The 72089-nt window shown below is 40.8% G+C and overlaps 4 protein-coding genes across 7 annotated transcripts in view; 2 read left to right on the forward strand and 2 right to left on the reverse strand.

Annotated features, from left to right (window-relative positions):
• The first annotated feature begins 14873 nt into the window (after positions 1-14873).
• LOC111967530 (ERBB receptor feedback inhibitor 1) lies at positions 14874-23550 on the forward strand. Of its 2 annotated transcripts, none has more exons than XM_023992622.2 (4): positions 14874-15101; positions 20370-20569; positions 21179-21261; positions 21882-23550. In XM_023992622.2, exons 2-4 carry the CDS (start codon positions 20418-20420, stop codon positions 23063-23065), a joined length of 1419 nt encoding a protein of 472 aa, XP_023848390.1. In that variant the 5' UTR covers positions 14874-15101; positions 20370-20417; the 3' UTR covers positions 23066-23550. The 2 variants fall into 2 exon arrangements, with proteins under 2 accessions (XP_023848390.1, XP_023848398.1); XM_023992630.2 differs by having other exon boundaries at positions 14891-15101; positions 20370-20581.
• A 3761-nt stretch (positions 23551-27311) lies between these two features.
• Positions 27312-33860, reverse strand: LOC111970271 (mucin-3A). The gene is made up of 9 exons (XM_023996960.3): positions 32635-33860; positions 31832-31953; positions 31532-31596; positions 31191-31393; positions 30857-31025; positions 28400-28567; positions 28196-28266; positions 27982-28094; positions 27312-27685 (listed from the first exon to the last, which is right to left on the reverse strand). Exons 1-8 carry the CDS (start codon positions 33413-33415, stop codon positions 27985-27987), a joined length of 1689 nt encoding a protein of 562 aa, XP_023852728.2. The 5' UTR covers positions 33416-33860; the 3' UTR covers positions 27312-27685; positions 27982-27984.
• A 12375-nt stretch (positions 33861-46235) lies between these two features.
• mrps16 (mitochondrial ribosomal protein S16) lies at positions 46236-47969 on the reverse strand. Its single transcript, XM_023992641.3, has 3 exons — positions 47856-47969; positions 46811-47077; positions 46236-46602 (listed from the first exon to the last, which is right to left on the reverse strand). Exons 1-3 carry the CDS (start codon positions 47866-47868, stop codon positions 46481-46483), a joined length of 402 nt encoding a protein of 133 aa, XP_023848409.1. The 5' UTR covers positions 47869-47969; the 3' UTR covers positions 46236-46480.
• A 14098-nt stretch (positions 47970-62067) lies between these two features.
• The window catches only part of pax7a (paired box 7a), a 59247-nt gene continuing 49225 nt past the window's right edge, over positions 62068-72089 (forward strand). For 2 of the 3 annotated variants that reach the window (XM_070444903.1, XM_070444905.1), the window contains exons 1-4: positions 62068-62570; positions 63910-64145; positions 64686-64815; positions 65049-65177. In XM_070444903.1, coding sequence (XP_070301004.1) covers positions 62486-62570; positions 63910-64145; positions 64686-64815; positions 65049-65177 — 580 coding nt within the window. In that variant the 5' untranslated portion in view covers positions 62068-62485. Of the gene's footprint in view, positions 62571-63909; positions 64146-64685; positions 64831-65048; positions 65178-72089 lie in introns of all 3 variants that reach the window. The other variant, XM_070444899.1, reaches the window with a different exon arrangement.

The following is a 72089-nucleotide window of genomic DNA, read 5'->3' on the forward strand; positions in this document are numbered from 1 at the left end:
CTGTCTATGGATTGCTCATTGTTGTGCAGGCGCTATAAACTCTTTCAGTTTAACGGATTACAGTTTTGATTCGGGACAGCAGCCAATCAAATTGGTGCCAGTGATGTAAAAAGTTGTGCAGTGACAGTGCAGAGGAACGCGGCGGGTTGAATTCAGGATGGAGCCCTTGGGAAAGATGTACCAAAAATTTATTATTTGCGGATACAGGCGCTGTTCAAAGACGCGCTTGATCACAAAACAAACGTATTTGCAACTTTCAAACATGCGGGAAGAGAATGACAGACGGAGGCACAAGCAATTTTTGTTCGACAATTTGAACCGCGCACCAAGGAAACGAGTCAGGTGCTATATATTTTATTACTTTTCCTGGTGAATCATGTAGGCTAACGTAACGTGAACAATGGCTCCATACAGCAGGAACATGATCATTGAGCCAAGATTAACTACCAACTGCGCTGAGCGTGGTTAGCTGATATCCTGCCTGATGTTACTGCTCGTTCCTAAACACCAGTTGACATACAGTTAGCCTCCTAGGTAACCAAACAGAGAGAAGAGAGAGAGAGAGAGAGTGTGAGTGATGAGTGATGTGAGTAGAGTGATGTGATGGAGGATGACGTGAGTTGGTCGAGTTGAGTGATGTGGTGAGTGGAGTGAGTGAGTGATGAATGTTTGTGCGCTTGTTGTACAGCACATCGCCCGATTGCGCCCCATAGCGATCCTCGATAGTCACTATTGGGGGGGGGGGGGTCTTTCTCATGGCTACCCATGTATTTCCATAGAAATTTAACGTTTATTTGGAAAGTAATGAATATATAGATATTTTTAAAAGCATTCATGATTTGTGTAAATGTAATATACTATTACTCTTGTTAAAAATATGAAATGGTATTACATTTGGTGAAGAGCACATTATGACTTGTTTAGGACAAAATTTAGGACTTGAGACTTGACTTGATACTTGACGGTCTTGACTTGAGACTTGACTCGGACTTGCCTGTCTTGACTTGGGACTTGATGGTCTTGACTTGGGACTTGAGTGCTAAGACTTGAGACTTGACTCGGACTTGCCTGTCTTGACTTGGGACTTGATGGTCTTGACTTGGGACTTGAGTGCTAAGACTTGAGACTTACTTGTGACTTGTAAAACAATGACTTGGTCCCACCTCTGGCAAAATGTACCTTGATATTTTTTCAAAAGATTTCAGCGAGGAATCTCTGCTGAGTTGTGTGTCTGTGTGCGTTTTTTATTTTTGCAGTAAGTGTACAGTTGGTGTGTACAGTATGTCTGTTATTTTGCTCTAGGGTAAGTGAGTGGTGCCTTGTGAGCTGTGGAACCCTCCCACACGCCCACACCTCCAGGCACCAGAGGAGAGGCCCAGTGTGTTTGGCCCAGAGCAGGGCAAGGGCAGGTCGGCTCAGCTCCCCCGGCTGGTCTACTTCCTGCCAGGGACCACGGCTGTGTGGAGGCGCATGTCTCTTGGTTTGCGGGAGGCCGGAAAGAAGGTTAGAATAAACTAAAGTTGTTTAATTTACAGGCCCGCCAGGGCCACACTCCCATAATTCAAACTGTCTTTAAAGCATGACACCTACATTTGGTGATCGAGGCCAGCTGCGTCTGTGTCACTGTCTGTTTCACTCCTGCACAGACAGCATACTGTATAATCCAATCCACTTTTAATGTGCTATATATATACCGTTGACATTGGCCTGAACATTGTAAAAGAAGGGCAGAGCAGGTTCAGAACAAAGCATGTTCTGTGTTAAAAAGACTATCTGTTTCCTGCTTTAGTTCCTAAAAAATTGTTCCTAAAACAACTGATGGTAGGGTCTTGGTAAGAAGCACATACAAACGTACAGTATTGTTCATCCAACTCTCTTGTTACATAATTCAAAAAGAAGTTGCATTGCAACAACAATCCAGAGAGAATGGGTGATAACTGCAATTGTTCTCTGCATGGCTTGTCCATTCTGAGGTATTAATACTATGAAATGTTTCACTGTTAGAGAGAACCTCTTTGAAATGTGGTATAGGGTTCTTTCCTTGGCCCATACATGATGCATTGTGTTTTCAATGAAACACCATGATTGCCATTAGATCCAGGGGAGTGACTTGTATTAATGCATGAGGGCCGACCACAAAGGCTATTGTGGCACAGACAGTGGTTTGGTTATTCATGTGTATTGGCTTTCAGCATGTGACCCTGCGGCTCATGGTCTCCATGCCCTCAGAACGAGACCGTGCATTTGCATCCTCTCACAAACCTTCTCTGGGACACGTTATTTCCCCTGAATGAATGCATTCACACAGCCCTCCCGCTGTACAGCGGTGGAAAATTAGAGTTGGGCAGAGACAACATGCTCCTGAGCCCGTAGGCCTGCCCATTAAAAAGTCCAGTGAGCACAGAGCCAAAGCAGCTCCAGTGTCAGGAATGAATGTGGATGCAGCCCTGGATCAGATCAGGTAGCCTCACTGACTTCAGAAGAGGGCCTAATTCCAGTGGAGACCGGAACAAAAGCAGTCCTGACAATGCACATACTCTGCCCTGGATGAGTCAGACACTGTCATCAGCACACACCAACGCACGTTGTTTATTTGACTAATCCTAACTAATCTGTGTGCTTTAGATGTGTTCCTCCTCTTTAGAAACATGTGTTTTTCCCTCCACACAGGTTATGTCAAGCTCATTGCTTTTCTAACCTTGAGGTTATTGGTCTATCCCTCAGTCCATTAGCTCTGCCCCTTTGAAGGTATGTGCTCTCCAACTCCTGAATGGAGAGAACATCTGAAATCTTTATCAGTGACACAGGGAGCGGGGGTCCTTGTGTGGTTCTGTGTTTGCTATATCTCCCCCGAGAGGGCATATATCACGAAGCCAGGAGAGAGCTGACTCCCCTAGCTATCAGCTTTTGCTTTAGATTAATAGATTTCTACATTAGTAAAGCCTTGACCTCATCTTTAGGAGACTTCCATTGGAAAAACAGGAAACCCTGGGATACTCATCGGATGCATTCCAGAAACTTCTGGGTTAACCATTACAACACCAGCTCCAGTGTTAAAACAGTAAAGTGTTAGTGAGGGATTTTAGAGTAATAGACAAACAATACTGTAGCATTTATTTATGCTATTTAGATGAATATTTGATCATCTTCGATAGCCTGTAAAACAAACTGAATAACATGTACTAGCTACAACATAAGCCTACTACATTATACACGTGTTGCTATTAGGTCAAGCTGCTCCGGAAACAAGGCCTGTTAAGTCAAACTGCTCCGGAAACGAGGCCTGTTAGGTCAAACTGCTCCGGAAACGAGGCCTGTTAGGTCAAACTGCTCCGGAAACCAGGCCTGTAGGTCAAACTGCTCCGGAAACCAGGCCTGTTTAGGTCAAACTGCTCCGGAAACAGAGGCCTGTTAGGGGTCAAACTGCTCCGGAAACCAGGCCTGTTAGGTCAAACTGCTCCCGGAAACCAGGCCTGTTAGGTCAAACTGCTCGGAAACGGCAGGCCTGCTTGATGGTCAAACTGCTCCGGAAACGAGGCCTGTTAGGTCAAACACTGCTCGGAAACGAGGCCTGTTAGGTCAAACTGCTGCCGGAAACCCAAGGCCTGTTAGGTCAAACTGCTCTGGAAACCAGGCCTGTTAGGTCAAACTGCTCCGGAAACCAGGCCTGTTAGGTCAAACTGCTCTGGAAACCAGGCCTGTTTAGGTCCAAACTGCTCCGGAAACCAGGCCTGTTAGGTAAACTGCTCCGGAAACCAGGCCTGTTAGGTCAAACTGTCTCCGGAAACAAGGCCTGTTAGGTCAAACTGCTCTGGCCAACCAGGCCTGTTAGGTCAAACTGCTCCGGAAACCAGGCCTGTTAGGTCAAACTGCTCCGGAAACAAGGCCTGTTAGGTCAAACTGCTCCGGAAACAAGGCCTGTTAGGTCAAACTGCTCCGGAAACAAGGCCTGTTAGGGATATACTTTCATCTGTGTCAGCAAGTCTTACTGAATTCCTTTGGTTTTGTGAGCTCAGTTGGCTATGAACCAGAGGGTCTGTCCAGCAGGACATACTGGATTAGACCACAGCTGTCCGTCTTACAGCTTCTCCCCAGAAGAAACATTTCAGTAATAACATCAGACACACTGGGCTGTGTGAATCTGGTAGGAAGAGCACAGGCGAGGTGACAGGGAACACGCTCCACCCTGGTCATCATCTATCCAACACCAACTATTCCAATAGTATAGTGCAGACAGGTGGCTTATACAGTAGAATGATGGACACTCCTTTGTATAAATCGTAAATGAAAGGACAGTATTGTCTTTGGAGGTGTGCCTGTGTTGGAGCCCACATGTTATCATACCCCCTACTGTGAAAGCACATTATAACACACACACACACACACACACACACAGTTGGGAGACAGCATAGAGTAGCACTGTAATTTAATGAATTTCTCAAAGAGAAACGACTCATTTTGGGGACAGTTGTTCTGTACTCTCCCTCGCCCTCTGACCATAACTCCATCCTCTTAATTCCTGCTTACAAGCAAAATCTCAAACAAGAAGTACGAGTGATGCGCTCAATATGGAAGTTGTCCGATGAAGCGGATGCTAAGCTACAGAATTGTTTCGCTAGCACAGATTGGAATATATACCGGGATTCATCCAATGGCATTGAGGAGTTTACCACGTCAGTCACCGGCTTCATTAATAAGTGCATCAACGACATAGTCCCCACAGTGACCGTACATACAAATACTAACAAGAAGCCATGGATTACAGGCAACATCTGCACTGAGCGAAAGGCTAGAAATGTCCCTTTCAAGGAGCAGAACACATATCCTGAAGCTTATAAAAAATCTTTATACGCCCTCCGATGAACCATCAAACAGGCAAAACGTCAATACMGGACTAAGATTRAATCCTACTACACCGGCTTTGACACTCGTCGGATATGGCAGGGCTTGCAAACTATAATGGATTACAAAGGGAAACCCAGCCGTGAGCTGCCCAGTGATGCAAGCCTACCAGACTTGCTAAATGTCTTCTATCCTCGCTTCGAGGCAATCAACACTGAACCATGTATGAGAGCACCAGCTGATCCGGACCACTGTGTGATCACGCTCTCCGTAGCCGATGTGAGTAAGACCTTTAAACAGGTTAACATTCACAAGGCCGCAGGGCCAAATGGATTACCCGGACACGTACTCAGAGCATGTGCTGACCAGCTAGCAAGTGTCTTCACAAAAATGTTCAACCTCCCTGACCCAGTCTGTAATACCCACATGTTTCAAGCAGACCACAATGGTCCCAAGAACACCTGTCTAAATGACTATCGCCCTGTAGCACTCACATCTGTAGCCATGAACTGCTATGAAAGGCTGGTCACATCAACACCATCATCCCAGACATCCTGGACCCACTCCAATTCACATACTGCCCCAACAGATCTACAGATGATGCAATCTCTATTGCACTCCACACTGCCCTTTCCCACCTGGACAAAAGGAACACCTACGTGACAATGCTATTCATTGACTACAGCTCAGCATTCAACACCATAGTGACCTCCAAGCTCATCACTAAGCTAAGGACCCTGGGTTTAAATACCTCAATCTGCAATTGGATACTGGACTTTCTGACTGGCCRCCCCCAGCTGGTGAGGGTAGGCAACAACACATCCGCCACACTGACCCTCAACACGGGGGCCCCCCATCCTGTACTCCCTGTTCACCCACGACTCCGTGGCCGCATACAACTCCAACATCATCATTAAGCTTGCTGACAACACGACGGATCACTAACAACGATGAGACAGACCACAGGGAGGATGTCAGAGACCTGCAGTGTGGTGCCAGGACAACAACCTCTCCCTCAACGTCAACAAGACAAAAGGAGCTGGTTGTGGACTACAGGAAATGGAGGTCCGAGCATGCCCCCATTCACATCAACGGGGCTGTAGTGGAAATGGTCGAGAGCTTCAAGTTCCTCTGTGTTTACATCACTAAGGACCCATCATGGTCCAAACACACCAACACAGACGTGAAGAGGGCACGACAACGCCTCTTCCCTCTCAGGATACTGAAAAGATTTGAAATGGGCAGATTGTCAAAAAGTTCTACAGCTGCACTATTGAGAGGATCTTGACTGGCTACATCACCGTTTGTTACGGCAACTGCTCGGCATCCGACCACAATGCACTATAGAGGGTAGTGCGTATGGTCCAGTACATCACTGGGGCCGAGCTCCCTGCTATCCAGGACCTCTATGACAGGTGGTGTTAGTGGAAGGCCCTAAAAATTGTCAAAGACTCCAGCCACGCAATTCCTAGTCTGTTCTTTCTGCTACCACACGGCAAGCGGTACAAGAACGCCTGGGACCAAAAGGCTGGGACCAAAAGTCTGGGACCAAAAGGCTCCTGAACAGCTTCTACCCCAAAGCCATAAGACTGCTTTTCACTGCCTACCTACATGTACATAGTACTTCAAGAAATCACCTAACCAAACCTACATGTACATATTACCTCAATCAATCACCCCAACTACCTCGTACACTGACTCGGTCCCGTGCAAAATTGTGTTACTATTTTATTTGTATCTATTTGTTAATTGTCATACCTTTTAACTGCATTGTCTGGAAAGGGCTTGTAAGTAAGCATTTCACGATAACGTCTACACTTGTTGTATTCAGCACACATGACAAATAACATTTCATTTGATTTGACAATTCTACCCTTGGTGACAGTGTAATGGTATGATGTGTTTTCCAGTAACTCCCTCAGATTGTGTTCTGGAGACTAAACACACCCTGTGATCGAGGAGTGTATGCTCGCTCCACCCACTACTATTAAGCTTTGGGAGCACTCATAGACTTCAACAGAACACTGATGAAGAGTGATGCAATGGATGAGTCGCCCTTACCACTTTTCATCTTACCAAAATAGAAGTACCTGCTGTGTATGGTGGCGTACTCTGAAATCCCTCCTTTTCTCAGAAGTCTTCATACTAAAGAGGAAGTCGATTAATATCTGAGATAGCTGGAGCATTCAGAAGCATGGAGTCTGGTTTGCGGTAATGGATTAAAGTGTTGTAGTATGGTAATATTTACATTTTAGCGAGAGATGACAGCCTATTACTGGCTTTTGCATTGTGATTTGTTAAGTTTTCAAGGCAGAGGCTTGGAAGTGTCTGTGTGGGTCTGAACGGAGCCACTGTCCTGCCAAGATACATGAGAGGAGATGTGTCAGTCTCAGCCAGGGCCCTTGCCTTGCTCTCCTAACTGGGCTGACTGATCACAGAAATGTGCTTCAGACTGTCACTACACATGCTAGTTTCTCATCACCATTTATTACTGTACATGTTGGGAGAAACATTGATATACCCACATTCATGAAAATACTTTACAAGAGAAATATAACAAAAACGCTATATGGGCATGACAATGTGTAGGCTTACTCATTTATGGAGATTCCAGCTTGCCATAATAACAAAACTTTTATTTTATGCCAACCTATTAGTGCTGAGCGATTAGTGCTTTTCGATTTATGTGGGTTATGTGGGTTGAACGCTGTAATAACACAGAATAAAACAATTAATAAAAGTCTTATGATGGTAGTGACTGCTCATTACTGCTTATCAMCCATCATTTATTCACATTAATATACACAACTGACATATTGTAGTAAAGTACATTTGTTTCATTTGATGACATTATCACTATAGAGCTGCTGCCTAAATGCTGCCTATATCACTATTTTAGCAGTTCTTCAAAGTAAAGTATACATTTATGACTTCTGAATACCAACTATAAATAACTTAGACCAGGATTCCCCAACTGGTGGCCCTTGGGCTGAATTTGACCTCCAGTTTTCTGAGCTAAACAAAAAATAAYAATAATTGTTGGACATAAAAGACATGTGGACTACAGGAAACGGGGCTGTAGTGGAAAATACATTTTTGGGAAATCTGTTCCAAAGTATTCCCACGCATAATAGAGAGATATACAGTATGTGATCATATACAAATGTACACAAGGTTTTAAATGATTATGTTTTTGTCATATTATTTATTGCGGTCAATTTTCAGTCTACAAATAATTTGTAATTATTTTCCGGCCACCTGACCATCCGTTTAAGACAAAATCAGCCTGAGGCTGAATGTAGTTGATGATCCCTGACTTACATCATGTATTTTCAGGTAGAGATACCTCGCAAAGCAACTGCTCTCTATCCCTCTCAATTGAGCATTCTTCTGTCTCTTCTCGTAGCAGGCGTAAAATAAATACACAGACCAGACAAGTAGGCACACAATGGACTATGGTCATTGGCTAAACTATGTAGAATATTGGCCTGTTAGAAACTACAACTCCCTACTACATCACACAGTTCTGGCTTGAACTGATTTTTCTCTAGAGAAACTGCGCAATGTGTGCATTGAGCTCACAGAAAAAAATGAGCGAAATGGAATTCTAAAAAATTTAACTAACGTTGGTCAATTAGTTGTTTAAAAAACAAAAAAATACCAGAAATGTTGGTTAGTCGCTAAGAACTACAATCTATATATCAGTGTCCAATCAATGGCACCATTTCTGCTGTTTATTTCCAAGTAAACTTTGAATTCACAGTGAAAATACATATACGTAACAGGATTACCTCAACAGCTAGAGGTCATCAATCTGATGACCTCGATAGTGGATGAGTCATTTCCAGCTATGATGTTGCCTCCTTCTTTTCTATCTAACACACCCCACCCTTCCTGCTGGAGAGAAAGCTATTATAATCAGCTGTGAGAATGTAACGTCATTCCACATGAATATCCTGGTGTTGGAAAGGGTGAACCATATTGGGAAATTTCCTCAGGTTCAAAGGAAAGTGGGAAGCTATGAGTTCTGGCATTATTGGGGAGGATATGGCAGGGGATTTAACCTAACCATCAAATGCTATATGACATGTCTTTCATCTTGTAGAAAAGGTATCTGGCAGAGGAGTGCTGTGTCTGTGTGTAGGACCTGTTGAGTGCCAGTAGATTTGTCAGTACTTATTTTATATACTGTCCCAAGCCCTCTCTTCTCTGTGCTGCCTGCCTGTCCGCCTGACTGACTTTATAAGGAACTTCCTGTGTGGTGACATCACGCACGCACCAAAGTGAAGAGGGCTGCTTTGTTATGGGAGGGGAAAGGAGAGGGGCGGAGGCATGGAGTAATATTTAGCACACAAAGTTCTCCAGTTAATCCTATCCATTCAATTTATCTGTCCAATCTAGTCTTTTTTCATTTCATTCTCTTACACAGTACTATGTTTCTTCACTACACTCTAAAAATGAGGGGTTCAACAAGGGTTCTTCTAAGATCCTTTGAAGATCTTTGAAGAACCTTAGGGTTCTTGGCACTGAAGCTAAGCAGGGTTGGTCCTGGTCAGTCCTTGGATGGGAGACCAGGTGGTGTTGGAGGGCCAGTAGGGGGCACTCTTTCCTCTGGTCTAAAAAAAATATCCCAATACCCCAGGGCAGTGATTGGGGACGCTGCCCTTTGTAGGGTGCCGTGTTTCGGGTGGGATGTTAAACAGGTGTCCTGACTCTCTGAGGTCATTAAAGATCCCATGGCACTTATCGTGAGAGTAGGAGTGTAAACCCCGGTGTCCTGGCTAAATTCCCAAGCTATCCCTCAAACCATCACGGTCACCTAATCATCCCCGGCTTACATTGGCTCATTCATCCCCCTCCTCTCCCCTKTAACTATTCCCCAGGTCGTTGCTGTAAATGAGAACATGTTCTCAGTCAACTTACCTGGTCAATTTTTTTAAAGGTTTGTCCCTTTGTATGATCTAAATTGATATTGTTTTATGGTGATACCATCTATCTTTTGATATTTGTGCACATCTTTCTAAAACAGAAAATGGACACAATTCAATGGATATCAATCAACAAAGAGGTAAGAATATGTATGCAATAAGAATATGTTGAAGGCCAGCTGGATTGGGTGCAGATGACTGAACTGCTCACTTTTTGTGTCTGTGTATGCAGGTATACAGAGGAAGAGGCATACAAAGGTATGTGAATTGGTGTTGGTATGTTATGCAGATCACATGTACCATCCTCCTCCCTTACCTCTTCAATGAATATCCCATAGGMCTCTACATTATGGACAAGGTATGTGTATGAAAACAATTATCAAAACTTTTTGTTCCATTATCATTTACCACAAAAACCAAGGTATGAATACTGTCTTTCTTGTGCATGTTTTGTTAATCATCTGTATAATTACTATTTTTGGGATTCAAATACTTCACCCTCTTTACACCTCTGATGAATATAACAGGAAACCTGTTTGATCACCATGCACTGCAAAATCATTCTGGCTATGGATACGGAGAACATCAACACATTAACATCAACACAGAGGATATACCCATTGGACTTGGGGCTCTGCTGGGAGTTTACCTCATATTTGGATTTTTTTTATTCTGCTTTGTCACTAAAATCATAAAAAACACTGACATCTAAAATATTGTGTTATTGTTATGCCTATTATTAATAATATAATATTGGGGGGGGGGGGGGGGGCCCAAAAAAAGGTTATTGGATGATCCATCAAAAAGGGTTCTTCAAAGAACTTATGGGGGTTCCCCCACAGTTTCAATTTGAAGAACTCCTAAAGGATATTCCATATGAAATCACTGTAAATAGGTAATTCCAACAAAAGCTGTCAAAGTAAACAAAGCAATATGTATTTACTGTGCAGACTTGATTTTATGCAGTTACACAGAAATCATATGCAACACACAGCTCTCAAGCTCACCTTCATATCCACAAACACCCATGCAGTAATCTGATCTCACAACCCCACCATTCTCCTGCTGGCAACAACTGGCCTAAAGGAATTTAAAAAATGTCCTTGAAATTATAAAGGGGGATTAGAGAGAGCCTGGTCCATCCACGGGTAAATATCTAATGATAAGCCTGTTAAGTCCGGGGGCCAAGGCTGGCTATGGAGATTTACCAAGTCAAGCAATACGCACACTTTGTTCCCTCCACTCACCTCCAGTTTCTGTCTCTATTTAGTTAACAATGCACTTGTTTGTAGACATTGTATGACTTGCGTTTGGTTAACATGCATGGTTGTAGCTGGTTTGTTTAGCCTAGTTACACTACGTGAGTATGTGGACATCTGCTCGTCGAACATCTCATTCCAAAATCATGGGTATTAATATGGAGTTGGTCCCCCCTTTGCTGCTATAACGGTCTCCACTCTTCTGGGAAGGCTTTCAACTAGATGTTGAGACATTGCTGCGGGGACTTGATTCCATTCAGCCACAAGAGCATTAGTGGGGTCGGGCACTGATGTTGGGCGATTAGGCCTGGCTCACAGTCCGCGTTTCAATTCATCCCAAAGGTGTTTGATGGGGTTGAGGTCAGGGCTCTATGCAGGCCAGTCAAGTTCTTCCACACCGATCTCAATGAACCATTTCTGTATGGACCTCGCTTTGTGAACGGGGGCATTGTCATGCTGAAACAGGAAAGGGCATTCCCCAAACTGTTGCCACAAAGTTGGAAACACAGAATCGTCTAGAATGTCATTGTATGCTGTAGCATTAAGATTTCCCTTCACTGTAACTAAGGGGCCTATTCCGAACCATGAAAAACAGCCCGAGAACATTTTTTCTCCTCCACCAAAATGTACATTTGGCACTATGCATTGGGCAGGTTCTCCTGGCATCCGCCAAACCCAGATTCGTCCGATGGTGAAGCGTGATTCATCACTCCAGAAAACGCGTTTCCACTGCTCCAGAGTCCAATGGCGGCGAGCTTTACACCACTCCAGCTGACGCTTGGCATTGCACATGGTGATCTTAGCCTTGTGTGCGGCTGGTCGGCCATTGAAACCCATTTAATGAAGCTCCAGACAAACAGTTATTTTGCTGACAGAGGCTGTTTGGAACTCGGTAGTGAGTGTTGCAAGTGAGTACAGGCGATTTATGCGCTACGCGCTTCAGCACTCGGCAGGCCCATTCTGTGAGCTTGTGTGGCTTGTCACTTCTCGGCTGAGCCTTTGTTGCTCCTAGAGATTTCCACTTCACAATAACAGCACTTACAGTTGACCAGGACAGCTCTAGCAAGCAGAAATTTGACGAACTGACTTGTTGGAAAGCTGGCATCCTATGAAGTGCCACGTTGAAAGTCACTGAGCTCTTCAGTAAGGCCATTCTACTGCCAATGTTTGTCTATGGAGATTGCATGGTTGTGTGCTCGATTTTATACACCTGTCAGCAACGGGTGTGGCTGAAATAGCCGAATCCACTAATTTGAAGGGGTGTCCACATACCCTTGTTTATATAGTGTAGGTTGAACGGACACACACAAAGTTTATAATGGCCGGAGTTGTTCCAGCAGATATTCAAGCAGACAGAGAGATATAGTGTCCGACTTGAGTGACTGGTATGGGACATTAYGACCAGAGTAAAGTCTATAAAGGACATTTCTGTTGTTTCATCATCTGAGCTGCCCAGTCAATATTCTGACAAACACAGAACAGGTCCCAGGTAAACAGAAATGTCCACAGGCATCAGATAAGGAGCAACAGTCAGACGACGTGGACTCCATTCAGTTACCATGCAGGATAATATACTGCGGCGATAAGAGTGTTTCTCTGTGTGTTTGCTGAGGGTCGATCCACCTCAAAAAGCACAACAAAGAGGATTTCAACAGCCACCATCTCAGATTGTTCTGAAATTGTTTCTGTTGTTCAAAACAGATAAGATTAGCATTCTTGCAACATTAGTTTGTTGAAATATAATTGAATCTCTGAGAAATTAAGCTAATTGATTGCAGGATTCCTATAATATTGAATAAATATAGTACCTAACACCCGGTTTGGACCAAACTTTTTGCTAATAATGAGTTAGACATGAGGAATCCAAAGAAATAGTCAAAAGCCACCCACGGACCCCCCCCCCCCCMCACACACACACCCCATGGAAATTCCACCCCAACAATTAGTATTTAGTTTCACTTCTCTATGTTTGAGAAGYAGTATGGATAGCAGGAACAGCACCATCTAGTTGTCAAACCTGGTAATATAAGGATCTAGGATGGGACATAAACTCAACCACTTCAATTACAAATTTATCTGAACTGGGGCAAAAACCATCACCAAATTCACTGAGAATACATTACATAGGATGAAGAAACAATACTCTGAGCCGCATTTCCATACTACTTGTCAAACATAAAGAACTGATACTACTGTATATACTTGTTGGGGTGGGATTGGCATAGGGTGTGGGAGGTCCGTGGATGGCTTTTGACCACTTCTTCGGATTCCTCATGTCTTACTCATTGTTAGGAAAAAGTTTGGCCCAAATCGGATGTTGGGTACTATAATTATTTAATAGTATATGAATCCTATACACTTGGGTGCAATCAAGTAGCTTAATTTCTCAGAGATCAAAATAAATTTCAACAAACTAATGTTTCCGGGATGCTTATCTGTTTCCAACTACAAGAACACTTTCAGAACAATCTGAAATGGTGGGTGTAATGGTTTGCTGAAATCGACATGGAACGACCCTGTGCCTACCTCCTTATCTCCACTGGAGACATCCGTATTACCTAAACCTACTCCTCCTCTCTGTCTCCCCTCAGCTTTGTGTGTGAGCGTTTACATTCATTTTGTCTTTGTTCCAAAGAGTCTAGCTGGAAACGATAAAGCACAGCTACAAACAGAGTGTTGATAAAGTCTATGGTACATCCAGAATAAGACTGACAGAGGTATGTGTGTGTTGTATTCTCTGTGCTATGCAGTTGTGTTCAGACAGGTTAAGATTCAGTCTGGGTCCTCAAACAACCTCTGTCTGCCCAGGGACTGCCAGGGATCAGCCAGTGTGGCGTCACACAAAGCCATGAGCACAGAACAGCTCATTTAATCCCTACCTGAGTTGCTAACAAAAATTATCCTTATCTTCATGTTGTAATGCAAAATGCAATTTAGCCAACTTACCGTACAATATGTATTCCCCTCTCTCCAGTCCAACTAATACAAAAGTGTAAGACTACGGTCTCCAAAGGCCACAATTTGTGCTGTATTTATTTGTTATTGATAAGCACTTTAAACACTTACTCCCAGCATAATCTGTAAAACCTAAAATACTGCAACATACAATAAAATGTACAACACTCAAGGACTGTAGATAAAACTGACTTTTGTTATGTCAGATGATAGTGTAGCCCAGGGATTTTCAACTCTTACGCTATGAGGTCCGGAGCCTGCTGGTTTTCTGTTCTACCTGATAATTAATTACACACACCTGGTGTTCCATGTCTAATTCAGTCCCTGATTAGAGGGGAACAATGAAAAAATGCACTGGAACTGACTTTGAGGTTCAGAGTTCAGTTTGAAGGCCACTGTAGCCTACTGTACAGTAAAGGGGTGGCAGGTAGCCTAGTGGTTAGGGGGTTTGACTAGTAACCGAAAGGTTGCAAGATCAAATCCCTGAGCTGACAAGGTGAAAATCTGCGCCTGAGCACGGTAGTCAACCCACTCTTCCTAGGCCGTCATTGAAAATAAGAACTTGTTCTTAACTGACTTGTATAGTTAAATAAAAGTTTTTTAATAAAGCAATCACACAATTTTAATCAATGTGTACCAACTATTAATTACACAAAATATCTGTAAATGTATAATTCTTAGTGAAGCCTGCAAAACACATATAGCCGCATAAATTATTTTAGGTATGCATATACATTATTCATGTAAAGTGAAACATATTATCTTCATCAATAGTCGACTGTGCAGGTGTTGTGTGTGCAGGCCGCTAAATGGAAAGCTGTGTCTTTAAGAGTTGGGTGAAAGGCGGAGCCAGAGTATATTCTTGTAGCGTGGTGGAGCTTAAAAGAACATCACTCACAACAATAGTATTTATTGAGTAGTGTCTCAGAACAGAAAGAATAGTTACTGTACCAAATGCGTTGTACTTTATTTCTGCTCAGTACAATAGCAGACTGAAGCTTGTAAATTGGGCTATACTAACGTCTACTGCAAAACAACACGGGAAGTAGAACTGTCGCCAGAAGAGGATTCTTAACGTTTCTAAGTAACAGCTGAGGGAAAACTGCGAGGTTGTAAGGTGAGCTCTAAAAACATCTTGATTTGCAGTGACGTGTGTGTGTGTGTGTGTGTGTGTGTGTGTGTGTTGATGACGGCAGCAGGGTTGATGCAATCTCTTATCTCAGCCGGTACATTGTATTCCGCCGTTATAATATCTTTATAATACTGCTATGCCTTTTCATACTAAACACTACTATACAATATGTTAATCTATTCAAGGTTGGAACAACTTGTTCTCCCTGTATAGCTAAAATTAGGCCTGCGCTTTTAATTCCAGTATGTGACAGCGATTTGGTTCTTTATAGAGACCAAATCAGTCACATACTGGAATTAAGTGTAGGACCCATGTCCTGTAAATACAATACCGATATATAACTGTACTGATTTGGAGTGAAAAGTTGATAGTTGCATATCGGTATATTATTTTTTGCGATATATATATCGCAATATTATTTTTAACGATATTACTGTTGTTTTTGCGCTAGTCAGCTGTACCTGCACCAAAACTGCAGTATTTTGTTTTGCTTTAGCTTGCTCTCCATCTTTTAAAATCTTGAGCCAATATGTTTTCAGCACTTTTATTTCCGTGACGGATCAAAACTCGTTTTCTCATGGCTCTTTCTTGTCCATGTGCAGCAGACATATAGTGAGCAATATGTTTGGAACAGCGAATCGCAATAAAATCACAGTATGGAATAGCATTCATACAGAATCGCGAAACCTATAGAATCGCTATACCTATCGAATCGGCAGCTAAGTATCATGATAATATTGTATCGTGAGGTCCCTGGCAATCGCCCGGCTTACTGACGATGTCAAGAATCAAGAAGTGATGGATCCTTATTTCATCAGTTACTTGAGATTGGAAAAAACGTATATTATGGAGTGAGCCACCTACTTTTAAACTCGAACAATCAATCCTGTAAAGCAAGGGGGTGTGTGCACTGTTTGCTTGCAGCACAGGTAGAGCGGGTATGGTTGCTCGGGAAACCGCTGCATTGATGTCGTAAGTGGGGTGTGAACCTCTTCTTTCTATGTTTTTCTGTGCCTAATGTCGCTGTGTATAATAAGGTTATGTCCCGAAATGTTACCATATAGGGCTCTGGCCGAAAGTAGTGCACTGTAGGGAAAATGTGTGATTTATCAGATGTGCACAAAGTTCTCATGTTAGTGTGTAGCATATATGGTGTGTAAAACCATACCTCTTGGCCTGGAGTGACTGTGCTGAGCTCGAATAGGCCTGTGTATTACTCTTTTGATAGTACGCTATGTATGTCAAATAGAGATGGTCATCATCACAAGTGTGTGTACCACACCTCTTGTCTTCCCACACAACAAAAAATCCTCTGCTCTTTGAAATAATTTGCCTGCAATGTTCCCATTCATTATTTCTCCATGACTACCACATGTGTTTAATCCTGGTGTTGCCTCTAAATACACTAGTAAACTGATCAAACGCACATCCTTAAGTGGGGTGCAGGGCCGAAAAAGGTTGGTATAAAATAAATGGAGCCCTCACACTCGTAAGCGCCACCACGTACCTTTATTCAAACAAACAACGTTGAAGTGATCTGACAAAGTTTCTTGCAGGATCTAAACATGTATTTTTTGTGAATAAAGGTACATGGTGAAGCTTATGAGTGTGTGGGCTCTATTTCTTTTAAGCCTCTAAATAAACAAAATGTAAACTATGGTTGTAACGGAACTCTAATTCCTCCTCGGACGAGGAGAGGAGAGAGGGATCTGAAGACCAATGTGCAGCGAGGTATGATGCCATAATGATTTATTAACAAGACGAAACTAAACACACGAAGAACACTTGATAATTTTACAAAACAACAAAACGATGAAGACAGACCTGRACACGAACTTACATATAACGTGAAGAACGCAWKAACAGGTACACGACTACAAACAAACGCTACAGTCCCGTGTGGCACGAACATACATACAGACACAGGAGACAACCACCCACGACAAACAATGTGAAACAACCTCCCTATGTATGTCTCTCAATCAGAGGAAAACGAAAACACCTGCCTCTGATTGAGAGCCATACAAGGTCAATTAAACCTGACACTTAACATAGAACAAACACAGACTGCCCACCCAGCTCACGTCCTGACCCACTAAACACAACAATACAAAAGGAAAACAAGGTCAGGAACGTGACAATGGTTAACCAGTGCCAGGATGAACTTTTTGCACCTGTTGCCAGAGGAAGTGCGAGCCYCTCAGAGTTCATTATCAAGGATCAAGTTGCGTACTATCCCCTCCGAACTGAATCCAGGGCCCTGGGCAAGGGATGGGAGAGATGCCATGTTGGGCAATTTGGCCTGAGCTGATGTCCTGGGCTGTTGTTCCAGAGCTTTGTTTCTGGATGACCAGCTGTCTGGGCAGCACATCAATCTGTCCATTCTCTAGAACTGCTGAGTTCTTAAAGGACCATGGATATGTTCTTACTTCTTGATGATGGATGGCTGAYGATAGATAGATATTGTTCTGGCCATGAATTTATTGTACATACAAACCACAACACGCATTGACTGAACTATTCCTCCATATGATCAGCTGTAAATGGCATAGACCTCTGTGAAGTTATGGTCTCCATCAGTTGAGCAGAGATGACCCTTAGTCCCCCAGATTAGGTCTAGCCACTCTACCCAAAGGAAGTCAGCGGCTGTTGTGTGATGCACTCATTCCCCTCTTTCTGGCCACAGGTTCCTAATTAAAGGTCATGTCACCAGAATAAGTTTATGGTCTGTATGTAGGGCAGCCCAGCCCCCAAAGTGACTCCTCTTAGCAACACTCTATGCAGGTTTTATTGTCTTCTCAGGAATTCAGCATTCTGTGTTGATCTTGCCAACCCCATTGTCACACCTCTGAGAAGCAGAGGTTCTGTTGTGATTACATCATGTAGGTCTGATATCTGGAGGTTAAATTTACAGTAATACTATTGGTCAACAGCTCAGATTTTTAATCCAAACAACTCAGATGCTTATAAAATGGTATTCGATTAATTGTTCTTCCTCTTATGTTCCTGACTTTCTGTGGTGAGATACCTACACTCTTTATCGCTCCCTCTCGTGAGCTATGGGCCATGGCACACACCATGGTTTCTTTGTCTCTCTCTCTAACCATGCTTAGAATAAGTAAGGGATAAACGCCAATGTTCTGTACATTACCTTGGAAATAATGTACAATGCAGCAGAGTTCATTTTTCTAAGGCAATGTACAGAACGGAGGTGTTTATCCCGCTTATACCACAGTTGCCAAAGAAAGCACTCATTTACCAGTAGGCATACCTTTGTTTCGTTGATATTTTCATAGGCAAATTCATACTTATCTTTTGGTTGCTAGAGACGCAACCCAGTCGTTCGTTCGATTAGTTTGATTTGATATTGATGGATGCGACCCAGTTCTTATTCCTTGCTTGCTGCTAGCTAACCAACTAGTTACGGCTATACAGTCACGACCTCTGCAGCCAGAATAACTGCAAAGTTTATTCCGTTGCGTTTGTTTAAGATGTTTATCCCGCTTATCCCACAGTTGCCAAAGAAAACAATACTATAATCACATTTACCGGTAGAAATAAAACATTTTAATTTATATAAGCAAATTCATACTTTCATCTTTTGTTTGCCAGTCGTTTGTTCTTTATGTTCCGTTGACATGCTCGCTGGCAACGTTCTTATTCTTTGCTTGCTAGCTACGGCTAACACAGTCATGAACTCTGCAGCCAGAAGCTAGCTAAATAGTTTGTTGCTAGAAAACCTAACAATATAATAAGCAAATGAAAAAATATAAGTTGCTGAAAACAGCTGGTCAAACTAGAAACGTGGGAGTATTTTACAGCATAGTGCCACTTGCGTCATGACTGCAACAGTAGGGACCAGAGAAATTCATGTTCACCGAGTTAGGTCATCAGATGCTCCAAAAATGTCTATGCACAAATCAATGCTAGCTAGCTACATTTTTTTCCTCGTTAGACCTGCGTTTCAAATGTATCTAATTTCCGTTTGTGTGGTTGTTGGTTTAGCTTTCTGTAACTTTGTAGCAAGTACAGTCTGCATGTGTAGGCGCTTATTGCGTCATGATTGCAAGGTGTCCCGACATTTTTTCCAACTGTGCCGTTAACTGGTTTTAATGGCCATTCTAGAATGCCCTTCTAACAATCAGAAACGAGTATTCAACAATGCTGTGGTATAATGCGTTGTAACGTTTGTTAATGCTTTAACTTAAGCTTTATGACTTTTGTGAATACATTCATTTTACAAAATAAATAACTTGTATTTAGAATTCCATTCTCAGATATTTCTTCATTGCCTATTACTGTAACTATTGCATATTGCTAATTATCTTAATGGAGTCAGATAAACATTTTAATAGGCTAATTGCTTAATCTTATTCCAATCACATGTGAGGTATATACAATGTATAATATCATACTTATCAAATATTACTGCCCACTACACAGACATAAAACACCAATGTGTCGTGATGGAATGACAGTTACTGGCCATTACTCATCTGACCTGGGATGAATGAAGACTGAATACATTGGAACATTTAGTTAATAATGTGCTGGTGTTCTTTTTTTTACACTTTGTTCTGCATATATGACTTGATTTCCTCCCTCTGAACCTTGCTTGCATTGTTTAGTCAGCCCTGACACACATTTGACATGACTCGAACATCCAGGTCATCTGACATTGGGAGTGCTTGCAACACCAGGCATATCTCTGGTTACAGGAACAGTCTCATTTAAAAGAGATCTCTTGCAGTCAGAGCTACCTGTCTGCTGGGACTCAATCAACACTCTGCTGTTGTAAAAAGACACTGTCATTGGTTTGGTTAAAAAATCAGCCATGATGTTGGGGGGCCCCCAGATAGCATATTATGGCAAAATGTGTAGAATTAAAGGAAATTAGTTTTAAAACTGAAAMATTCTCTCTCAGACTCATGGCAAAATGTGTACAATAGCAGAACATTTGCTTTAAAATGTCAAATTGGCCTCATGAAATAGTGTGAACAATAACATGAGATGAGTTATAAAACAGCACATGTTTTGCTTTTTAACTGGATTTCCTTTTTTCTGATACTTGGAGAAAGCTTTTAACTGGAGATGTTCTGATATTGACTAACTACAACAGCAGAGGATTGTCTCATGTTGGTGGAAATGTGTCAATGAACATAAAGAGGATATCTAATTGTGCTTTTATTACCGGTTCCTGCCTTGGACCCCCTTCACTTTCACTCATGTTCCTGCCTCTTGTCTGTGTTACAGGTCCAGCAGTAGCAGCCAGCTGGGCGAGCCGAGTGTTTCCTGGCTTTGATGCGACCCAATTGTGCCTGGAGCATGTGCACAGCGGGCCTGACTGCCCAGGAGATCTGTTTACCTGCAGACAGCCCCTTCCTGCGGGCCAGTCACTGTCTCAGCATGGCTGGAGCCAAGCCCTCATGGAGCCACCGCCATGAGCTGGACAAGTAAGTCCCCATGTGAGTCCTTAGTTACAAGAAGAACATGTTTTATTAGTTCATAGATGCCTTAAAGAAGTCAATACAACTCAACCAAAACATTGGAATTTCCATGGAAAAGGGCTGTTGGGAAAGATCCCAAATCTACATTTAGGCTATTGTTTGTAACATCAGAGTATAATGCTTGTATGGATGTTAACCCCAACACATGTTCATGTCATCTTCACCAATCAACTGCATTACCCTTAGAAACGATTTTGACTACCACCACCGATTTCTGTATGCTAACCAGCTTTACAAACGGGAGTTAACATTTAGCAGTCACTTCTTCTAGACCTGAAAACTTCTAAATGTTATGCAGCGAAATAGGCAAATATATCAAAATCGGACTTAAGTAACCACATTGTGGGCCTGTTACAATACGAATATCCACTTTGTTAGATCAGGTTTGTTGAATGTGCGCCAATCTGGTCCATAACGCGGTCTGCGTTCCATTAACCCCTTAAACGCATCTATATTTTACTAAGTGTATTCCTGCAGGGATGGTTGGAATTGCTATAACTACATGTACAGTATCTGGGACAATTACTCAACTATGTGCATCATACCTTTTTACAGCTTGTACTTCAGTATGGATCCAGCACCAACAGAATACAACTTTCGATTTCAGCAGCAGGTGCCACCATCGCTCAATTCTGAGAGTAAGTACAGGACCCAGCCACTGTAGATTCTATTTCTATGTTACCAACCACCACTTACACCCACAGTCCTTCCTTTTGCCCTCTGCCTTATACACAGCCTTACAAGGAGGGATTTAATACCATGTCTCTGAGCCAACTGATGGAGGTTTTCTTGTTTCTATAAGAATAGAGAGCCAGAATGCTGGCTTCCCAGGATCTGCTTGAAGTATATCCTGGGGAATGTTTAACCAACCAACCAATCATACTGTATATTATGTGCATACTACTTATGCTAGTTATTACTCTTTTCTTCTACTTTTTATTACTACTTGTTCTTTTTTTACTTTTGTATTTGGCATTTGATTCTTGACTGATGTTATTGTACTGCATTGTTGAGGAGCGTCAGCAAGTAAGTATTTCACTGTACCGTGTGCATGTGACCAAAACTAGGTGCTTTCAAGTAATTACCGTAATGTGTGTCTCTCTGACCTCCACACTTCCAGGAACCGTTTAACCTAGGGACCATGCTAGGAGCCTGGCTAAAGTTAATTAGTGGTGCACTATGGTTGTAACTTTCTTTGGTAGTTACCAAATGCTGATATTTTGATTGAATTGGTTTTCTAACCACCTTCTCCCTGCAGGACAGAAACATAGCCCTGGTGCACAGTGGTTACCCCCAAAGAAGTCCCGTCCCACTCATCTGTCCCTGTCATCCAGCATTGAGCCCTCCACCCCTAGCCCTGCTGAGGATGACCARGTGGTCCCGTCCTTCCAGAGGTTGTCTGTGTACGAACACTGCAGTCCCCCCCACACACCTAGCCGGGGGGCCAAACCCCTGCCTCCTCTCCCTGGGCGGGCAGACCTTTCCCCTGACCAGGCCATGGACAATGAGGTGGAGTTCTTCACCAGTTCAGATGACCAACGCTGCTTGGTGCCTGAGCAGTGTCACCCCAAACCCTCTGCCTTTCGCTATGGAGCCCCCAGCCGCAGGAGCTTCAGGGGCTGTGGGCAGATTAACTATGCCTACTTTGAGGGACCTGCGGGGCAGCAAAGACAACAGGAACAGAAGGAGCAGCAGCGGGTACAGGAACAACAGCGGGTACAGGAACAACAGCGGGTACAGGAACAACAGCGGCAACAGCACGAGCAGCAGGAACAGCAACAGAGGTTGGAGCAGGAGGTGCGGGAGCAAGCAGAGCAGCAGCCAGTGTGTCCCAGACAGCAGGACCGAGCCCAGAGGAAGCTGCGGCGCTCTCACTCCGGCCCTGCTGGCTCCTTCAACAAGCCCACGTCGCTGCGCCTGCCCTGTCACCACCGCCACACTCAGGGCATGGACAAACCAATGGTGCCCCCCCGCGTGCCCATCCCCCCACGGCCCATCAAGACTGCAGACTACCGCCGCTGGTCAGCCGAGGTGTCGTCTGGGGCATATAGTGACGAGGACAAGCCCCCCAAGGTGCCCCCCAGGGACCCTTTGTTGTCTCAAGGCAGCTCCCGTACCCCCAGCCCCAAGAGCCTCCCCTCGTACCTTAACGGTGTTATGCCCCCCACACAGAGCTTTGCCCCAGACCCTAAGTACGTGAGCTGGGGTTTACAGAGGCAGAACAGTGAGGGGTCTCCCTGCATCCTGCCTGTCATGGAGAACGGCAGGAAGGCCAGCACCACACACTACTTCCTGCTCCCACAGCGGCCGGCCAACCTGGACAAACTTTACCCGGAGAAGATACTCCAGGATGTGGACTGCCCGGCAGGTCGCAGTAGAGGGGCTTCAGACCCAGAATGGGATTGTCAGACCAAGAGGAAAGTACAGGTGGATTTAGTTTGACCCGGAGGAGACAAATTAGGGAAGGACTCCAGTGGACACGCGCAATTAACCACTGGGGACACAGTGCCTCAGGATGCTGAGGCCTTCAAACACTTACTGCTGCTTTAACACTGACGACTTTGGTAGTTTTTACCTCGCTATTCTAAAAACAGGGTATTTGATATACCATTTACAGTTACTGGGACTTTAGGAACTGCAACTACAACAAAGATGCATGATCTAAATGTTGTCTCTAACTATTGAGTGTGTGGGTAATATGTAACCATTTTTAGAGTTCTTTTTATATGATTTAATATTTTAGTACAATGAGTATATGTAAATGTTTTTCTGATACAGTGGTGCAGTTAGCGTATAAGCTGCCTCAAGTTCTCAGTTGTGTGTGTGTCACATGTATAGGATGTTTTGTGAGGTGTATGTTGTTTTTGATATTGCTTTTGTGTCTCAGAACTTGGGGACAAAGGGTCAGTAAAGCAATCATTATCTCGTATTGCATATATGAAGTCTAAAGAAGAGGCCAATGTATTGAAACCCTTTATGAAGGATTCTCCACCCACATCCCCACTCTAACTCCTATTATGTATAAGCATGAATATAGGAATGCACATATGTTTCCTGCCTTGTTGATATTTCAGTCTTACTCAGGCCACTATGTTTATGAATGGAAGTGTATTTCTGTGTTTCCCTCACTGGACATACACTCTGTACCAGTGGGAGAGTGGAATAATGGTATGCCTATCTCCAGTGGAATGTCTAGTGCAGTTTGTACTTTGTACGCGTGGTGCAACTGTGTTTGTGTTTTCCCTGCTGATTTTGTGACTTTTCTACCATATCGTAGAAAACTAGGTTAACAATATTTGTTACTGTTCTCTGCCTGTTTTCAGCACTGCTGCCAAATACACGGTTGTAAAGAGAGTCCTCCCTAACCCTTATGCTACTTTCAGTGTCCAGGTCATTTTGTGTTGCACAAAAATGTGCCTGTTGAACATATGTGAATGTATGATTTTCTTACTGTTTGGGCAGCTCAGTAGCTGGTCAAGCTGTGAGTCATTGTCTGTCACTAATTGTCTTCAAWACTACCTCCCAATGACAATACAAATCAATATATACCCAAAAACCTTGTGGAACGTAATCCTAAAATAATTTAAAATGAAACCTCTAAATTGAAACTGAAACATTGCCAAATATTTCTCAAAYGCCCTTAGTGAAAATATGAAGTGTATTAAAATCCAAACCACTACTTCACTAACCATAGACCATTTACCATATTACAGAATGACCGGACCTTTCCTTTGACAATATTTCGACTACACCAAGTGATCGTGGATCCCAGAGACGTTGGGCTCACCTGATAACATAGACATATTACGCTTGACTGTGTGGGGCTTACCTACCTGAAACAGACTTTCCTGTTCTGCTAATGCATTCCTGCCTGACATGATTGCAGTGGGTGTGGTCCAGAGACTTTGGCTGCTGGCGGCCAGGAAATGATATGGATTTTATTGTAATAGATTATTCAAGAACCATAATGATGACATAGTGAATTTAGCAAGTGCATCGAAGTAACCCTGGATATAAAACATGGTGGTTGAATTGGATAGCAGATTAGCTCTACAGTCAAATGGTCACTTAAGTACATTTTCCCTCAAAGGGAAAACAAACCTAGTAGAGGCCATGTCGTTTTATATTTAATGTATAATACATTGTTTACATTGTACACTGATATGTTATTTAATCTTAACCTATTCCCATGTCATTTAATCTTAACCTATTCCCATGTCTTATCAGAAACAATGAAATCAAATGAAGACTAGTTCATTGAAAATAATTGACATCTGCTGTGGTGAAACAAATGCACTGGGAGTAAAGAACATGATGCTGTGTTTATTTAATATAAATACACTAGTCATTATGAATATTTGATCAATGTATCAGTCTTTTAAAGGGAAAAATAAAATGACTTATTTATGAATCGGCCTTTGTTCTGTACTCTGTTGAATGGTGTGAGATGAACTCTGATTCAGCTGTTTGGCCTGTTTTATCACCCCCACCCACACCCTCGTGCAGTGCCTCATTACAGTTGGCTGCAGTCCAAACACACAGCAGAGCGACTTATTCAGACAGGTATACATTACCTTCCCCTTCCTGGTTGGAAGTATGACTCTCCCCCCCGGCTACCTGTTGAGCAACTCAGAGGCCAGGTAACCTGGTTCCTCAGGTCTTCAGTGCTTCATGTTGCCTTGTTTCACTGAGTCCATAGCTTGAATGATGACTGGAAAAGTTATCTTATTTGAAAAGATTTGTCAGTGCAGTTACTCATTTTTATAGTACAGGACAGCTATGCACACAGAGCAGGACTGAAATCATTAGCCAAATCCAATATAGGGTGCGGTCACCTGCTCAACATTATTCTTATACAGTACATTTGTTATTGTCTCTGGAAAGGGTAGCTCATAAATTACCATTCCTTTTTGCTGTAAGCATTTAGTATTATGGTCAATTGACGGTGATGGTGCTGTGTCCTCTGAGAGGAACAAAAGGCAGCAGTGTGATCTAGGCCACCTGCCAGCTCTTTCACCTAGCTCTCGCTCAGGTGAGCTGCTACGCAACAGCATGGACGGTGGCCATGGCAACAGATGGTGACAAGGGCTATCTATTTAAATGGTGGTCCCAAATGGGGACAGTAAAGCGCAAGTACACAAAATCAAGACGAAGAGCAATAATGAATCTGGTCTGTGTGACGCATTTGTGAATTCATGCAAGAAAAACGTACATTAACCACAAGAAACATCACACAAACACGACAGGAACATGCAGGGGATGCAGGGGTCAGTGTTCATTTTCTTAACCATGTTCTACCTCAAGGCTGACAAAGTGTGAGATTTACCCAATGGAACAATCTCCCACTTTTTATGGCAGCTATTATTAAAATAAATATATATATATATAACCTTTGTGGTTTTGCCTGCAGATGTCTGTGACAAATATTGCAGTGTGGTTGCAATGTCTGAATGTCCTCTAAGTCTACAGCAAGATTATAAATGTCTGGTTATAGTCTGTGGTAGAGACAACATTATGGCTGTTTTCTATCGATGTGGGGGAGAGGGAGGGGTCAAATAAAACATCGATTTAAAAAGGGTCCATCGAATGTTGTAGTGTTTTAGATGCAAAAACTGTCATGTTTGAATCATAGACTTTCATCTATGTCTATACAAAACTGAAACAACATGATCAAAGGAATAAACAGGATTCAAAAGATAAAAAGGCAGAGTGAAATACCAGCTTGAATAATGCTTCAGATTGGATACAGTATAAGAGCCCAGAGAATGCATCACATTGGCAGTACTGGCACAGACGGCACAAAATGCTACCTGTCCCTCTACTTCCAATACTCTGTAGGCTATCAGCAGTAATACCCAGAGGGAATTAAAGGGAAAGGGGATACCTGTCAGTTGTACAACTGAATGCATCTCTGAATCAGAGAGGTGCGGGTGGCTGCTATAATTAACATCCACATCTTCAGCACCCAGGGAACTGTGGGTTAACTGCCTTGCTCAGAGGCAGAACAACATATTTTTACCTTGTCGGCTCAGGGATTGAATCCAGCAACCTTTCAGTTACTGAACCCAATGCTCTAACCACTAGGCTACCTGCTGGTTACTGGCCCAACGCTCTAACCACCAGGCTACCTGCTGGTTACTGGCCCAACGCTCTAACCACCGGGCTACCTGCTGGTTACTGGCCCGACNACGCTCTAACCACCAGGCTACCTGCTGGTTACTGGCCCAACGCTCTAACCACCAGGCTACCTGCTGGTTACTGGCCCAACGCTCTAACCACTAGGCTACCTGCTGGTTACTGGCCCAACACTCTAACCACCAGGCTACCTGCTGGTTACTGGCCCAACGCTCTAACCACCAGGCTACAAGCAACAGCTCTTCAAACATTGGAAATAACGCTAAATGTCATGCAACTGAACATTGCATGATGTGAACTGAACCTGTTGCATGATATTATTGCCAACACGTTCAAAGAGAAAACTGTTTTTATTTGTGTTCTTTGTTATACTGTTATTTTATTCGTGATGCTCTTCCCTAACTTTCTGAAAGCACATGCAGTTGTTGTTGGAAAAAAGGATGTGTGCTCCCCCTAGCGCACATAGGTTGTAATTGCCACATGATATTAGATAAATATGAAAATATTACATTCCATTTAAAGATGTGAAGAATGGAAGAAAAGGACGCAGATGATTCGTCTTTATTTAAATATTTGTCAAATTAAAATGTATATGTGAACCCAAAGCCCAGAAGTTACATATTACACTTAGTCAACAGATGTAACATACACATCTAACAATCATACCAGGTAGTCTTTAATGCCAGGAAATTGTTCATCTAGATCTCATTTTATTTATCAAGTCCTCGAATGACAGTAGTGTGTAGCCTTATGCTTTAACATTCCAGTAAAATAGCTGCAGTACAAAAATAATTTGATTTACAATGATTATGCATATTATAAAGCATAATTATTTGTGGTAAATGAGCAAACATTTTAGGCAGCATGAATACTTTATTCTGTGTTATTTTGAAGAAAATCTATTATTTTTGGCCATTGGGTCTTCACCTGAGAAAAGATCTTGGATAGTCATATCACTTCAAATGTCAACATTAGTATTAATTAAAATAGAGAATCATAAACAGCTGGTGCTCTAGACTGTGAAAGTAATTACATGTAAATATTTGTTATTATAGCATATAGAGAGAGAGAGGTGTAATGTTGAAGTGTAGATACTATATTTAATATTTATTGCTCATTACTAGATGTAATTTTTCATTCACAGCAAAGATTGTAAGATTTTGACAAATATGAAAGACATGAAACAACAGAAATTACAGTATAACGTCTGTAATTGTACTCACATTTTATGTTGTGTCAACATTGTCAAGATGCAGGCTGAATACTCCTGGGCAGCCTTCGTCAACTAAATCAGTGTTTGTGTAGACTGGTGAACTGCCATGGTATGGACCGAGGTCTAAAATCAAAATGAAAACAAATGAGTGTTGGGAATATATTATAGAGAGTATAATATTCTGGTTGTCAGTCATTGGGACATAGAGGCAGAGATGAGCATACCTCTTTGTGTGAAGTCAAAAAAGTCCTCATTGAGAGACATCAGTCTTCTGGCAGGTGGCTTGTCAATGTTCCTGAGTTATGAAAACAATTTCTTTTAAACCATACAATTATATTCCTTACACAGATTGCATCTAATTTACTTCAAATCAAGCAATCATTTGCATGGCATACAAGAATCTGCCTGTATTATGTTATGATACCCACCAATGTCCCCCACGGTTCCTTCGCAGGACCACGATAACCACGATGAGAGCAAGTATGAGGAGGATGCCTGCCCCCAGCGCACCAAAGAGTGCAGCATAGAAACCTCTTCCCCTGCGGAAGCGCTCACACTGGGGTCCATGATACTGCTCCAGGGAAGACTCATAGCACCTTTGTCAAACAGTGAGGGGGTTATGATGCATACTGCTTCAGCATTTATGGTTCAACATTTAATTTGGTTACATTTAATTAACTGAAATTACTTTGTAACATTGTGTAACACAACTTAACATGTACCAAAATCCAAGCACTACATACGGTACATACAGTGCCTTGGGAAATTATTTAGACCCCTTGACTTTTTCCAATTGTATGTTACAGCCTTATTCTAAAATGGATACAAACAAAAAGTCCTCAGCAATCTACATACAATACCCAGTAATGACAAAGCGAAAACAGGCTTTTCAAAAATGTTACAAATTTACTGTAAGTGTAACGGATGTGAAATGGCTAGCTAGTTAGCGGGTACGCGCTACTAGCGTTTCAATCAGTTACGTCACTTGCTCTGAAACCTAGAAGTAGTGTTGCACCTTGCTCTGCAAGGGCCGCGGCTTTTGTGGAGCGATGGGTAACGACGCTTCGTGGGTGTCAGTTGTTGATGTGTGCCGAGGGTCCTGGTTCGCGCCCGTGTCGGGGCGAGGGGACGTACTAAAGTTATACTGTTACATTGATGCTGTTGACCCGGATCACTGGTTGCTGCGGAAAAGGAGGAGGTTGAAAGGGGGGTGAGTGTAACGGATGTGAAATGGCTAGCTAGTTAGGGGGTACGCGCTACTAGCGTTTCAATCAGTTACGTCACTTGCTCTGAAACCTAGAAGTAGTGTTGCACCTTGCTCTGCAAGGGCCGCGCTTTTGTGGAGCGATGGGTAACGACGCTTCGTGGGTGTCAGTTGTTGATGTGTGCAGAGGGTCCCTGGTTCGCGCCCGTGTCGGGGCGAGGGGACGGTACTAAAGTTATACTGTTACATAAATAAAAAACAGAAATACCTTATTTACATAAGTTTTCAGAACCTTTGCTATGAGTCTCGAAATTGAACTCAGGTGCATCCTGTTCCCATTGATCATCCTTGAGACGTTTCTACAACTTGATTGGAGTCCACCTGTGGTAAATTCAATTGATTGGACATCATTTGGAAAGGCACACACCTGTCTATATAAGGTCCCACAGTTGACAGTGCACGTCAGAAGCAAAAACCAAGCCATGAGGTCGAAGGAATTGTCCATAGAGCTCCGAGATAGGATTGTGTCGAGGCACAGATCTGGGGAAAGGTACCAAAACATTTCTGCAGCATTGAAGGTCCCCAAGAACACAGTGGCCTCCATCATTCTTAATGTAAGAAGTTTAGGACCACCAAGACTCTTCCTAGATCAATCAGGGGAGAAGGCCTTGACCAAGAACCCGATGATCACTCTGACAGAGCTCTAGAGTTACTCTGTGGAGATGGGAGAACCTTCCAGAAGGACAACCATCTCTGCAGCACTCCACCAATCAGGCCTTAAAGGTAGAGTGGCCAGACGGAAGCCACTCCTCAGTAAAAGGCACATGACAGCCCGCTTGGAGTTTGCCAAAAGACACCTAAAGACTCTGACCATGAGATACAAGATTCTCTGGTCTGATGAAACCAAGATTGAACTCCTGGCCTGAATGCCAAGCGTCACGTCTGGAGGAAACCTGGCACCATCCCTACGGTGAAGCATGGTGGTGGCAGCATCATGMTGTGGGGATGTTTTTCAGCGGCAGAGAGACTAGTCAGGATCGAGGCAAAGATGAACAGATCAAAGTACAGAGAGATCCTTGATGAAAACCTGCTACAGAGCGTTCAGGAACTCAAACTGGGGCGAACATTCACCTTCCAACAGGACAACGCAGGAGTGGCTTTGGGACAAGTCTCTGAATGTCCTTTAGTGGCCCAGCCAGAACCTGGACTTGAAACCGATTGAACATTTCTGGAGAGACCTGAAATTAGCTGTCGAGCAACCTGACATCCAACCTGACAGAGCTTGAGAGGATCTGCAGAGAAGAATGCAGGCCACAAGCTTGTAGCATCAGGCTGTCGTTGTAAATAAGAATTTGTTCTTAACTGACTTAATTTAAAAAAAATTAAAGACCCAAGAAGACAAGGCTGTAATTGCTGTCAAAGATGCTTCAATAAAGTACTGAGTAAAGGGTCTGAATACTTATGTAAATGTGGTATTTCCCTTTTTTGCAAACATGTTAAAAAAACAGAGTTTTTGCTTTGTCATGAGGTATTGTGTGTCGTTTGATGGGGAAAAAACAATTGAATCCATTTTAGAATAAGGTTGTAACGTAACAAAATGTGGAAAAAGTAAAGGGGTCTCAATACTTTCCGAATGCACTTTATCAGATTGAATAAATTCTGAAAACAAATAGGGTCTTACAGACAAATAGGTCCACTTTGAACATTATTAAAGCATTCTCCGTGTCTATGACAGTAGTCTGGATACTGTTTACAAGGCCCCACACACTTCCAGCTGCCATCAGAGAGCTCTTCTGTGTAGTTGGCAAAACCCAGACGACAGGCYACAAATGGCCTCAAATCTGCAATATCTGATTAGAAAACAATTCCCCATCATAATTACTCTCATATCTCTACTAAATTCAATAAAAGTTTGATTTTACAAGGTTTTCAAACAAAATGAAACTATTTACAATTTACAAATACAAAAAAACATTACGCATGATACATGTTTTCAATTGCCACACATTACTTACTCCTTATTTCTGTCGGTTGGAAGGTAATGTTGGTCAACTGGATTCGCACATTTTCAAATGCTTGACTGATGCCCATTAGGTTATCTGTGTTGTTCAAGATATTCCTAAGTGTGGGTTCCAGTTCATTGTTGAGGAAATCAATTTGGGATGCATTGTTGGGATAGGTGTATTCCGCTATGCTCTCTGCAACAATACTTCCAGGTCTAGAAGAATAGACATAAATCACATTTCAAGAGTTCAATAGTTGATTAATATTATAGGAATTTGATTTGCAGTATTTAATTCATGTTTGTTTAATTAAGCTTCTTAGATGTTTGAGTTTTGAAAATATAATAACCTACTTTAGATGAATGACTTGTACATCTTTAAAATTTTGTGGATCTGCTCTCCTGCAGAGAGCACTAAGCTGAAAAACAGAAGAAAAAATATATACATTTGATATATTTCACTTTGATCCTGTCAAAATTGTATATCAGGTAGCCATTTTAGGCCTATGTGTTATTGTAACTACTTCTTTATTCAGTAACAAATGATACCTTATTGCATTAGTATTAAGTTGTTCAAATATATTACTGTACCATTTCACATTTATGAATAATGTTTTTACAAAATCACACAACATAAAAAAACATATTGCATACCTCCTTAATCAAAGTTTTGATTAATATTTGGGACTTGCTGGAGTTCATATTTTCATACTCAGGCTCAAATTCCCTCATAATCCTCAAAGAGACATTTGCCTTTCTGGTTGGTACTGCCTTATCTGCAAAGAAATGCATGACTATGTAAGTACAAACATACAAAGAATCCCGTTTTGTTATTAGTAAATTCAGGGCAGTGAAGAAGGGCTTGATTCAATCCGTATCGCCAAAGTTCAGCGCTATAGGATGATAAAAATTGAAAGACCATATTCCTTCCCGCTTTTGCAGAGACTGCATTCATGGTAAATGCTTGCCTGACAACTCACACTGAATTTAATTCCGCTGCTCTATCGATCGCTATACATATTCAGTCTGAAACTGCCATCCTAGAAATCGTTGCATTGTCTCTAACAAATCTAACTAGTCAGAGTATCAAAGTTGATAACGTCATCGTAGAAAGTTGATAATGTCATTGTGGATAAGAAACGTCAGTTGGTCGGAGTGATGTGGATGGGTAGCAGGCAAAGTAAATGTCAATCAGAAATTACCTTTACATTTCGACACGGATTGAATCAAGCCCTAAGTTTAATGGGTCTACCATTGGTGCAAAAGGTCTCGTCCTTTTATGTAAAGTTAAAACCACACATGTATGGGTTCATGATAGCATCAATCATTCATGATGAAACATTTAGTTAATGTAGAGGTGACATTCAGCTTTACTTGTTAAACAACATTGACCAATATATGTTTTACTAGTCATGTAGAGGCTTTAGTAAGGAATTATAATGAAAAGGAAAACTCACCCAAGGAAACTGTGGTGACATTACTTCCATAAGTACACAAATCTCCAAAGGTGAAGGCAGAGCAATGGCATTTACATAAGCCAAGAGTGTCATTGAAAAAACAAGGAGCACCATGACACTGACAGTCCTCTTCATTACACTGATGAGTTGTAGATATTGTTGTGAATGACGTAAGGAAAATATTTGAGGTTGAACTGTGGTCTGGTGTTGACTGACTGTCTGCCTGTGTATGCACAATTGTGGTCACTGTCTCGCTTTGCGTTGACGGTCTCCTTTCTGTGGTCGAACCTGGAATAAATGTCAGAGGTGTGGTAAATCCAGATGAGGAAGTGGTATCTAAAGTGGAGGTGGAAAATGCTGATTCACTTGTCTTTTTCAAGTGTGTAGTTGTGAATGGTGTGGAAAGACCATTTTCAGTGGTTGCCTGAGTGGAAGACATGTCAACAGTGGTTTGCGACATACCCGATGTTGACAATATGTTGGTGGTTGGACTGTTGTACTCAGTTGTTTGAGACTCCATTGGGGTAGTGATGGTTGTGCTTTGGGTTTGATTTACAGTTACGTCTTGTCTTGTAAAACAGGTAAGGATGTTATATGTGGTAGTGGAGGGCGACTTCAATGATTCAGTTGTCTTCAGAGCGTTTGTAGTTGTGAATGGTGTAGAAATATGATCTTCTGCAGTTGAGACCAACAGCTGTACTTCCATTGAAGGTGGCTTGTGGAACCATGTTTCTTTAGTAGACATCTCAATTGAAGACATCTCAGAAGTGGATTGTGACATTCCTGAAGTTGACAATTTGTTGGTGGTTGACTGGTGTCTTGATTTGTTTGAGACGCCATTGGGTTGAGATTGAGTGTGCTTTGGGTTTGATTTACAGTTACGTCTTGTCCTGTAATAACAGGGTAGGATGTTATATGTGTAGTGGAGGGGGACGTCAATGATTCAGTTGTCTTCGGAGAGTTTGTAGTTGTGAATGGTGTGGACAGATTACTTGCTGGGGGTTGAGACCATATCTGTAATTTCCATTGAAGTTTGCCTTGTAGTTGTGGACCCAATATCTTCARTTGTCATCTCTGTTGAAGATATTTCCAAAGTCGATTGTGACATACTTGATGTTGACAATCTATTGTTGGTTGGACTCYTATGTTGAGTCCTGTGAGACTCCATTGATGTGGGGATTGATGTGCTTTGGGTTTGCGTTGCAGTTCCCTTTTCTGTTGTAATAGGAMGTTGGAATGTTATGTCTGTAGTGGAGGAGGACGTCACTGATTCCATTGTCTTTGTAGAATTTGGAGTTGTGAATGATGTGGAAAGATTATCTTCTGCAGTTGAGACCACAGCTGTACGTTCCATTGACGATTGGCTTGTTCTTGTTGACCCGTGTTCTCCAGTAGCCATCTCAGTTGAAGACATTTCCAAAGTGGATTGTGACATACCCGATGTTGACAATATGTTGGTGGTTGGACTGTTGTACTCAGTTGTTTGAGACTCCATTGGGGTAGTGATGGTTGTGCTTTGGGTTTGATTTACAGTTACGTCTTGTCTTGTAAAAACAGGTAAGGATGTTATATGTGTAGTGGAGGGTGACTTCAATGATTCAGTTGTCTTCAGAGAGTTTGTAGTTGTGAATGGTGTAGAAATATGATCTTCTGCAGTTGAGACCACAGCTGTACTTTCCATTGAAGGTTGGCTTGTGGAACCATGTTCTTTWGTAGTCCTCTGAATTGAATACATTTTCAAGGTGGATTGTGACATACCTGATGTTAACAATATGTTGGTGGTTGAACTAATGTGTTTTGTATGAAACTCCATCAAGTCAGGGACTGAAGTGCTTTGTGTTGGAATTGCAGTTATGTTTTCCTGACCGCTGGTGGAGCCAAGTTCCACGTTTTTTGATGTTAAATATGTTTCTTGGGTGTTCAATGAAACCTCTGATTGTGTCACGTCGCTTGTGGGTGGCATTGTTGTTGACAAGAGGTCTCCAGAAGATATGGAGTGTGTGACTTGGACTGTCCTTTCTGTCATTTCTCCACTTAGATCTTTTGAAGTGTCTTGAGGACTAGTGGTCATTCTAGACATGTTTGATTCATTGGTTAATGTGGAGGTGATAAGGTTTGTGTTGGAAGTTGAAATAGTAAATGTTGGTGATGGCCGCTCCTCTGTTGTGGAAAACTCAGTGTTCTTTGTCACTGATTCAGTTGTCTTTGTAGATTTTGTAGCTGTGAATGACGTCGCTAGGGACGCAGTTGTACTTTCCTCTGAAGATTGGCTTGATCTTGTGGAACCATGTTTAGTAGTTGTGTTCTTTGAAGAATAGTCCACCGTGGATTGTCCAGACTCAATTGAGGTAGGAATTGGTGTGCTTTGGGTTTGTGTTGGAGTTGCATCTTGTTGTGTAATAACAGTTGAGGATGTGATGCCTACAGTAGAGGGGGACGTTTCCAATTCACTTGTCACTTCCAATTCATTGGGGTTTGCAGTTGTTGATGGTGTTGAACGATATTTCCWGTGATTATACATTTTAGGTTGATTTGAGGTATTTTTTGAAAGGTTTATAGAACGAGATAATTCATTCCCAATGATTGTAAAATTATTTCTAGACTGTTTCGTTCCATTATTTTTTCCAAATGTCCCAAGATTCTTCCCTGTGGAATCTGAGTGAGCTTGTCTTTTTGAATATTGATCTGGTAAAAAATTTAAAGAAAACATGTTTTCACAATTTCTCTGTAGAATTTTTACATTTGTTACATTTCAACATTCCTAAATATTCCAAATGAACATTTAAACTTTATGAATTCAAAATGTCTTAGAAAAATACATATCTAATGCATATGAATATGTAAAGACAAAAACAATTAATATTTTGTTGCAATGTGTACTAACACTGCATTTACTCTGTACCGACCAATATATCTACAACGTTATATATCTACAACGATCTGTGTCAAAATGATTATGACACATGAAGTAATAACATAACTATTAAATCAATGCTTGATGTAAAATCATCAAATAAAACAGGCTTCAATCTGACGAAGGATAAACATTTCACTTCTGTCAGAAGCCATAGAAAATACGCATGAATGGCTCAGATAGATTATTCCATATTTTCAATGTATAATATTTTTTATGTTTTCAATATTTACATTACTCTAATTTTTATCTCCATATTAGCATTGTCAATGTTAATATTTTGTTTCATAAGGTAAAGCAGTTATTTTTTCATGTACGAAATGCATGAACTTACCCATTGTGACAAATATACTTATCATTATGATGGTAAGGATTATGGAGTATGATAAAAGCCTTTTCCCTACTATGTGTCTCAGGATGCCCCACATATTTTCGATCTTGTAATAGTCTTGACTCTCAGTCAAGAGATATTTAGAAAAGGTCAGCCACCGTCCCGTTGATTGCTTGAAGCCTGAGTAGTTTTGAAGTGAGCCTTTGAAATATTTCCCACAGGGTTTCCCAAACACTTCAATCTCAATGCCACAGTAATACTCTGAACGCAGGCAGTAATGTTTTATCCACTGCAATTGTATTGCAGATGTGTTTTGACACTGATTTATAAATCAGTTAGAGGTCTATTGTAAGTGTCATAAGCAATAGGCTGCCAAGAAGTTGGCTGAGTTAGGTATTAATTCCGTGCACACCCTAGGCAAATGGAAATGGTTTTGGCTTGGACTTCCTCATCTTGGAGCTACTTGCCATTTAGTCACACCCTCTACATCTATTTCCGTAAGAAAGGTCAGTATAGGTAGTACAAAGAGTGGGGGCCAGATTCAGATTTGTCAATAAAGAGAGTATGAGACTTAAGAATAATGCCACTGGGCACAGATGTCAATTCAACGTCTATTAAATGACGTGGAAACAACTTTGATTCCACCAGTGTGTGCCCAGTGGGTTAMACAGTTTGAAAGAGGAGAAGAGGGTTCATTAAAGATTCAAAAAGTATTTTCAAAAAGGCAATTCAAACACCATTTCCAAAATAAGATTTTTCTTTGGGATATTGTCCCTGTTTCCTTGCACTTATTTTTATACAAAAGTGTATGCTTTGAGAAATTCCTCAGGCTGTTGCTAATTGTGCTTTAGTATTCACTGGTGTTAAAATCAGTTAATGTGTAGACAATAATCCAGTTGAAAATCTTAGTCCACAAATCCAGATCAATGTAGAAATCTTCATTCATCATGTATACCAAAAGCACAATCTTTGAAAACAAAAAATCCACCAAATTATCACACCTACTGGATTATAAATTACCAACAAAAGTCCCAAGAGTGTGCTTTTGGAGCAAGCTCCAATGTTAAGGAATTGATAAAGCCTTATTTACAGTAGTTCTACACAAAACAATCACTCTGATAGTTGTGCGATAATGTGGATGGGATATCTGAATGTATTTGCCTTGTTCCACCTGAAACCTCTTGAAAGTTTTCAAGCCATCTAAAGTAAATATCACCTGTGTTACTTACCAGTGTTAAGTGACATATCGTTCCCTAGCCACCTATCAGTATTTAAATGTTTGTAAACTGTTCGATCAAAATTAATATAATCTTTGAATTGACAAGGGCTATGACTATGTAAACAAAGGTTACGGAAGTTATTGGGACTTTTTAATTCCCTTGAATTTAATATAGCATGTGGGTATGCTATTAACTATATGCACTTATAACCATCATTAATTATTATATTCTGAAACTACATGTGGATAAATTATTAATAAAAAAATGTATAACCTCTCCCCATGTTAAAATGTCTTCCTGCTTATGGTACTCAGTTGCATCAATGCATTTACACAAAGGTCAAGTAGACTGCAGTTCAAATGTTGTTCATGTAAAATTTACAGGCCGTTCATCAATCAGAGATGAAGGAGAACAGTGAGTCAGCCACTTGGGCAATATTTACCACATAGATTATGGCGTCGAACTCAATTGAGTGATCATGCTATAAATGTACATTATTATTGACTGAGTGAGCTCATAAACAGGTAAATTGTACCAGGATGAAGTTTGAATATAACAATTGGACTATAAAAACAATYTATTTCATGGTCTTCCTGAGTACATCTGAGATATGGGCAGTGCCGGTTTCCACACCGGTTTGCTCATGTATAACTCATTTCTGAAAATATGTATTTTTTGCTMGATTCCCTTTTCTCTTGAAACAGGAAATCTGTTGTATACTTTATTATTCACCTTGTGATAAAGCAATGTATAATAGGCTACAGAGGCTAATACGAGGCATGGACAATCAAAGCCCTTAGCGGACTTCATTTACCCCTCCCTGTTCTCCAGAGAGATGATCTCATGTTTGTATTTTGGTCTGGGTGTTGTTAGGTATGCCTTCATTGACATCACAAACCATGTTTCTATCCACAGTTTTTATGTGAGTAAAGTCATACCGTATAAACAACAGCTGTGACAATTTTATAAATGCAGACAATTTGTTTGTTCGACCTGGTGGGCTCACACTGGMCACACTGGTTGAATCGACATTGTTTCCAAACCATTTCAATMAAATTATGTTGAGCCAACGTGGAATAGACGTTGAATTGACATCTGTACCCAGTGGGTTCATCAGTAAAATGAATGATGCGAGAAATGGCAGTGGAAACAACTTTATGTGCAAATATTGCTATAATAAGCATCATATCAAAGTKAACTTTGAGTCAAGATGATATGGTGTGGGGTCCTCCCACTATGACTCAGAGAAACCATGCAGTTTATTGGCTACAGATGGTGAAAGTGCAAGGTGATCTTGATACTCCTTTCTAATGAAGATCGAGGGTTTTATACTGGTGACATGATGACTGATGCTTGACTGCCGTTTGACAAATAAAAATATTAAAGTGAAGACTTATTTTATCAAATCAATTCTCTGTAAATATTATTACGTGATTAAACTAATCATGTAAATACAATTAACTAGGATGTCGGGGCACCAAGGAAAATCTTCAGATTAAAGTTATAATTTTCCTAATATAACTTTTCTGATATTTTAATATCWGATCAATTAGTCTTCTAATTAATGAATCATTCTTTYCCTCACATTAGTCTCATTCCGAARGTCGTAAATCYTTGGTTATCTGCACGAACCCAGTCTTTACTATAAATCATCCATACATCAATTGTCTTAATCATTTATTTACTAACTAACTAAATAATCACAGAAATGCATAACAAACAAACAAAGTAGATACGGTTACAAGGAAATGATAGGGGATGTGCCTTGGTTGGCTAAACGAATATGGCGGTTTGGTAGACAAAGGAACTGAGAAGAGCGCGAAAGAAATTGATAATTGATAATTGTAATAATTGAAATGTTAATCCTTTGCACATGAACGCCCACTCACTCACACTCATATATATTTACGCTCAGTGTGTCGTCATGATCTCTGTTGGAAAGTTCATCTGAACTTCTCTTTGCGTCCCTGTAGTCTTCGTGCTTAGAATGGATACTTCAGAATTCCATTCAGAAATGTTCTTATAGAATAGATGTTTCGGCGGTTGTCGGTCTTCGCATTCAATGGTACATAATTCCTAGCTGCAGACTAGTAATTAGTATCGAGGATTTGCTCTTATTCTGTCGGTATCGATAATCTCAGAGTTTAACCACGTGGTATGGTTAAGAATTCAGCAACCATTACAACCTTAGCTTGTCCTGAGGTTTTTCTGGTCTCTACTCAAACCTTAGCTCCCTCAGCTGACTGAGGTAGGCATGGTCTCTACTCAAACCTTAGCCCTCTCGGTAATCGAGGTACGCTTGGTCTCAAGTGGGCTTCTCCAGGTGGGGGTTTTATTCGGAACTGTGGAAAACCTGTCCCAACGGGCCAATGACTTAGTGAAACTTTAAACAGAAATACAATTCTCTCACATTAACGGTTTAAAAATCACATTACACAATTTCACAAATAGTTTAATCTTTACTCATTCATTTTATACATAATTAGATGCAAGCCTCAGAARYGAGGCTCCTGTATAAACAGAGTTATGGCAATGTGGTTGTATTGTCTTTCCTGAGGTCACAATCATAAAACAAAATGGACCGGTCGTAGCTGAAATCTCCACCGACCGTTTACACATTCTCCAAAACATGGATATCGTTCAGTTCTCAAGTTCTGTGAGGTAGAAGAAGTTATTTTGTTCTACTGTGAACCCTCTCTCTATACCGCATGGCCAGGGGGGAAGAGAGTCTCCTCATGGAATTTACAACCTGAGATAACAGAGCCTTGGTAGGTGGGAGAGAGAGGTGGTAAGAGAGAGAGGGAGGGTACTCGCTATACCCAAAGAGGGCCACATCATGACACAATACATTAATTGCACTATAACAGTGACYAACGATGCCCACAAACTTAGGGCCTACATAAAGCTGTCCCAACAGCAGAGCTTTCTTTTCAGCAGCATGGAGTGAATCCTTACCACCGCTACTCTGGCTATCAGCGGAGCCTTGTCTGGCAGCGAAGCAGTTCGTTCAGTCTCATTCACTGCCTTTTAAAAAAAACATAGCTGATATGGCTGCCTTACTTAGACAAATGAGGTTTCTAAGAACAACTGAGTTGTACAAACTATGGCATAAGGGAACGAAGAGGCAATCCGTAATTTCTAGTGATGCACTGATATGACATTTTTGGCTGATTCCAATATGCAATATTTTCCTTCCCAAAAAAACTGATACCGATAACTGATATTTGAAATTTTTGCGGCCTTTTAAGCATTCTAGTAGAGTTAAATAGTTACCACACACACACACACACACACAGATGCAGCTTTCTAAGAGATTGCATCTCAGTGCAAGAGGCGTCACTACAGTCCCTGGTTCGAATCTAGGCTGTATCACATCCGGCTGTGATTGGGAGTCCCATAGTGCGGCGCACAATTGGCACAGGTTTAGCTTTAGGTAGGCCGTCATTGTAAATAAGAGTTTGTTCTTAACTGACTTGCCTAGTTAAATAAAGGTTACACTAGAGGTCGACCAATTATGATTTTTCAACGCTGATACCGATACRGATTATTGGAGGACCAAAAAAAGCCAATAARGAWTAATCGGACGATTTTTTATATATATTTGTAATAATGACAATTACAACAATACTGAATAAACACTTTTATTTTAACTAAATATAATACATAAATAAAATCTATTTAGTCTCAAATAAATAATGAAACATGTTCACTTTGGTTTAAATAATGATATTGCTGTTACATTACACAACCTTCAATGTTATGTCATAATTATGTACAATTCTGGCAAATTAATTACGGTCTTTGTTAGGACGAAATGGTCTTCACACGGTTCGCAATGAGCCAGGCGGCCCAAACTGATGCATATACCCTGACGTGAATGCGCTTRTMTTAAATCATCYCCGGTTTGGCAAAGTAGGCTGTGATTCGATGATAAATTAACAGGCACCGCATTGATTATATGCAACGCAGGACAAGCTAGTTAAACTAGAAATATCATCAACCATGTGTAGTTAACTAGTGATTATGTTAAGATTGATTGTTTTTTATAAGATAAGTTTAATGCTAGCTAGTAACTTACCTTGGCTCCTTGCTGCACTCGCAGGTGGTCAGCCTGCCACGCAGTCTCCTCGTGGATTGCAATGTAATCGGTCATAATCGGCATCCAAAAATGCAGATTACCGATTGTTACGAAAACTTGAAATCGGCCCTAATTGGCCATGCCGATTAATCGGTTGACCTCTATTACACACACACCACACTGACCAAAAAGTTATTTTGTTGGAATTTACATATGTCCCCATTACCAGTAAAACATKATCAAAACCTATTTCTTTCACTTACTTGCTGTGCTGTTTCGTTGTTCATTTGTTCAGTCATTTTATTCTCAACCAGGATTTCTATGGAACCCCTTTGGGTCTTTGCTATGGAACGCCGTTTGGGTCTTTGCGTGTCAAAAAAGATACTATTTAACACTATTTGACAAATAAGCTTGTTGACTATGGTTGACCAATCTGGACCTGGATATGACTGCACGTCACATAATAATTGAATGGGTTCATACATTTTTTACGTAGTTATTACACATTGGTTACACTATCACTCGTATTTCATATGTCACAACGATTCATCGATACGTATGCTATGATGCTGGTAAAGTTGTCTCGCGCACCTACAGTCCTGGTCATTAAAAAAAGCTAGCTACTTCCCCAAAAACATAGCAAAACGACATCATCTGTTTCATTAGCTATAGTTAGCTAATTATATAGCTAGGTGTCATGATCTAAAATAACCCTAATTTATAAAACAGTTCTATGTAAAGCTAGCCACAATAAGGATTAACCATAATAGTGGACTTTGAGGTTRGCCTTCAAAATATAGGTATGGCATAATTCTACTATTTTTATTCATTTGCATTACTGTCAATAACATACTTTTATTTTGAAGGTAACCCGCAAATTCTACTATTGTGCCTAATTCTTATTGTGGCTAGCTTCACAACACATAACCCAGTGYGGTCGAGCCTCACTAGCCAGATGAAGCTAGCTGGCTGCTTATAACGTTAGCTTTGGGCAACAGGGTTATGTAGCTGGCTAGCTATTTATTTTCATGAACTGAAGTTCAATTCGCGAACAACAAGTGGCAACCTAGCTAATACTTACTCACAAGGATTCCTAAATGGCTAGGGGGCGGCAGGGTAGCCTAGTGGATAGAGCGTTGGATTGGTAACCGCAAGGTTGCAAGTTTGAATCCCCGAGCTGACAAGGTACAAATCTGTCGTTCTGCCCCTGAACAGGCAGTTAACCCACTGTTCCTAGGTCGTCATTGAAAATAAGAATTTGTTCTTAACTGACTTGCCTAGTTAAATAAAGGTAAAAAAAGGAATAATGAAAATGACTGCAGGTTCTGCTGGTAGTATTGGTGCTAGCTAGGTACCAAGCTAAAGCTATCTATCCCAGAAGTTGCAGTCGAACAAATMATGCTTTATTACCAACGCYGTATTGTAAACACATCGTTCGTGGACGGTGTTTGCAGACTTTTTTGTACAGCTTCGTACCAATGGCCGATGAGCACCGATATGTTTTATCTATAATTTCTTGATTCATGATGATAACTGCTTGTCTAGCTTTGCAAATGACGGGTCGCCACTGGCATTACACACTCAACAAGTCAGTTTGGTGGAAACACACCAATGGTGGGAAAATGTACATATTTTCTTTATGCTGATTTTTTTATATTTGCATGGAAATTGTCTCCAATTGGATAGAAATCTAGTTACTGATTARAACAGCATCATTAAGTTTGCCGATGACACAATAGTGGTAGGCCTGATTACCGACAACAACGAGACAGCCTATAGGGAGGAGGTCTGAGACCTGGCCGTGTGGTGCCAGGACAACAACTTCTCCCTCAACGTGATCAAGACAATGGAGATGATTGTGGACTACAGGAAAAGGACTGAGCACGCCCCCATTCTKATCGACGGGGCTGTAGTGGAGCAGGTTGAGAGCTTCAAGTTCCTTGGTGTCCACATCACCAACAAACTAACATTGTCCGAGCACATCAAGACAGTCGTGAAGAGGGCACCTATTCCCCCTCAGGAGACTGAAAAGATTTGGCATGGGTCCTCAGATCCTCAAAAGGTTCTACAGCTGCACCATCGAGAGCATCCTGACTGGTTGCATCACTGCCTGGTATAGCAACTGCTCGGCCTCCGACCGCAAGGCACTACAGAGGGTAGTGCGTATGACCCAGTACATCACTGGGGAAATGCTTCCTGCCATCTAGGACCTCTATACCATGCGGTATCAGAGGAAGGCCCTAAAAATTGTCAAAGACTCCAGCCACCCTAGTCATAGACTGTTCTCTCTGCTACCGCACGGCAAGCGGTACCAGAGCGCCAAGTCTAGGTCCAAGAGGCTTCTTAACAGCTTCTACCCCCAAGCCATAAGACTGCTGAACATCTAATCAAATGGCTACCCAGACTATTTGCATTTCCCACCCCCTTTTATGCCGCTGCTACTCTGTTATTATCTGTGATTATCTATGAATAGTCACCTTAATAACTCTACCTACATGTACATATTACCTCGACTAACCGGTGCCCCCGCACATTGACTCTGTACCGGTACCCCCTGTATATAGTCTCGCTATTGTTATTTTACTGCTGCTCTTTAATTACTTGTTCCTTTTATTTCTTATTCATATTTTTTCAACTGCATTGTTGGTTAGGGGCTTGTAAGTATTCTACAAGTGACAGATAAAATGTGATTTGATCCAGTTTAAACAAGCATCAAGAGCAGTCACACATCCAAACATCTGATTGAGGCTATGAACCTGCCACAGTAAATAAAAAACACATTTGGTGACGCTGAAATTCTGAATGACTTCCTCGTCTTTTCATGGTCAGGTGATTGTTCAGGTGTGTTCTTAAGATTTGCAACATACTGTTTAGTACACCATGAACACACCAGATATCTATGGATCAATATCAATTATGTGATATCGAGACACACTCCCTCTATGCACACTCTACACACTTACGGACACTGATACTCCAACACACACACACACATTCATACTGACTCTACACACACTCATATGCAATCATCATATACAGTGCATTCGGAAAGTATTCAGACCCCTTTACTTTTTACACATTTTGTTAAGTTAAAGCCTTATTCTAAAATGGATGAAATGGTTTTTCCCCCTCATCAATCTACACACAATATCCCATAATTACAAAGCAAAAACAGGTTTTTAGAWTTTTTTTACTGAAATAGCTATTTTACATAAGTGTTCAGACCCTTTACTCAGTACCTTGTTGAAGCACCTTTGGCACCTATTACAGCCTCGAGTCTTCTTGGGTATGACGCTACAAGCTTGGCACACCTGTATTTGGAGAGTTTTTGCAAATCTTCTCTGCAGATCCTCTCAAGCTCTGTGAGGTTGGATGGGGAGCGTCGCTGCACAGCTATTTTTAGGTCTCTCCAGAGATGTTCAATGAGGTTCAAGTCTGGGCTCTGGCTGGGCCACTAAAGGACATTCAGAGACTTGTCCCGAAGCCACTCCTATGTTGTCTTGGCTGTGTGCTCAGGGAGCAGATTTTGGAGCAGGTTTTCATCAAAGATCTCTCTACTTTGCTCCGTTCATCTTTCCCTCGATCCTGACTAGTCTCCCAGTCCCTGCCGCTGAAAAACATCCACACAGCCTGATGCTGCCACCACCATGCTTCACCATAGGGATGGTGACAGGTTTCCTCCAGAGGTGACGCTTGGCATTCAGGCCAATCTTGGTTTCATCAGACCAGAGAATATTTTTTCTCAAATATTCTGAGTCCTTTAGGTGCCTTTTGGCAAACTCCAAGCGGGCTGTCATGTGCCTTTTACTGAGGAGTGGCCACTCTACCATAAAGGCCTGATTGGTGGAGTACTGCAGAGATGGTTGTCCTTCTGGAAGGTTCTCCCATCTCCACAGACGAACTCTGGAGCTCTGTCGGTGACCATCGGGTTCTTTGTCACCTCCCTGACCAAGGCCCTTCTACCCCGATTGCTCAATTTGGCTGGGACGCCAGCTCTAAGAAGATTCTTGGTGGTTCTAAACTTCTTACATTTAAGAATGATGGCCACTGTGTTCTTGGGGACCTTCAATGCTGCAGAAATTGTTTGGCACCATTCCCCAGATCGGTGCCTCGACACAATCCTGTCTCTGCGCTCTACGGACAATTCCTTCATCCTCGTGGCTTAGTTTTTGCTCTGACATGCACTGTCAACTGTGGGACCTTATATAGACGGGTGTTCCTTTTCAAATCATGTCCAATCAATTAAATGTACCACAGGTGGACTCCAATCAAGTTCTATAAACATCTCAAGGATGAGCAATGAAAACAGGATGCACCTGAGCTCAATTGCGAGTCTCAAAGCAAAGATACATATCTAACCCTACCACTCCCTGCACATTGTAATTATGGTATTGTAACTGACCCTGTATATAGCTTACTTACTTGTGTTCTTCTGTTTCTCATGTGTTTTTGTTCTACTTGACTTTTTAATTTTTTATTGTACTACTGATATTGATTACTGCATTGTTGGGAAAGAGCAAGCAATTAAGGCATTTCACTGTACATGTGACAATAAGCACTTGAAACTTGATACGAATGCTTTACTTTCCTTGTTGGAACAGCAGTCTCTTGCCATTTGACAATGTAATGCATTAAAATACTTGAGTTAAAGTATTTTTTAGTTTCACCAAGAAAGTCCTAGGGATGGTAGACAATAAATGTGACATTGAACAAAAGAGAGTTAGTTAAATCATTGTAGATCCTGTCAACATACCCACCCACCTATTGCATCAAACAGTTTAATGATTTACCCCTGTGGCCTTTTAACATTACGCAACTAGCTACATTCATATTTGTTTTACCTTGGAAACATGGCAGTAGTGGAATATCTGTAAACACAGCCAAATCATAAACAAAAAAAAAAAATTGCTTTGATCATCAATTGACTGAGCTATTACAAAATCCCCATACTTTCTGAAAACAGTATTCAAAACATTCATTGAGCAAAGTGGCATTTAGCAAATGTTACTCTAAAAAATGTATGATTTGGAAACATTGAAAGTATCCCAAACACAATGGTAATTTATAACTTCAACCACAAGAAACTGTTTATTAAACAAATGCATTGCTATAAAGATGTGAATACACTGCACACTGGTTACATAAAAAAAAGAAAAGCTGTAGGAAAAGCACTGCTTCTGAATATTCATAGTTACACATAGAACAAAGGCTTTCACTGGAAACAGTCAGCCTTTTGGGAGGGGAATGGCACATTGCCCACATCCTGCTACGCTTGACAGTCCCACACCTTCCAACACTGCAGCTCATAGGTCCTGCTGCTTATCTACCTCCTCCGGAGCTGCTCCTTCTGCTAGTTCTGCCAGMGCCCTGCGACGCTCTGCCTCTGTTACTGTCATGGGATGCAGGGGGAAGAACCCAGCAAGTCCTACAGGAACAGAGATGGGAGGGATGACAGTAACTTAGACCACATAGATTCCAAGGTAGCATTGAGACTTTAGTGGAGGTATTGAGTACAGTTAAAAGTTTGTTTATTAACCTGTGATTGTGTATTTTGCATGATGTAGGCCTTACATTGGTTGTTTCAATAAACCTGGAAAGTGTGTGTTTTCAGGGTGAGTGTAGATGTAACACACCTAAAAGTTTGGCCACAGGCTTCGTTGGATGTGCACCACAGCCCATCCAGTACTTGATCCTGTCGGAGTTGAAACTGACCAGTTTCTCATTGTAGATGTTTGGCAGGGGGTCATAAGAGCCCAGTTGTTCTATGTATTTACTGTCTCGTGCTCGCTTGTTGTAAGCTGCCACAATCCGGTAGAAAGGTCTGTTAGACTGTTTGTGGCCAGCCATTGCCAATCTGATGACAATGTGTCCTCCATGGTATGTCTTCAGTAGGAAGGATGCTGTAAGAATAATACAACGAAATCTGAATGTATTGTTTTATAAAAAAGGTACCATGCATATGCAATTAAATTGCCAGATTTTTAAAAATTTAGAACAGCATTTGAACTGTGATGTTTTCTCTAAAAAGAATCAGTGTGACAAAGTATGTCATCTTACGTCAATTCACAGTCAGTTTGTCATGTAAATAGTTTGAACGTTACCAGGTGCTTAGGCAGGTTAATTAGGGATTCATGAACTGTTTATGGCAAACGTCAGGCCGTACAACGCATCAGTATCTGCAATATACTCGAAACTGGATAACTTCACAACAACCACGGTAAAACATGCTGGAACTCGGTTTAATCATAATGTGAAATAAATGTAAAAATCATCCAACAGTATCTCACGTCTAGACAATAAATCATTAGCGCGTCATAAAAAAAATAATCTAAGTAACCAAGAGAATACTAATTAGTTAGCTATAACCCTATCCCTGGACCGATAGCTAACGTTACCTACCTAAAGACTTGCATACCATCCCATAACGTAACTTAATTCCTAGCTATGATGTAGCTAAGTATCTGTTTTGAATTCCATGAAAGGGACATTAGGCTACTTATTATAAATATCATAGTGTAATCTAACGTTAGCTATACCAATRACTGAGGCTAGCCTAGCTAACTACACAGTAACGTCACAGCAACATCGGGCTAACGTATAGGTTTACTAGTACCACTCCTGCTTACTAGCTAGCCCATGTTGACAGTGTTAGCTAAATAGCAACCGGATCATACTTACATAGACGGACCATGTTTATGTATACGCTGCAAAASAGGTCAAACGAATACGTAAAAGCTCAAAACCGTTTTCTATATTACATAAAGCCGTACGTGTACAGCCATTTTTAAACAGGAAGTGATGTTCCTTGAAGCGTTTCCTCTCATTTTTGTTACTGTCCACCAGGTGGCGCAAGTGGACTACGCTGCACTGTCCGAGCTCTTGAAGGGCGTTATAAACACGAGGACAAGGACATTTTTGCATGTAAAGTTGTACACTTTACACTTATGATAGTTTTAATGGATTTAAGATACAGTCACATACGTCTAATATATTTTTTTATAGAAACATCATGGCCCAGGATGTGTATCAAAATCAATTCATATTGATTTATATATTTATATTGCCTATCTAATGTAATGTTCGGGTCATTTTTCAGGCATTAACGATTGAAAATACATGAAATCGATGCATTTGTTCAATTGTAGTAGGCTATCAGGTCTGGTAAAATGAAACAGAGACTCTAAAAGTATAATGTATTTATTTGAGTAAAAGAAAAATGATGTGTAATTATTTGTGATGGATTGCAATTATAAAATATGTTCAAAAAGGTGGTTAATGCCTCTGATATGATTTTCATTTAAAAGTCAGACCAATGCAGTTCTCTCCTCATTCTAGATGTCTTTAGATGATTACACAAGTTATACTCTCGTTCCAGCAACTGCAACAGCAGGATAGAAACATTGATTTCCTGAGAGTGACCCATGAATAGAGGGTTCAGTGCTTTGCATGATGTACACCGGGTGCACTGATATTTGTTCCCTTTGGGAGCCCCACTCCGTCGCTGTTGGAACATGGTGATTTCACACTCCTGTTGTGGAGAGATGCTGTTCCTGTGTGTGTGACAAACACATGGTTTTCTCTGAGGGGTCAGACTCAGATAGCCCTTTGTCTCTGAATGAACACATAGTTATATTTGATAACAGATACTACATACAGGTAACTGCCAAAATAAAGGAAACACCAACAGTCTTAATAGGGCGTTGGGCAACTACGAGCCGCCAGAACAGCTTCAATGCCCCTTGGCATAGATTCCGCAAGTGTCTGGAGCTCTTGGAGGGATGTGACACCGTTCAACCATGAGAAATTCCATAATTTGGTGTTTTGTTGATGCTGGTGGAAAACGCTGTCTTGGGCGCCGCTCCAGAATCTACCATCAATGTTCAATTGGGTTGAGATCTGAGGGGTATCCTACTAAGCAGGTTTGAGGAGTTAGCAAGGCAACTTTGGTCAACTCTGAGTTCAACTCAGGATAATCAGTCATACGAAAGTGGCTCACCTTTTCGCCAGGTAAATTTATATAGCAACGAATCGTTCAGAACTAACCTGCTCTGAGGCAGGGTAACTCCACTTACCCTGAATTAAATAACTGAGCCACGAGTTGAGGACCAATGAAATCAGATTCCATCCCTCTTGCAAAGATTGCGTCATCATCCCCTTCATTTGAGAAAGATGACTGATAAAATATTTTAATCATGAAATGTTTTTTTGTGTTAAAATTGTGTAATGTTAAAATATATCACATTATACATTTAGTAAGGACAGAAATCCTTTAAAAACTTAATTCCCAGTCATAGCAGCAGGATGTAGGGGTGTTGCAGCACCCCCTGATAAAATTAGTGCACTAGACCTTTATTACCCCCGAATGAGCGGAGAAAAATACTCCTCAGCACCCACACCTTAAAACATCTTACGGTGGCCATGTGCACAGTAACACTTTTGTATGACATACTAAAATAATTGTATCGATAGGAGTGGGAAAAAGGTGCTTGTGGTTGTACATTCATAAGCACACCAAAGTCGGATTTAAGGATAAGTTAAAATAACATTTTAAAAAGACGGCACTTCTAAAAGCCTATTTCAGCCATAGTCTGATGAATTTGCAAGATCACTTTTCTTTCCTTTTTAAAATGTGGCACTGACATGCCCATAGATTGATGTTTCAGCATTGCCTCAATCAAGAGTTCAGCGTTCGAGTTACAAGCCTGCTAGAGTTCGCGGCAGGCAGACGAGCAATATCCACCGTCGTAGTATGGATGAAGCCTGGGCTGGAATGTGAAGCTAACTGAAGCTGGTTCTCAATTGTTATTTTTCACAATATTTCCTCTTGAATCACTGAGATCAGGATCTGTACTTATCGATTTCATAATWTTTATTATGTTTATTGATCAGATATTATGCATTTTAGCAACATTTTCACACAATTCTCATTACGTAACAGTTTTCGAAGTCCAAAACAGTAATAAACAAATCTATTTTTCTAATATTTTTGAACATTGCTCCACTAATGAAAAGGCCTGAGTTTAACATAACACTGAAAAATGTTATATTTCAAATGAAATTATACAGTTATCTTAAAATTAAATCTGACTTGATTTGAGCTCTTTAGCTGTTTCGGGAAGGAGAAGGCCAAGTGTGTTGAAAGGGGTGATTGAGAATAAGAACCTCATTCTGAAGGCATATGTAACGGATGTGAAATGGCTAGCTAGTTAGCGGGTACGCGCTACTAGCGTTTCAATCAGTTACGTCACTTGCTCTGAGACCTAGAAGTAGTGTTGCACCTTGCTCTGCAAGGGCCGCGGGTTTTGTGGAGCGATGGGTAACGACGCTTCGTGGGTGTCAGTTGTTGATGTGTGCAGAGGGTCCCTGGTTCGCGCCCGTGTCGGGGCGAGGGGACGGTCTAAAGTTATACTGTTACACATATAATGTACTAAACTTATGCTCAAATGTACTAAATGTACTAAACTTGTGCTCAAATGTGCTCATCTAAAAACTCCTCTAGCTTGTATTTAACAACTGATTGGAATGTTTACAGGAACTTGAGTGTTACAGTAATGAGACAGATGTCCACAGATACTTAATAAATATTAGTTTAATGTAAACTAGAGTTTAAAGTTTTCATGATTTATGGACAAACTACAGCAACATATTTTGTGTTTTATTCAAATAAGTTAGTGATAAATAATGATAAATAGTTTCTAAGTGTGCTGCGTTGATTTTTTTTACCCACCCCCAATTGTCTTGTCAGCCTTGTCCCATTTGTCCCATTTGCTGCAACTCCCCTACGGACTTGGGTGAGGCGAAGGTTGAGAGCCATGTGTCCTCTGAAACACAACCCTGCCAAGCCGTTCTGCTCGTTAACACACTGCTTTCTTAACCTGGAAGCCAGCCGCACCAATGTGTCTGAAGTCAGTTTGCAGGTGCCCGGCCCACCACAAGGGACACGGAAATCTCAGCCGGCCAAACCCTCCCCTAACCCGGACGACGCTGGGCCAATTGTGCGCTGCTTTAGCCTGGGATTGAACCCGGGGCTGTAGTGACGCCTCAAGCACTGTGATGCAGTGCCTTGCGCCACTCAGACCCCTGCGCCACTCAGGAGGCCAGTGACCCGAGAATTTAATCCAGACGCATTTCAGTAAAAATATGGGGTGAACATTTAAAAAATTCTAGCGAAAATGTCAAATGTATTTAAAATAAGACACGTTACCATAAACTAGACATCTTTTTRCTCAGAATTATAGTTGATTTTAGCAGATGCATCATTGTTTTGTAACTCAATTTGCTACAGACATCACCTACCACATACACACCCTTTAAACCCCCTATAATCCTTTGAGACTCCTCTTTCCAATTAACTGAGATTTCTTCTACCCATGGTAGCCAAAATAATGGGTAACTGGGCATTTTTATACATCACCCTAAGCATCATTTACTCAAGTGTTTCCTTAATTTTGGCAGTTACCTATATGTCCAAAAGACATAGCAGTGACTCCTGTACTGTTATACGTTCCGTTATTACTGGGTGGCCTACTCGGTCACATGAATTTGAAAGAAAACAGTTTTGCTTATGTGAACATGTTTGTCATTTTCTCATCCTTCATACACAATTTATAGAAAAAAATAGAATAATGTTGAGGATATATTTTTGACAGAGAGATCTACATGTCGATCCCACTTGGCAAACACTGGTTGAATCAACGTTTATTTTTTTTCACGTCATTCCAACAAAAAAAATGCAATGTGAAGAGAATGAATCAACCTGGAAACTGATTGGATTTGCAAAAAGTAATCAACGTAAGGGAATGTTGTCTTTTTTTTCACCCAACTTCACAAATCCAATAACATGGTGAAATGTTTGTTGTTTTCATTTTGAAATCACCTTAGTGAACTCAACCAAATGTAAATCAAAACTAGACGTTGAACTGAAGTCTGTTCCCAGTGGGATCATGTCATCATCAGTGGTGGAAAGTACTGAAGTAAAAATACTTTAAAGTACTACTTACGTCGTTTTTGGGGGTATCTGTACTTTACTGTTTATATTTTTGACAACTTCTACTTCACTACATACCTAAAGAAAATGATGTACTTTTTACTCGATACATTTTCCCAGACACCCAGAAGTACTCGTTACATTTTCAATGTTTAGCAGGACAGGAAATTGGTCCAATTCATGCACTTATCAAGAGAACATCCCTGGTCATCCCTAATGCCTCTGATCTGGCGACTCACTGAACACAAATGCTTTGTTTCTGAATTATGTGTGAGTGTTGGCGTATGCCCCTGGCTATCCTTACATTTAAAAAACACTAACAATTGTGCATTCTGGTTTGCTTAATATAAGGAATTGAAATGATTAATACATTTTCTTTTGATACTTAAGTATATTTAAAACCAAATACTTTTACTCAAGTAGTATTTTACTGGGTGACTTTCACTTTTACTTGAGTCATTTCCTATTAAGGAATCTTTACTTTTACTCAAGTATGACAATTGGTTACTTTTTCCACCACTAATCATCATTACATGGTACAAAACTACAAAATCACCCATTGTCGTCCATTGAATTAGATTTTGGATATGATCTTTTTGTGGAATAGATTATTCTGTATTTAGTTGTAATGTTATTAATGTCTCTTATTTATGTGCATTTCCATCATATTAATATAATTATTTTACACCTAGTGACTTGATAGCATGTTATTGTTTGATTATTATTTAGACATTGTGTGAGACACGACCACACATGCATTTTGGTTTGAATATTATTCAACAAATGTGTACTTCTAAAGTACATAACCCAAAATGATGCACGTTAGATCATTTGGTTAACCAGTTAATTTGCAATCCAAGAGGCCCAGTCATGTGCAGTTGTAGACGGCCATAAAAGAACTAGAGATGGTATTCAGGGCAACAACGTCATAATTACGCTGACCACTTCTCTGTGCACATTTTTTTAAATGAATAGGCACTTTTCACAGTTTGACAGCAAGCAAAATGCATCTTACATGGTGAATCTGCAGTGCGTGATTAACTGAACACTGACATTGATTCCATTGGTAGCTGATACTCTCATGAGGACCCCATGCTCTTTGGGACACCAAGACGAGTTGTTCCTGCTGTAATCGTCTGTGACTGTTCAGTTAGAGACGCTCAGATGACCAGATAATGTACCAGGAAAGAGGTAGAAAGGATCACTTTAAGACAAGGCCTTAAATTAAATGCATGTATATATCGCGATAGAATTTGTCCACCTAAACAATTATGGTKATGTTTAAAAAGCTGATAATGGCTGCAAATAACACAGTGTGTAAATGCAGTTAACTGTAAAATATACCCAAGCTAAAATATAGCTAAGACTTGAAGGTCCCCTCCGGTGGATTGGACCAGACATTGGGCTTGATGAAAAGACATGAGTCAATGGTCTCCCAGAAAGAGTAAAAAGCCCATGCCGACTCAGAAAACAGAGAGGTGGGTGAACTGACTCTGCGTAGGACCAGTAAGCCAGTTTCACACGTTCAATGGGATAATGTTTTAACCAGAATTTCTTTGCCAAATATGCATTTTATCAGGCAGATTATTGAGGAGAGGGGGTGCCAAGGAGACCAGATGAAGCTCCACACTCTCCCATGACGCCAATTAGATTGTCTGTTCTGCTAACATTTGCGTTTCACATCTTGACAGAAACCACCACATTGTCTTCAGTGTGATTTACAAGACATTTTAGAGTTACATTTTAGTAATTTACGTTCTTATCCAGAGCAACTTACATGAGCAATTAGGGTTTAAGTGCCTTGCTCAAGGGCACATGGACAGAATTTTCACCAGTCGGCTTTCGGTTACTGGCCCAAAGCTCTTAACCACTAGGCTACCTGCCGCTCTGTTTGCAATACGATTCCATTAGATGTTCTCTAAGTTTGTGCGCTACGGGAGCTTGAACTGAATCAGGACATCATCTTCTACGGAAAAGGACAGAAATAGATCATTATTCTTTTGGAACATAGTCACATTTTTGAGGTTCCATATTTTCATAACTTTACTCGAGAAGTATTCAGATCCAAATCCACATGTCTCTCTATATATGGTCAAGACCTGAACGTTAAGTTAGTCTCTTTAGAAAGAATCCCTGTCATAACCAAAACTCCTCAACCCTTTTCAGAGTGATAAACATGTTTAATCAATAACTCCCCACATCAATAAATGTCTGACCATCTCATCAGTTCATTTCAAAGTCTTGAGTCTGACTCAGTCCCCTGCTGTTTTAATTGTCTCTGTCCAGCTACAGTGGTGCCATCCACCCTCTACAGACCCATGGGCCCAACAGAGACAGACAGAGGGGAACTTTGGCTCTCACATGTTGAGGATCAAATTATGTATTTTTCCACAAAATGATCTCTCAGATGGATTCAGTGAGACTAATTGTGTCAGCATGCAAAATGGAAGCTGTTACTTTCATCTTCATTAAACAAAGGACTTGCTTTCTTCCGTTGGCTTTTTCAAAGAGAGGCTTCCTTAACTGATTAAGAGCAAAACACGACTAGTCCATCACATGCTGCTAGGAGTTTGTTGTTGCCTCTGACTGTCGAGCAGATAATGCTGAATGGATGCATCCATCTCTAAAACAGCATCAACATCTTTATTAGACTATTTGTAAATGGACATGGTCACATGGCCTTCTGATGTCTTCTGGTGTACATGCAGCACATCTTTGAGACAAATATTTTAGAAACATGTACTTAAGTGCAAAGGCATAAAAAGAACAGATAACACTTTAAAGAGCATTGGCAAAACAGAAACATCCATTATCCAGGAGGTGAATGAGAGCTCCATTGGTTTGTGAAGGCTATGACGAACATGATGGTCCCTTTAGTTTAATCTGCTTCAGTCTGAGATGTGCCTGTAGCCTGGAGTGGTGCAGACAGTAGCTGATCAGTAGCTGGTCTGCATAGTCACAGCTTGTTAAAGGGATTATGTTTGGGGAACACAGTCCACTCACTTCTCCTCAGGGGTCAGGGGTCACGACCTGCTCACCATCCCAGGGTCCACAGATATCTGCTGGACGAGGGGAGGCTGCGGAGCAAGGCTGGTTGATTTTGAGAGAGGACGAGAGGATTTGGCATGCACATCAGAGCATGGTGCCACAGCATGGGGTTCTTTCACATATTGTACACACACAGACACACACAGACATGCACACGCACACGTCTATTTGTTGAACTGTACACTATATTCACAATGTGGTACACGGAGCACATCATTTTGGTTTATAGATTGTTGCTTGTTTATCACTGTTGTCTTACTGATGCCTAAAAGGTATGTACAATGTGGACAATTAGCTTAGTTGACCACTACAGCAGGTTACACACTGTGGTGAAAGGGAAGTGGAGTTTGATTAGATTTTCAAATTATACAACTTATTAATTAGCTAATACAAAAACCACTCAGGATGTACACTGTACAAAACATTAGGAACACCTTCCTAATACTGAGTTGCATCCTATTTTGTCCTCAGAACAGCCTCAATTAATTGGGGCATGGATTCTACAAGGTGTTGAAAGCGTTCCTCAGTGATGCTGGCCCAATGCTTGAGTGTGAAAAACCCAGCATCTTTGCAGTTCTTGACTCAACTCAATGCGCCTGGAACTTACTACCATACCCCGTTAAAAGGCACTTAAATATATTGTCTTGCCCATTCACCCTCTGAATGGCACACAGACACAATCCATGTATCAACTGTCTCAAGGCTCAAACATTTTTTAGCCTGTCTCCTCCCCTTCATCTACACTGATTGAAGTGGATTTAACAAGTGACATCAATAAGGGATCATAGCGTTCACCTGGATTCACCTGGTCAGTCTATGTCATGGAAAGGGCATGTGTTCCTAAAGTTTTGTACACTGAGTATACGTCTCTTGTATTAATATGCAAAGGGTTTTAGTGGAATTTATCAGACATCAACCAAGAGAAATTAATCAAATAGGTTTTAGATTTCCACTTAAATTAGTCACAGAAATATTGTTTGAAATATTCATGCTCACATGCTCTCGGAATGAAATCTCATGCTTGCTCTGATCTTTACTTTGTGTTTTAGCAGTAATATAACTTTAATAAACTAACTCTTACTTGGCAATTATAATTAATTGATGGCCTCTTTAGAGAAGAAATGAAATGGTGATAATAGAATAACACTTTAAATATATACGATATATGGTCTAGGTCAAGATTCCGGGATGTGTTTGCAATCATAAAATGAGAGTGTTTACTCATATACAGGCCTGCGTCTGCTCAATGTTTGATGCTTCCATAAGTTATCTTCAATTAGGCTTTCAGTGATACAACAAACAAAACACTTAGACTGACATGGTCCTCCTCTGGTCAGGTTTGTGTCGTCTGAGGATCCTGGCAGACAAACCAACCCAGTTGTTATCTGAATGGCTCTGCAGGCTGTCCTCCTACTCAGCACAGCAGGAACAGCCAGGACTTGTTTTATACCATTTACCTGTTATCGTAATGCTCGTTTGATGGTGTGATGCAAATCATCAAATAATTGGATATATGCAATTAAACAGTTTATGGTAAAATACCTAGATCTATGGGGAACAGGCATGATACCTCCACAACACTATACATACAGTGCATTTGGAAAGTATTCAGGCCCCTTGACTTTTTCCACATTTCGTTACGTTACAGCCTTACTCTAAAATTTATTTAAAAAACATTTCCTCATAAATCTACACACAATACCCCACAATGACAAAGACAAAACAGGTTTTTAGAATTGTTGGCTAATTTATAAGTACTCTGACCCTTTACTCAGTACTTTGTTTTAACACCCTTGGATGCAATTACAGTCTTGAGTCTTCTTGGCTATGGCACTACAAACTGAGGAGTGGCTTCCATCTGGCCACTCTACCATGAAGGCCTGATTGGTGGAGTGCTGCAGAGATGGTTGTCCTTCTGGAAGGTTCTCCCATCTCCACGGAGGAACTCTAGAGCTCTGTCYGAGTGACCATCGGGTTCTTGGTCACCTCCCTGTCCAAGGCCCTACTTTCCGAAGGCCCTGTACACTAACAAAACACACAGACTAACTGGAGGGGCTATTTGAAGTGGAGTTATAATTGACAGTAGAGCGATACTAGGGCAGCATTGGACTGTGTTAGTGTTTAACTGAAGAGGACAGATAGGCTCTGCCACAAGGCGATAAGGACCTTTGGCTATGCCAGGATCAGCTTGTTTGTGCCTCTGTAGGTTGTTTAGTGAGAATAAAGGACAGCTATTACTCTCTTTGTCAGTGGCAGGACGTTAACATCCCACACCTTACACACACAGATAGGAACACCCAACTATTTTCCAAGTTCAAATGGCCTAAAACAAACTAGTTGGGCAGGTTCTTCATCTCCAATGCTTCTGTCTACTGCCAGTGACATGTCTACTGTATACCAATCCAGTGAGCTTGTTATGTTATGATACGACAACAGGATTCATGCAATAATGAGCAGTGACAGGATGTCACCCACGCTGCCATGGATCACCCTCCACCCCCTTCATCCCCCACCCACCCATCCAGCTGGGGACACTTGCTGCCTGACTGATGTCACCTCCACTCCCCCGCTCCTCTCTCCTCTCCTCTTGGGGGATAGTGATGGAGTTCACCTGCCCTCCACTCCAATCTGTCATGGTCATGTCTATCTTGTGTGCCTCATCCCCTCCCCCTTATGATGTGCTTTTGATTTTGATATTGACATTGTTCAGTGTCTCCCTGGAGCCCGTGTCTGTCTGTACTAATGACATGAGCATCTCTGAGCAGCACCCTCTGATTAATGTAAGCACAAAGTTTAGAAAGCAGCTCTCCTTTACTCTTACAAGACTGTTTTATATATACGCTCTCTCTCCGCATCCTGATCAAATAATTCCCATAAGGAAGCAATAAAACATTTGGATAATTCCAAGCAGATGTGAACATGCCTCAGCAAGTTAACAAGATTCCACTGGACATGCAGAGCAGAGCAGACAGCGTCACAGTGTCAGAGCTGCAGAACCACGTTACGTTCTCTGGGTGTGGGAGGGCCGTCTCCTGAGTCTGGGTCTCCTGCCAGTGCTCTGCAGCAGTCACACCTGTCTGAACACAGTCCAGGCCACAGAGGAGAGATAGAGACCGCTCTACCGTTCTGTCACCTCTATATGGACATGACATATTTTAGAAGTAACATTGTTGTGTTTTTCTTCAACATGATCATTTTCACATACATCAAGTATAGCTCAAAATTAAAGAAACAGTGCATGCAAAGTGGAGCCCACAAGCTGCGTGAGAAGTCAGAGACTCCAGAGAGAAACAAATAGAGCTTTGTAGTATGAAGGAGTCTTTTCTTATAAGAGAGTGTAAAATAACAAGAAGCTCTATGATTACTGGTTAACAGTATATCTTGTGTTTTTCAAGTTTTGGACATTGGTAAAGGACCCAAGATTTGCTATTTTTCTTAGTGGGAAATAGTTGAATTGGTTGTCTATCCAATTTTGTTTTATGTTGCAAATATATTTTTCTCCTTTGCAGTGGGTAGTGTACACTATACAGTGTACAATTTGTTACAATTCAGTAATGTACACATTTTCACACCAACAAAATGATAAGCATTCCATATTTGTGCTGGAGATAGACGTTTATATGAAAGAGAGAACTGCACTGGGAAAATAGTAATATCTTAGGGAAGTGACACTTGGAAATTAATACTAASAGACGGTAACCCCACAAGATTAAGTGAAGCTTTATTCATGCAATACTTGACTTTGTTCAGAAAGATAATGGTTAAATAGGCAATGCCTCTCACCAAAGGTTTTCTTTGTGTACTTCCAACATGAATAGCTAAATATTGTACAAGGCACACTATGAGTTGATGAAGGAGGGAGATAGGATGCCTTGCAGAGAAACAGCAGTATTCACCTATGAGCTAAAAAGAAACTTGGGTAATTGCCATGTCACAAATAATGAGGCTATGTAGCAAAGTGTTTGAAGAACAAACCCCTGATCAAGATAAGATTGGAGACAATATGATAAAATGAGAAGTGTTCTCTGGCTTGTGAATTTCAAAAAGAACAAGTGACAGTCCCTTCTTGGAATCAGATGCAGAGAGAGGGGCTGGATGTGAATACCCCTGATGGTAAACATGTTGTATAGCCTGGAGGACCCGTGTCAATCAACTGTCAAAGGTCACAATGAGACATCTTTCTCTGGACAAATACCCAGTATCCCCCTCCTGTGCTATGGCAGGAGGGCAGACAGAAAGGCTCACCAGAAATGATCCTGCATGTAGTAGTGTGCTGCACTTTCATCAGCCAGTCGTTTACCTCGTGAATATAAGAGCACATAGAGAGGTGTTGTAAAGTGACAACATCGTCGCCCACTAGAGGACAAAGCTCACCTCATTGAGCCATCACGCGCCTGAAAGTATTGAACTGATCATGCAGCCAAAACGAGAACACAACGATTGTGTAAATAATATAGCGCACAATGCTTAATTTTCACTCAGCTAAAAAAAAGTCTCAGGTCTTTTGGTGTCATGGCATGTCACGAGTTCAGAAAATAATATTTTATGAGAACTCTCAATTTTAGTCATGTGGCTGAATTGTGGTTGTGGATCGCAAATAAATGTATTGAGTGATAATGCATGGCTGGTTATTTCGGCAGTGTAGTCCTGTTATTTTTACATAGCCCTTATTGGAAACCTAGAAGCAAGTGGAACAGACAAAACACACAATTGTATAAAAGATATTGCCTGATAGTGTTGATATTCACATTGTTAAAACTATATTATCTGTAACATTGTTTTAAATAATATGAATCATTGTTATTATCATCATGGTCATCAGCATTTTTCTTTTTGAATTTGATTTAGGACCACACTAAAGAAAGCCAAAGTGAAAATGGAAGAAAATGTGAATGTTCACTGTTTATTGACTTTATAGTTCTACAATTAAAATGTTCCATAATATTTTACAGGAATTTCAAAAAAGCAAAGACACAAACTTGAAAGGACACTTTAAGTAAAAAACATACTGAAGCTGCCTTACATTATCCAGAGGTTCAAAATACACACTTGAGGGAAGTTGATTTACAGACATCTCTTTATCGAGAGAGAGAGAGAGAGAGAGAGAGAGAGAGAGAGAGAGAGAGAGAGAGAGAGAGATGATACTCAGACCTTGTAGAGGGGCTGCCGAAGTTTCCATCTAAAGAATGTTTTTCTGGAAAACGCTTTTGTTTGGTTTTCAAGTGATTGATGCTTGACTTAATGCTCGGTGAGTCTTCCCAGGAGGGTGAGGCGGGCTCTTTGTGCCTTTTTATCCCATGTGAAGCAAACCAAAGCGGGAGAGTGAGAGTCATAGCTATTCGGCAGGGTACCAGGTCCTCCCCACCGGCGCATCTGCATGTGAAATCGCCATTTCACCCCTCCACACTCCCTAATTGTTGCAAAAATTATTTGTGAAATTGCCTTCCACCAGGAGTGTTTTCCACGGCGATTGTCACACAATTTTCTATGCACGGCAGGCCCACAGAGTTGACACACGCAACTCTTTCTTCCTTAAGAATGTAATAGTTTTAACCTATTCATTTTATTACAATTGGCTTTAAGCTATTGCTATTCGAAAGATCCCTCTTGTAAATGTTCTTTATGCCTACCTGTTGTTATACTACCACAATGGGTGGTAGACTATACCAATAAGCTTGCACGTATTACTAAAACGATTTGACATTCTTGACAAGAAATTTTAGGCCTAATGAAAGTTAAAATGTTAACATCCAAAATGACATTTCTTAACCTATATTGTGCTATTGAATTCCACGGATGTCCGTGGAACCTAGGCTAGCCACAGGTGTCATCTGCAGCAGAGAACGCTGATAACGAGTAGATCGTACTGAATTAGCCTTTGCAAAAATTTCAAAAATGTGTCTTTAATAATGTAAACTGTGCGTCAGATCATGATTTTGAATTATACATTCCTGTGAGCTACTTTCAATAGAAATCACCTCTAATAGCCTACATCTGTAAATTAACTTTTTTAATGACTTTATTTATATTTATTTATATTATATTCCATGTGTATTGTTTGAGTGCGTTGTACATACAATTTCCCGTCAGACAATTGTTTCAATTCATTAAATTACAATAACTTAAATATGCAATTGAAAAGTCGTTGAAACAGATATAAACCAGATAGGCCTTTACTAATCCCGATTATTGGTCATTGCATGCTTTGCAACTCACAGTTAGGCCACTTACGTTTCGCTTGTTGGGCCCCTTTCTACGATTTATGAGGGCAAAGTTCCCTTTCAATAAATGAATGCAGCTTATTGGTGTGGTCCGGCGTCATAGCCCGCTGTGCCAGATTTCTTCAAGCTTGCTAAGACACCTCAGTCCCTCAACTTAAAGGTCCAATCCATCCCCATGGTAATGTGGGTAGCGATGCGCGAGGGAATAGAGTTGCTTTTGGAGTATTTAAATGTTGTCTTGCCCTTTAAATGTAGTCTTTTTCCTATAGTGTTACACCTCAAATCAATGTCTGATGTTATAAAAAGTTGACCTGAAGAAATAATTTCAACCTGGAATTTAGGTTACTAACGTCTGTCTTTTAGACACACACACACACACTGATTGATTCACGTGTGGACAGAGCAGAGGAGTCGTTTTTTATTCAGGTACAAGGATTACTATCACATCTGTTTAGTTTAGTTTCTTTGTTTTGTAAAGTAAAGGTAGTGATGCAATGAATTGAAAACGAAATGTGTGCTTTACGTCCTATGCCGTTGTGTGATTGGTCGGCAGGTCCGTGGCTATACCCACTCTCCCATCATGAATAAAAGAAAGGCCGTCGAGCCTATCGGCGGGCTCTACTGTCTCCTCCTACAACGTGCGCCAAAGTTGGCCACTTACACTTTCAACCAGCAAGCAGACGTTATCAAAACTAGCTGTTGACCACTAAGTATATCAAGGCAAAGAATTAAATAACCTTTGCCCATTTACACATTCGAGTGCAAGGTGTATCCCCTCCCTTTACACACCACAAACCTCCTCACTATTGGGGTCTTCTTTTACCCCGGCATTTCTCTGCATGACTAACATCACCACTTTCTATGTTGGAGGGGTTATAGTATTTACGAGTTTCTCTGTCTGGGACTACGATTTATAGTTCGATTTTTTTTATCCTTTTGAGAGAAGACATTTCGTTACATCCTATCCGCAAAGACCTACATTTTCTTGTTTGGACTTTGCGCGAGTAAGAATTTGGTACCAGTGCCCACTAGGTGTTTCTCCAGTAGCTAGAATGGCTACTTTACCAGGAACAGTGCCTCGAATGATGCGCCCTGCGCCAGGCCAGAACTACCCCCGCACCGGATTCCCTTTGGAAGGTATGTCATATTTTTTTACTTGGAAAATCTTTCTAGAGAGTTGTAAGAAAAACAAACTCGTCAGCTTGGAGGCAGGTTGTAGCTCATCTTTGTCAAATATTAAGAAATATTAGGCAATTGTGTTTTCAATTTTTTGTAGCTCATCTTTGTGATATATTAGGCAATTGTCTTTTCGATTTGTCTATTGATTTACGCCTACAAGGACATTGCAATTGTTGTTTTATATATCAGAATAGACCGTCTAACATTGCTTGACAGGCCTACATGTTGATTCTAGAGGTATAGGACTACTTTTAAAGTATAATTTATCATGTTTACTTTATGCAAATGTTCAATGACAATATGGATGATCAACATTTGACTTCATTTAATTTTTAATGCGTAATATACCTATCCTCCTTATTGAAAAGTTACCAAACCAATGGGGACATTGTTGCTAAGATAATTGTATCAGCTAAATGATAAACTATGCGAGGAAATACAAAAAATATCTTAGCATATGCGCGGAAAAATACCAATTTGTATTTGCATGTATTTATGGGAATCGTTCCCAGTCACAGCGAGTTCGTTCGTGCTCAAGAGCTTTTAACGAAAATACACAAAACCACGTAGCTTGCAAGTTACTGACGCTCCAGGATTTGTTGAAGTATCCTGCTGCTACAAATGGAAGTAAAATACACAGCAAAGAGATAGCTCAAAGGATCACATCAATATTTGTACAGCATGACTAGGAATAATCAAGGTGGAAAGTGTCACACTCTTTAGTGCCTCTTGAATGCGAAATTGGATGCTCAAGTGCTCTATGGCTGTAATTATACATCCTGCCAGCCAGGCTGACTGGGAATGAGTTTGTCTGCGTTCTCTAGTGAGAATGGATGGGCTGTGGGATATGTTTGGAAAGTGCCTACATTATGGTATATTATCATAAACGTCACTGCTATTCGGCACGTCCATACAATTATTATTAGGCTAATGTATTATTATCATGGTTGAGGCGACGACAATGATTATTATTAATATTATAATTATCATTATTATAGGCGTATGTGAGTGGCCTATCTGAATTGATTGCATTTGATTGTCAAGAACTATACAGGCCTAGGACTACTAATTTTGATTTTAATTATTATCTATGTGAAATAACTTTCAGTAAGATATCAATGAATTATATAGCACCAAACCAATTTCACATATTTAATTGTTTATCCTAAGCCTATTTTCACGATGCCCTCTTTGTCATTGCATTGTTGTCTAACTTGATCTCTTTCGCATTAAACTTTAACAATATCAATATCATCAGGACAATATGCAGGACCTGAATATGTTTATTGTGGAACAGTATCAACCCCCCTGGGCCAAGGTCGGGTGAACCAGCTCGGTGGAGTGTTCATCAACGGGAGGCCGCTGCCAAATCATATCCGACACAAGATAGTAGAGATGGCACACCACGGCATCCGACCCTGTGTAATCTCGCGACAGCTACGAGTTTCCCATGGTTGCGTCTCCAAAATCCTCTGTCGGTACCAGGAGACCGGTTCGATTCGTCCCGGGGCTATAGGAGGCAGCAAGCCCAGGGTGAGTGGAGGACTAGTCTCTACATTATTTCACAATCGACAAACTTCAGATACACCTTGACCTGCCATCCGTGTCAGTGTATCTGTCTTCTTCTTCGTCTTCTTCAGTTATTATGTCACGTGCATTTTACGCACCTGCATGCATGCATGAGGCAACATTTTCAACATAGAAACATTAGTTAGGCCTATAGTCTAGAAGTTATGATTATAGGTATTGCATAGAGTAAAATACATGCAGTTTTGTGTGGGTATGATTTGTGAGGTAGCCTGTGAAGACATGAACCATAGGCCTACAACTCGATAACAAAAAAGTCACTAGGCCTACAATCAGGAAGTCGTCTATAGGCCTTGGTTTGTAATGTCGAAAGAAGGCATGCGCCTCCATTTCAAACTCCCCCTCAGGGAAACAAGTCTATATATCAGCTTTGTTATGTGTATTTGTATCCATATACATTACAAGATCATGTTCTTCATGTGACTTAAAAATTGCTTCGACTTTCCCCTCTCTGTGTTTGGCCGTTGTACATTTTCAAACTCACAGCAGGTAGCAACTCCGGACGTGGAGAAGCGGATTGAAGAGTACAAGCGAGAAAACCCCGGGATGTTCAGTTGGGAGATCCGGGACAAGCTGCTGAAGGACGGGGTGTGCGACAGAAGCACTGTTCCTTCAGGTGAGGCTTCATCTGGTAAGCAACTTTTCCTTCTTATGGTGATTACTGTAAGACTATAGTCTGGTATGCACACATTTGGAATGCAGTTTTTACTTATTTTACTTCTATTTTTGTGACTTCAGAATTGTTCACCTTGTCTTGACATGAACCTATAAATTTGAAGAAATATATCATTCATGTATACACAAAAGTACTAGGACTTCAATGTAATCCAAGGCTTGTTTTGTTTTCAGTGAGTTCCATCAGCCGAGTTCTGAGGGCGCGATTCGGCAAGAAAGATGATGACGACGATAGTGATAAGAAGGATGAAGACGGGGAAAAGAAAACAAAGCATAGCATCGATGGCATTCTCGGRGATAAAGGTAGGCCAACAAAGAAAAACGTCAGTTTATTTAGCTATAAATTGTGACTAAATCGTGTCATTAATATTTGTGGTATTAAACAATAATACAATGTACGGTAGCCTATACACACACAATAATTCTCTATTAGGCCCATGACTCATTATTGCAATAGCAACATCATCAACAACGATAATTATTATTATTGTTGTTATTATTGTTATTATTATTGTTGTTGTTATTATTACTACACTTTAGTAGATCCTATTCATATTATACAATGAATTATTATTACATTATTATTTGGAGGTTAAGTTATTACGCTTGTTAATTTGGATCAACCTTTATCGTTTTCAGGTCAACAATTTATTTTAAAAAAAAATCTATATATCTCTTGGGAAATTCTTATACATTTACGGTAAATCTGAAGAGACTCTCACAGATTGGTGCATTCATTCCTGCTTTTAAGTCCCAGCTAGTCCTTACTCAATTACTCAATTATTTATGTGAGCCTGACGGAAGGTATTTAGCTCCAGAAAATTAATTTGTGTAACAAATTCCTCTCGCGCTCTTTTAACGATCCCCTAAACGACAGCTGACAGTTGACCCATTTGACAATCAATGTCAGTTAGAGGCTCTACATKTCTTGTCAGTTAAACTGAGACGAAGAGGGCAACTTCTCTGCAGCCATATTCCTCTAATACTCATGGCATGCACACATTAACTAGTTTGTAACACACATTTTTCAAACAAACAAACTCTTATTTTGAATATGTTATTTTTAACATTGGGTAATAGGAATGCATGACATTATTGATTTATTTAGCTAGTCTTTTAAGATAACTCAGATTCATTGTTAATTTATATTTTTATATAAGCCTATATGAAACATTTCATTGAGTTAGTAGGTTCGTGCTATTGTGCCACTTGTCAGTGCGCTCTCTGTCATTGAGTAGCCTATAGGGAGAGAGAGAAATCACAGTGCTTATACAAACCTTTCCTGAAAGAGACAAAGGTCGCCCTTAAGATGATCAAACATCCTTGAATAGGGTTTAGATAAGAGTTCACAAAAAGCTTTTCCCCATAAAAGACACTGCCAAACTTCTTCAAACTTGAAGATGAACTTCAGTCGCACAACCTCTCTTATCCATTGACGCTTTTCTAAAGTGAAGATTCCAAGGTACAAAGGTAAATCCTAGAAAGCAGGGCAGCAAAAAGGGTCAGTCCATTCTCATTCAAAAACCCGCAAAGAGAGAGAGAGATAAAAAAAAAAAGTGTGGACAAAGGGCAGGGTAGATATAAAGGGAAATGAATTATTCAGTACAGCCCGCTGGTAGATAGTTTTGTAATATTACGGAATAGTCTYTTGGAGGAGAAAGCGCATTTGATGGTGCAAAACGGTTCATTCTTTTTTTAATGGCTTGTGTCCATTTATTCATTTAGAGGTCGGACCATTGTGTTTCTTAGCTCTGTATGGTGTGCTTAATCATGGAAAAATGTTGGACTTTCCGTTTCTAAACAGATATGCTTAAAACTTCAGACAAATTGACCCATTGTAAAATTTCGGTCTCTGATTTCGAAGAGATGTTATCATGTTGCAATCCAAGGTGAACTTTTGCCGAATGTTTAAGTGCAATCTTAATCTTATTGCTATTTTTTCTGATCATTTGTATCATTCTTATTCGATGCTTTACACACGAATAAAAAACAGGAGTCTGTTTACCACCTTTTACATCGAACAATTTAATCGGCCTGCATTCTGATATATTAATTCTGAGATATGATTTTGCTTGCAACAGTGTCACATCAGAATGTTGGAAATGATCGCGTCAGATCTTTCCTCAATAGGTTAACTCAGAACACCAAATGTGCTTTTTAATTCGTTAAAAGATTCGTCTTCTCCCTAATGCAGTTTACCATCCAAATTGCATTTAACAACGTTAAGACTTATTAGAGCAAGTAGGTCTAATGGAACGGTGTCTGTTGAATAGGCGGCTGTGTTGGAGTGGGGTGTAATAGCTTGCAGGCATGGTAAGAAATGTATTTATCCCCAATCAGCCCCTCACTCTCTGAGTTTGAAGCACAAACGTTGTGTTGAAGGGTTTTAAAGCAGATTAAATGTAGCCTTTTATTTATTTTCACTTTCATCTCTGAGCGGGGCTCACAGTGGCTCACCCTGGGCACACATTCATGAGATTTCTGGTTTACTTCAGATATCTTTAGATGTATTACATGTATTTATTTGTTTATTTATTTGTGTATTCATTTATTTTAGTTTTACATRACATATTTTTCCTCTCTGTAATCTGACGTGATAAAACAAGTAGGCTATTTTTTTCTGTAAAATTTCAAGCAAGTTGCAATAGGCTAAGGCTAAATAAGGGTATGGAGATAGATCACCATGGTCTGTTGTACTGCGCTTCCATGTTTGTAAACGGAACGCAGGCTCATTATCTCATTTTGATAAGAATATCCATCCATATATGCTTTCCACAATTAAAGAGCATCCACCTGCCATCTTCAATAACGCAGAGTGATAGTGAGGGGCTGCGATGACGGTGCCAAGTTTCAATAGGCGACCAACGGGGTGAAGGGGTTCCACAAAACGCCAAACGTGCATGTTCTCAGTCTTGGATATATTGTTTGTGGATGACTGGTCAGACCGCCAGGGAAAGAATGAAACCGTTATTTTAAAAGGGACCATCTGCAATTACTAAACCAACAAACGGTCCTCTGTAGCCAGCATGAATTGGCGAGGTGGAGGCAATGGACACTTCAGAAAATCGTCGGATTACCTGAGGTTCTCAATCTAATCAAACAGAGGCCAGACTGGCTTTATGGGCGTTGGGAAGGGATAATGAGAGAGAGCATCGGAGAGCCACTGTGGTGTCAAGCAATCCGAGGCTCCGGGCTCGCTTTCTCTGTGCATATTCAATTAAATGACCATGGGTGCCGATTAAGAACAAGGATGTTATATACAAAGGGACAGAAAAGAATCACATCATCTATGAGATAACATAAAATGTGTAGCCTTTTTGAAATGACAAACAAACAAAACAAGTTAAAATATGTAAAGACCTAAATAAATAAGTATTACAATTTGTGTGTTCTACGCAGGCGCGCACACACTCACTCACGCGCGCACACACACACGCACTCACGCGCACACACACACTCTATGTCTACGGAAATATAATGTAGTTATATTTCGGGGTCTAAAGCCGTGCTGAATGAGAAGGACAGGGGAATGAAGCGAGAACCCACTTCAAACAAATCCATCTGGAATAGGCTAGCGTGTGAGAGAGATTTAGTGAAAGTATGGGGAAGTTATTTAGCTATTATTTTTCCTCGGGCATTGAGAGTAACTCCATCTGCACTTTCTTCCAGCTATTTGGCTGGGTTGAAATAGAGGGATACCCAAATGTTGGGCAGAGATAACATACCCATCATAGCCCAGACCCTGCGATGTGCTTCACTGCATTAAACTCGGATTAACCTCCCCTTTCCCCGCAGCCCGCTCTCGACACATTMCACTGAAATTTACATTGGTGGATTTCTTGCACACAGAGGGGGCAAAAGCTTAAAGCCCTCGCTACAGCTAATCATATAATCGATTATGATATTATTGATAACAAAATAGATAATAATAATCATATAATTAATAATTGGCCTAATAATAATAATTTCTGATTCTAACCAATATATTAATTGCAACTAGTAGCCTATAAGAAAGCGCATTATTTTGAAACTTTTGAAAATATTTAAAATCAATTATAGCCTACCAAATGTTGTCAAATAATGTAAATTAATTTAATACTAGCGTATATTATTGTAGCGTGTAATTTGCTATTTTATGGAAATGGACAGTCAAAATCACGATAAAGACCATGTTTTAATCCTGGAACCAATCAAACACAGGAGGTTGGTGGCACCTTAATTGGGGAGGACCGGTTCGTGGTAATGGCTGGAGCAAAATTAGTGGAATGGTATCAAATACATCAAACACATGGAAACCATGTGTTTGATGCCATTCCATTAACTCCGTTCCAGGCATTATTATGAGCCATCCTGCCGTCAGTAGCCTCCACTGCAATCAAATTACCCAAACCAACCACAGTTTTTCATAATTGGAATTTAAACAGGTTTGTTAGGAAAGCTTTTTCTTGATTTTGACAGGACACTGAATTTTGAGTCTCAATACGCGTAAATCAGTTCAATCACTGGCAGGCTAAGATAGAATCCGCGCTCTCTAAAACGTACACAATCATTTCTAATTTATGTTAAATCGTTTGCACCGAAGCCGATTTCTTCGACAGTGAACGAAATTTAGCAGAGGTCATGGTTTACAAGCGTTTATACAATTAACAGTACATGGACCCCTTTAATAATTTAGCCGCCACTATTTTTACTCTTCGTATTTGTATCTGTACACATAGTGATTTATGTCATGGTTTGCTTTTGTCTTCCCTCGTGAAACTTGAAACAAGCTGAGCAATGGCGGAATGGAATGGCATCTGGAGAGCCCCTGGCATTATTTCCAAACAACCACACGTCAACCGATGGTACACGTTAAACGGATAGATGGCCATTTATACAGACAACCTTTGAACGATTAGGTCTCGATTCGTTCTCTCCTTTGGAGGAGCATTAACGCGCAATTATACCCAATGTTTTTGGCGACCTGTGAATTTGAGGAGGACCCCGAATGTGTTATGTGCAGGATTTTCGTTTCCGCAGTCATGTTAAAAAGAGACAAATAAGAGAGAGCAAGGGAATATAGAAAGTAGCCTAGGCGAGGACAGCTAACTGGAAGAAATGGAGAGGCTTTTGGAATTCCAACCTTTTGCTTATCAGAAACATTATTGTGACGGCTCAAACACAATGGTCCCACTGGTTGAATCAACGTTATTTCCACGTCTTTGAAATTAAATTACGTTGAACGAACGTAGAATAGACGTTACACTGACGTCTGTGCGCAGTGGGGGAGTTRGTCATTGCAGACAACGTTTTCAAGCCTGCCGGTCTATTAATTAAAGCACTGCTTGTCACGTGGGACACGTCCTATCATGCGCACACTTCTTAGGATAATGGTTTTTCGATCTCTTGTAATGTGGGATTCTCCATAAGGGACAATCTTTCCTCTCCAGCTACTTAGGGGATATTGAGAAGTGTACAGACGAAGACATGGGGATTTTTATCTCATTTATAAAGACGAGTTAATAATCCTTTCCTGCTTAATAACTTTAAAAGGATTCAATTTCCCCTCTCATTTAGGGTTACGATCATACATTGTTATTGGATACAATAGTATCATTTCAAGGTTAACATTTCATGCTTGAAAAATATTAAAATATTGTCCTATACTGTGTTATAGTTAAAACAATTCCGGACGTTTTAATCCATGCATGTTGTCGTCCTCGTTGATAATGATGACGATTATCTGTTTAATCTATTGTASACTAACTCATTTCACATTTCCCTAATGTGGTCAATATTTTGAAGGCGTCTTGTTAGCACCACGGTATTTAGTGGGCATGGGGGTCACAGAACCGATTTCCGGGCCAAGACATACGGTACAAATTATGAAGGAAGTATATCCCTCAAGGCCCCCGCTCATAGCAGTAGTGTGCAGGATGTTCTTATCATTTCTGTCTGTGTCTTATTTAGCCATTTTTTTACTAGAATGTTTGGTGACCCTATCACATGTTCAATGCTGATGATAAGGTGCTGCAGACATATTGAGTCAAGTCCTATTTTTGTGCAATTCTTTATCGATACCTTATTGTTCCAACGTAATTATGACATAATGGAAAACAGAGACATTTTAATTTTTTAGCAAAATGTTACTTTGTTCTATATTTCCTGTAACGCTTCAGTTAGCCTATTGCAACAAGTGGGCTGCATGTATTGTACACACGTAGGCCTATAGACTATCGATTACCCTCTATCGACAATCTCCTTATAGTACAATAATGAAATAGTAATCGATTTTATAACATTATACGACAAGTAACTCATGCCAAACTTTCCCAAACTAGTCCCCACAATGCTGTATGTAATATTTCAGTGATTTTTTTTTTTTTTCGTTTAACTTCAGCATGGCTGGTTTATACACCGCTGTGCAGGTATTTGACTGGTGCAGGGGCCCCTACAAATCCAACTCATTGCGGTTTCCCCTGTAATTCATCTTGGTATCCCAGGGAGAGGGCCCCAGGTACTCAAGGTATCTTAATTCTTTCAGCAAACTTTTCCAATAACTTGTCTCCAACAAAGCCTCCTCTGCAAGAAAGCACCGATTTCAGTTGACCTATCGGCTACTGCAAGAAGGCCTACAGGTTAGGTTGAGCTTTTTATAGTTTTTAGCAGTTGTGTGATTATGATGACGGATTCTTATAATATTTAACAGCTTGTTATAACACGGTTTGATTTCAGCAACGTTACCCATGAAATATTAAAGGGTGGGGGGAAAAAACGAAATATATTTGGTCTAAAGATTTGTTTCGTTTTCTCTTCCTGAGCTAATGTTGAGCAATGCATTGCATAAGCTCACAGTATTATGTTTGAATTATTTATGGTTATTATCATTATTAATCTTCTTCTTGTTGTTCTTTTTTTATGATTGTTATTATGATTAAAGGTATCCATTATTAATTAGCAATAAGCTTATTTGTCGTTGCATGCCTCTGACATTCTTAGCTTTCCTTTTGGTGGAGACTGAGACTACAGAGCGAGGATGACAGGGGTAAGCTAGGGGTCCCCTGTGAGTCTGACTCGGAAATCATAACTTGACCAGCTTTTCCTTTTCTGAAACCAACTCGTTGAACTTGTCAGATCTAATCAGGGCGTTTAAACGTTCAAGTGTATCGGTGGGAAACAGTAGGTGATTGGTCAGGGCCAGCAAATGCGGCTTTCGAGCATTTTTGAAGATACGTA

The sequence above is a fragment of the Salvelinus sp. IW2-2015 genome, linkage group LG1 (genome assembly GCF_002910315.2).
Source record: "Salvelinus sp. IW2-2015 linkage group LG1, ASM291031v2, whole genome shotgun sequence".
Lineage (NCBI taxonomy): Eukaryota > Metazoa > Chordata > Actinopteri > Salmoniformes > Salmonidae > Salvelinus > Salvelinus sp. IW2-2015.